General features: G+C 39.2%; 7 protein-coding genes across 11 annotated transcripts in view; 5 read left to right on the top strand and 2 right to left on the bottom strand.

The window, feature by feature from the left end:
• Positions 1 to 1,058, bottom strand: part of p3h3 (prolyl 3-hydroxylase 3) — a 6,694-nt gene extending 5,636 nt beyond the window's left edge. Inside the window, exon 1 of the mRNA XM_041044185.1 lies at positions 751 to 1,058. Coding sequence (XP_040900119.1) covers positions 751 to 1,039 — 289 coding nt within the window. The 5' untranslated portion in view covers positions 1,040 to 1,058. The remainder of the gene's footprint in view (positions 1 to 750) is intronic.
• Positions 1,059 to 1,971: 913 nt separating this feature from the next.
• usp5 (ubiquitin specific peptidase 5 (isopeptidase T)) lies at positions 1,972 to 13,725 on the top strand. 4 transcript variants are annotated; one of them, XM_041044174.1, is made up of 20 exons: positions 1,972 to 2,267; positions 2,834 to 2,962; positions 3,121 to 3,184; positions 3,286 to 3,413; positions 3,766 to 3,911; positions 4,103 to 4,287; positions 4,440 to 4,534; positions 5,535 to 5,728; positions 5,995 to 6,066; positions 6,928 to 7,015; positions 7,174 to 7,299; positions 7,378 to 7,531; positions 8,325 to 8,487; positions 8,582 to 8,670; positions 9,894 to 10,079; positions 10,521 to 10,664; positions 10,758 to 10,900; positions 11,792 to 11,939; positions 12,160 to 12,244; positions 12,783 to 13,725. In XM_041044174.1, exons 1-20 carry the CDS (start codon positions 2,160 to 2,162, stop codon positions 12,874 to 12,876), a joined length of 2,541 nt encoding a protein of 846 aa, XP_040900108.1. In that variant the 5' UTR covers positions 1,972 to 2,159; the 3' UTR covers positions 12,877 to 13,725. The 4 variants fall into 4 exon arrangements, with proteins under 4 accessions (XP_040900108.1, XP_040900107.1, XP_040900111.1 ...); XM_041044173.1 differs by having other exon boundaries at positions 1,973 to 2,267; positions 3,118 to 3,184; XM_041044177.1 differs by having other exon boundaries at positions 1,974 to 2,267; positions 9,894 to 10,022.
• Positions 13,726 to 13,917: 192 nt separating this feature from the next.
• Positions 13,918 to 17,952, top strand: LOC121185835 (T-cell surface glycoprotein CD4-like). The gene is made up of 9 exons (XM_041044296.1): positions 13,918 to 14,150; positions 15,134 to 15,175; positions 15,543 to 15,704; positions 15,789 to 15,929; positions 16,367 to 16,597; positions 16,705 to 16,779; positions 16,923 to 17,041; positions 17,159 to 17,205; positions 17,423 to 17,952. Exons 2-9 carry the CDS (start codon positions 15,148 to 15,150, stop codon positions 17,505 to 17,507), a joined length of 888 nt encoding a protein of 295 aa, XP_040900230.1. The 5' UTR covers positions 13,918 to 14,150; positions 15,134 to 15,147; the 3' UTR covers positions 17,508 to 17,952.
• A 706-nt stretch (positions 17,953 to 18,658) lies between these two features.
• On the top strand, positions 18,659 to 35,812 carry cd4-1 (CD4-1 molecule). Its single transcript, XM_041044245.1, has 11 exons — positions 18,659 to 18,730; positions 27,837 to 27,960; positions 31,548 to 31,618; positions 31,717 to 31,875; positions 32,007 to 32,150; positions 32,560 to 32,802; positions 32,894 to 33,274; positions 34,210 to 34,467; positions 34,614 to 34,714; positions 34,836 to 34,879; positions 35,108 to 35,812. The coding sequence occupies exons 3-11, from the start codon at positions 31,552 to 31,554 to the stop codon at positions 35,136 to 35,138; spliced, it is 1,428 nt and encodes a 475-aa protein (XP_040900179.1). The 5' UTR covers positions 18,659 to 18,730; positions 27,837 to 27,960; positions 31,548 to 31,551; the 3' UTR covers positions 35,139 to 35,812.
• LOC121185836 (C-type lectin domain family 4 member D-like) lies at positions 35,622 to 37,001 on the bottom strand. The gene is made up of 5 exons (XM_041044297.1): positions 36,850 to 37,001; positions 36,546 to 36,737; positions 36,267 to 36,418; positions 36,048 to 36,169; positions 35,622 to 35,938 (listed from the first exon to the last, which is right to left on the bottom strand). The coding sequence occupies exons 1-5, from the start codon at positions 36,872 to 36,874 to the stop codon at positions 35,776 to 35,778; spliced, it is 654 nt and encodes a 217-aa protein (XP_040900231.1). The 5' UTR covers positions 36,875 to 37,001; the 3' UTR covers positions 35,622 to 35,775.
• A 1,041-nt stretch (positions 37,002 to 38,042) lies between these two features.
• On the top strand, positions 38,043 to 43,871 carry si:ch73-86n18.1 (uncharacterized protein LOC564061 homolog). 2 transcript variants are annotated; one of them, XM_041044324.1, is made up of 6 exons: positions 38,043 to 38,462; positions 39,030 to 39,140; positions 40,776 to 40,907; positions 41,009 to 41,160; positions 42,436 to 42,557; positions 42,942 to 43,871. In XM_041044324.1, exons 1-6 carry the CDS (start codon positions 38,378 to 38,380, stop codon positions 43,102 to 43,104), a joined length of 765 nt encoding a protein of 254 aa, XP_040900258.1. In that variant the 5' UTR covers positions 38,043 to 38,377; the 3' UTR covers positions 43,105 to 43,871. The 2 variants fall into 2 exon arrangements, with proteins under 2 accessions (XP_040900258.1, XP_040900257.1); XM_041044323.1 differs by having other exon boundaries at positions 38,046 to 38,468.
• A 679-nt stretch (positions 43,872 to 44,550) lies between these two features.
• cops7a (COP9 constitutive photomorphogenic homolog subunit 7A) lies at positions 44,551 to 55,049 on the top strand. The gene is made up of 8 exons (XM_041044304.1): positions 44,551 to 44,614; positions 48,256 to 48,378; positions 50,085 to 50,160; positions 50,853 to 50,941; positions 51,777 to 51,979; positions 52,081 to 52,186; positions 52,894 to 53,063; positions 54,481 to 55,049. The coding sequence occupies exons 2-8, from the start codon at positions 48,256 to 48,258 to the stop codon at positions 54,518 to 54,520; spliced, it is 807 nt and encodes a 268-aa protein (XP_040900238.1). The 5' UTR covers positions 44,551 to 44,614; the 3' UTR covers positions 54,521 to 55,049.
• Positions 55,050 to 55,374: the final 325 nt, after the last annotated feature.

Genomic DNA, 55,374 nt, shown 5'->3' with positions numbered 1-55,374 from the left:
ACACTGATAGTAACAGTTTAAATGACACATGAAAACTATGACTACTATTAATAATTCTATTATTACTTGTGCATTAATATAAAGGCAATATTTTCTTGTAGCAGCTGGTTGTGGTGGAACTATTTTTTTTTTAACTATGTTACAATTATATGACTGTGTGTCATAACTATTTTCATAATTCACATTTATATTATTCTAGGCCTCTCTGATTTTGCGATGAACTTGCCTTCTGCTGTTGAGGTCATGCTCATATTTAAGCCACAGACTCAGACACTGAGAACAAGGGAAGCTGCCAGTGACTTCGTAGTAATTTAGTTTCCCACCAGTAATTATCCTTGATGCAAAGCAGTTACTTTAGCTAACTGCTAGGCCTAGCGCTAGTGAAAAAGAAAGGGAAACAGCTAAATGTAATAACTTAAAGCAAGTTGTTTTATGAATTCATGAATACTTTAATAGATGCATCCACTGCAGGTTTGGAACCGCAGTAACAGGACATGGCAAAGTAATGAAAGTTAAGTATTACATTGAATTTACATGTTACTGACTCTATGTATCATACTTTGTATCATTCAAGTGTGGATTTAATTCACTTAAATGACTGAATAACTATTGAACAAAATCGTAATAGTAAATCTGGCACACCACTGACTCCACGTAAGAGCACCCAATCACTACACCCTAACTGCACACACACACACATACAAACAAACAAACAATCACACACATAATATGTGATACTTCATAATTTACCTAGTTTATAGAGTGCCTCTTTCCCTGCTGACAAACAGTCATCATGACACTGCCTGCGGACCCTGAACAGTGATTGCTTGGTCACGATGGATTTCTCCAGCAGCTCCGCAGCCTTACTCCACTCCTGACCAAAGTAGGAACGTACCCCGCTGTAATACAAAAAATCATACGGCTGCAGAAGTGACAAAACATTAGCGCTGCCCGGAGTTGCTGCGGTAACATTAAATAATCCTAACATAATAAAATGAAACGCCACGTATACAGTGAATTGATCAGAGAGGAGCGCCATGGTCCGAGAAGCAAACCCTCCGTGGTGGAGACGGAGCTGGGAGACCAGGAGGAGGGACTATGGAAATATTTAGGGAGAGAAAGAGACTGTAATCCAGAAAGTTTCCTCCCGTTTGAGGAGAGTAGGAACTGTCATTTCATGGGGTGTATTCACCGTTTTTCCCCGTTAACGTCTCCGACTTGTAATTTCATTAGTTTAAAACAAATTAAATTCAACTAATTGACTTGTTTTAAGCTAATTCACGCTACATCATGTGTTTAACAGACAATTAGCCTGCAAACTCTCGAGACGTTGTAATTCTTCAATGTAGCCGCGAGAGGCAGCAGTTGGTTGGATTTAACCACAACGGACGTTACCGTAAATATACAAATAAAACAGGATGAAAGAGAGGTCCGACAACAGTCGAACAAAACACAAAACGTGAAGCCTTTTTATATATAGTCTGTGGTACAAACTTTGCACACAAACTGAAGTCCAATGCAATAGATTGGGGGGTATGTTTCGCTTATTGCAAATTAATATTGTCCAACATAAAAACAAGTGTTAGCAGATTGAGTATTTGAAAATGAAATGTCACATCTGTTTCATTTTCATTTTCAAATCGTTGAAAATTTGCATTTTAATTTTAATCGTGAATTTAATATGGCTTGTATAAAGGAAAAACCAGGTGACTTTGCTTAGAAGAAGTGAGTGGAAATACTCATGTAAAATACAAGCCGCTTAAACTTGTACTTAAGTAAATGTACTTAGTTAGCAAGTTAATCATTGATCAATAAGTTATTATAAGCGACTTCCCACATTTGGACATAAATTTAACCTAAGACTTTGCTTTGGTGGATGAGATATGAATGTGTAGCTTTACTGCGTTACAAAATCACTACTGGTGCAGATATAACGTAGTTTACGGTATCGGGACGGCAGCCCGTCGGCGTGCGGGCAACAGGGTTCGTTCGGCCTTCGCTCAACACAAGCCAGTATCTCATGATTCATTCAGCCGAGCACAGACACCACAAGACGGGCTAGACAACGGACACTCTTCCAAGCCGGGGAATCAAGAGGCTGGGGGTGCAAACTCAGAGGAGCAAGTGTCCCACTGAAAGGCAGAACTAGCTAGCTTGCCATGGCGGATGTTGGCGAGGTTTTGATGTCGGTTTTGTCCACAATTCGGGTTCCGAAGCCCGGGGACCGTGTCCACAAAGACGAATGCGCCTTGTCATTTTCCTCGCCGGTGAGCCATCCTCCCTTTACAAATCATAACGTCAGCTAACAAACAGTGCTGTGTCATTTCTCCCTCCGTCCCACTATGTCTTGTTTTATCTAATGTAATGTTATGTCAGCGCTGCCCTACTTTAACGCTCTAGCTTCCTTGATTTTCCTGTTTCAACTAACTAGCAAGCTAGCGTCAAGCTAAGCTAATAATGTACTGTAATGGAAACTTAGCTACTATAGCTTGTTAGCTAGCTGTGTTAGTGTAACTGGGTGTGCTGTCAAACTAGCTAGCATGCCGACTTAGTGGTTTTATGGTCACAACTGTTGCAGAACTGTCTATGCTTTTAACGGTATCTAGCCCATAACATCTCATTTTTGGTCAGTCGCAGTTCATCGTGAAGCTTGATAACATAAAAACAAGCGTTAGCAGGCTGATTTTGGAGCTAGTTGGCTAAAGTATAGCAGCTGATGACACCCATAATTCCTCCAACTTTAACTTCTAGGTGTTATGTCGAGAAAGATAAGATAATGGAGAAAGATAAGGACAGGTTGTAACATATTACATTGCCTGTGTCCTCTTTACAGGAGAGTGAAGGAGGCCTGTATGTGTGCATGAACAGTTTCCTGGGCTTTGGGAGTCAGTATGTGGACAGGCACCATGCTCGGTCTGGCCAGAGGGCTTACTTGCACATCACCCGGACTCGCAAGGCTAAGGTGGACATTTAATACTACTTTATGATTTTCTTTTCTGAAGACAATGGTCCATTCCACACCCCTCTTTGACACGTATCTAAATTTGTTTGACATTATTGTCATCATCTCTTTCCATATTCATCCATATTCATTATTATCCTATGTTATTCTCACAGAAGGAAGATGACAGCAACTCTGGCTCTGGACACCCACCTAAGAAAAAGCCCACCAGATTGGCCATAGGTGAATACATGAACGAGTATTTATGTAAACATGTTATATCCAGCTGTCCTCTTTTGAGGTTGGCCTGTGTCTACCTCCCCTCTCATTTTTGGATTGTCCAGGGATTGAAGGAGGTTTTGATGTGGAGCAGGAGCAGTATGAAGAGGATGTAAAGGTGGTCATTCTACCTGACAGACAAGAAGTGGCATCAGAGGACCTTGCCACCATGCCTGACGTTGTGAGAGAGCGGGTGAGATATCTTGTGTGTTTCCTGGCAAGAGAAATGTTATTCTGTAAAGGTTCAGTGCTTTACAAAATGTAGTGAAAGCTCTCATCAATACAAAGACATAGAACAGAGGCTTGTTGCATGCAAACATTCAATCTTGACAGATCTCTGGCAAGTTGGATTTCATACAATAAAGTGTAGCGGCTATATAACCATTAATACAAGAACATAAGGACATACAGTAAGCTCCAGAAGTCCGAAACCACTTTCCCATTCATTTGAAGGCAAAAGTGGTGGTCATGTGGTTCAGGAGTTTCATCATGAGCTTTCAGTCAGGTCTAATTTCCTCCTTTTGATTCATTTGCCATCCCTTAAGGTGTCCCTGTCAATGGCGGGTATCATGGCAGCGGACTCAGTGTCTCATACCTTACAAGTTCAACAATGGGATGGAGAGGTGAGACAGGAGTCACGGCATGCCGCTGACCTTAAACAGCTTGACAATGGAGTCAAGATCCCTCCCAGGTGAGACATAAGGTCACAACTGTTCCCAAAATAAACATACCATGCAGTTCCTTATAGATTAGTGACTTCTTAAACAAAGCTGCTTGTGTATTTCACTCAAAATTGATAAAAGAATGAGTCAAACTGCAGATGTAAGAGCCATTTCTGTGTACTGTAAAATGATCATGAAATGATGCTTTTCTCCATTTTAGCGGCTGGCGGTGTGAGGTGTGTGGCCTCCAAGAGAATATTTGGATGAATCTGACGGACGGTAAAGTGCTGTGTGGTCGCAGGTATTTTGATGGCTCTGGGGGCAACAACCACGCCCTTCTTCACTTCCAGGAGACAGGATACCCACTTGCTGTCAAACTCGGTACCATCACTCCTGATGGAGCAGGTAAGCAGGGGGCATGGCCTTTTTTTTCTGTGGTACAAATGTTAAATATCGAGGGCATAGAAATTGTTGACCTGTGTAGAGTGTCCATTTGTCTGAAGCTCAGTGTTTCATTGCCCTTGATTGCCACCGCTGTTTTTTTTTTTTATATCCAGATGTATATTCCTATGATGAGGATGACATGGTACTGGATTCCAAGTTACCAGAGCATCTATCTCACTTTGGCATCGACATGATGACGATGGAGAAGGCAAGTTCTCTCCGTGTTTCTCCTGTTTTGAGTGGAAGCAGACTATTTTATTCTGTTTCATTTTTCTTTCATTGACCATTGTAAATATCGGACTTGCCAGTTTTTCCTTCTAATTTACTGTGTTCCACATCAGACCAAGTTCTTGTAGACTGAGATATTGCTCAGCCCCCTGCTTTACATTTGGAATGTTATAAATTTAGTCAGAGATATTGGATTTTTGTTTCCTGTTGGCGGACATCCAGACAGTTATGGCTGGCTCTGCCTCATAGAGCATCCATTGATTACATCGTATTACTAAGGGGTCAATAAGTCAGCTGCAGTGTTAGATAACCAATAACTTTTAAAGAAGTAATACTGCAGCAAATTTATATTATTAATACTTGGCCAACATTTCTCTCTGGTTCCCTCGATTTTTTTTTTGTTGGCAGCAAACTGTTAATGCATATAATGCATTATTAAAGTATTGTTATGCTATTTTTGCTGGTGGACTGGTGGATAATATAGTCATATTTCCCCTTGTGTGCTTGACTTTGATGGCATACTCATTATCATATCCACCTACTTTCCCCAATTTCAGATATTTTCCCACCTGTTTCTTTTCTGATTTCCTGCTGCCATTAATTTCTTTGCCACCTGCTTCTCCTTTTATGCAGAGCGCAGACTACACAGTTGTCAAAGTCTGTGATCTCTGTACCGCTCACTGTGTACTGTAATGTTGTTTCTTGTCTTGCTAATGTATTGCTACACACACTTAATGATGTTGCACAGACAGGGGGTGGCAGAATTGTGCTACAATGGAGCAGATGACAAAGTGCAGCACTTAATGCAGTGATGATGTGTTTTGTTGTTTCCTGCTCGTCTGACTGCTGTCATTACTTCTTTGTATTGGCTAATTTTGCCCATCATTCTCAAAACTTTATATGTGAAGGCTGCAGCAAATAATTTCATTTGCCTGTACCTTGCATCCTTCATTCCCTTATACCACTGACTCTACTCTCAGACTGAGCGGACGATGACAGAGCTGGAGATTGCTGTGAACCAGCGTGTGGGGGAGTGGGAGGTGATCCAGGAGTCTGGGACCACCCTGCGCCCCCTGTTTGGCCCCGGCTTGACTGGTATGAAGAACCTGGGCAACAGCTGCTACCTCAACTCTGTCATGCAAGTGCTCTTCACTGTTCCAGACTTCCAGAGCAAGTAAGTACCCTATTTTTTTTGTCACCATCCCTGTGCCCCTCCCATCTGCTATGATGACCATATCAGTTTCATTTGTAAAGGCCAACATGTAACCTTAGGGCAGGCAGTGAAATTATTTCTTTCATATTTATCATTACCGCAGTAGAAGTGAATCAGTTATTATTGGATATTCCTCTAAACTTTGAAACAATTCAATCCAGCATTAACAGTAGTATACTGAATGCAAAGCATTAGTTTCATGCCCATTTTCTATTTATTCCTTCCAGGTATGTTTCTAACATTGACAAGATAATTGATGAAGCTCCAAGTGACCCCACCCAGGACTTCAAAACCCAAGTGTGAGTGTCCATCCATATACTGTATATGTGTTTTTTATGACAAGCTTGTAAGGACAATGTTTAAAATATTAGAAAGTCCAAAGTGCTTTCTTTTACATACTTCTTTTCCTATAGCACAATTTCCACACACATCTTGCCCTCCTTTCCAATATTGTCTTTAAAATGTTGTCATCATTCACAGTAGTTAAAAGACACCATCCACATAAATACACACAAGCATGCTCACAGTGTGGCAGCTGTCAGCCACGACACCGATGTGCTATGTTCATTTTATGTTGAACAGTTATATTCAAATCTGTTTTTGTTTCTATCCTCTTGAGTTTCAATACTCTATTGAAATTGGTAGAGCTTAGGCAAACTTATATTGACGCTTGGCCTTGCATCGTTTTAGCTCGTTGCCATTTCAGGAGAAAAGAGCTTTGCTTCCACTGTGTCTCATCTAAACTGACAAAGCCTGTCATTGTGAAAACAAAAGTGAAACATTCCACATCGAACACACTGGTACGTTGGTCCACATTGAACATGTAACTCGACACTTTATAGCTGTTACTGACACAGTCAGGTACATAATTTATTTTACACAGCAATCTTATGTTTTCACTTTAAAAAAGTGAAATCTGTTAGATTAGAGGTGATGTTTATCCAGCCTGATTTTACAACAATCTTCATTTTTGTGGCTGAACAAAAACTTTTTTTAAAATTCTCACCAGAGATCAGAAAGTCTTCTCTCCGATTAGACGTTCCACCACGTTATTTGAAAGCCAAAAATACATCTAGGCCTTCCTCCAAATCCTCCTCCTGTGTGAGACTCTGGTATATTGTTGAATGTGCAGTGATGTCAGCTTTGTTTGTTTATCACAGAGCCAAGCTCGGCTACGGTCTGTTGTCGGGAGAGTATTCCAAACCAGCACCAGACCCTGGAGATGAAAATGGTGCATCCGAGCCCAGGGTAAGAGGAAACAATCAGTCACAGTGGATTTACAGTTTTAGTTTTGACAGATATCCATGACACATTTGGGATTTACTCTCAGAAATGAGTAAGAATGTGGTCTACCTAATATTAGCGCTCACCATTGACAAATCAGACTGTGCATCCTTTGTTTGCAGGGAGACCAAACTGGCATAGCACCACGAATGTTTAAAGCACTTGTAGGGCGGGGCCACCCAGAGTTCTCCACCAATCGACAACAGGATGCTCAGGAGTTTTTATTGCACTTCATAAACATGGTGGAGGTAAAGTAAGACTCTGTCCCTGCTTCTTTTTTTGGTTCCCAGGTTTTCTCTTACATCATTATTTATTTTTGCCCACAGAGAAACTGTCGTTCTGGGCCCAACCCATCCGAAGCCTTCAGGTTTCTGGTGGAAGAGAGGATTGTTTGTCAGCAGTCACAGAAAGCCAAGTACACACAGCGGGTAGATTACATTGTTCAGCTGCCTGTGCCCATGGACCAGGCGACCAACACAGGTGATTGGCTGACGAGATACACCCTCGAGATCTATGCATAATGAGATAGGCCAACTGCACATTTGGGTGCAGAGCACGGGGCAGAGGCAAATGCTAGCATTGGTGTACATCACCAACATGCGCCAGATAGCAGGAAATTTAGAAAAACAATATGACAAGCCTAGTAAAGACTATTTGTGAATTATGAATTTTAGTTTAATTCTCAGTTTAATAAAGAAATCAGTTGATATTTCAATCCAATAATGATCATGTATTTTGTTCAACATAAACACGTAATATAAACACTTTTCGTAAGGAGAGCTTAAACTTGTACAGTAAACTTGAGCTTAAACATTTGTACTGATTAGTGCATTTTACAATTAGAAAATTAAACTTGTCAGTGCTATGGTTTGGACAAACTATGTACTGGAGACATTATCTGAATTACCTCAAACATATCTTTAGTATATCTGCCCTACAGTGAAAATAATGTTTGTTTCTTATATATCTGCAGTAAACTTATACAAGTCGATATGCCAGCCTAGCCAATTTCAGTCTTACTCTAATTTGTGGTACGTTTAATTTTAGTGATGAAACAGTAAAGTTTTAAAGGGTTTAGTATGAGTGAAACTTGATCCTTGTAATAAAAAAAAACAACTACATCTTACATCTAGAGACACATATACACATGCTTTGTATCCTGTGCTATGTTAATACTTTTTGAACAACTTTGTGGTTTGAAATCTTTTCATAGAATTTGGTGTGCAAGTTTCTTAAAATTTGTCTTTCAATCATTCACTTATTTTTGTAATAGAAGAGCTTCAGGAGGCAGAGCGCCGGCGTGAGGAGGGGGACACATCAGCCCCCACAGTGCGTGCACAAATCCCCTTCACAGCTTGCATGGCGGCCCTAAGCGAACCAGAGATCCTCACAGACTTCTGGAGCTCAGCTGTACAGGCCAAGACTACTGCTACCAAGTATGAAGACCAAGCCTTTCACATACTGAAAGAGATTAATTGGAACAAATCTTAAAATGTATTTATAAATAACAGCTTATGTCTCATTTGTCAGAACAACCCGCTTTGCCTCTTTCCCTGACCACCTGGTTATCCAGATTAAGAAGTTTACCTTTGGCCTTGACTGGGTGCCCAAGAAACTGGGTGAGAAAATTATTATTAAATGTTTTTGCTGCAGAGATAGATATTTTTATTACTGTACATACATTTGTGTATTCCTAACAGAATTGAAAATTTGCTCACTGAGACAAACTAGGCCACCGTATAGTCTGGAGGGTCTGGAAAAGTATTAAAATTCCTGAAATGCATACACTATTTAATGTTATGGAATCTAGTTGTCATTTATCAGGTTTTATACTGTACCCACTCTACAAGATATACTGGAGCACCTCCGACATGGTTCCAATCAACAACTTTCACTAGTCACTACTCTACATCAGTGCAAATAATCAGAGCAAGAGTATCATATTTAAGGCTATGTGAAGTGACTGACCTAAAGTTAGCAACATTAGCATAAAGAAATTTAAGTTTGATGCGTGGGCATTGGATTACCCCCCTTTTAACTCAAAGAGTCAAAGTGACAAACTCCCTGTTATCACGCATAAGCTGTAAGGTAATGGGTGTGTTTAGTGTTGAGTTGGTACTTTACATACTCCGCTCCGATTGAATTTTCTCCCATTGCCACGATACTGGTGCGCAACAAATTAGTTGATTTCCTGAGCCATGTGTTAACACACCTCGATTTTCTTACTCAAGTCCCGGTAGCTCATTAAAGTTAAGTTGCAGAGAATTGGGACGCTGTTGATGCCGACGATAAGCTTTTCCTCCATTTTGTGTTAGGTACTTTTATGTAGTATGGTGTAGAAGGAAACAACTCTGATTTCATTTCCTAGAGAAATCAAATCAAGAGAGAATGGCTGTAGAATCAGGTTGTTGCTTCTGCATGTCAGATGGCATCTGCATAAAGTTCAACTCAACTTCCCCACATTGTGCCACTGGGTGACTTTTGAGTCTTTGAGCAATGGTAGGTGACGCCAACATCTTTTTTATGGTCCAGCTTGCAAAGAAATGCATCCTGTAATTTCATCAGTGTTGCAGTCTCTATGTGTGAGCAGTGTTCAGTTGTTGCCTGAATTGTCTTGACGCAAGAAAACAATGAACTTTATAGCAAATGCCTCCTCTTTGACCCTGCCTTGCCTATAATATTCCATATGCCAGAACGCCTTGTTTTACGTATTATTTATGATGACTACAGACAACAATTTAAAAAAATAAATCAACCAATTAATTCATTGCCGTGGAAAACATTTGGACTGTAGTGAAATTAAAAGTAGTTTTAAGCGCCGTGTGATTTTTCTTCCATGCAGACGTGAGTATCGACGTTCCTGATACTCTGGACCTGAGCGCGCTATGTGCAACCGGCCAGCAGCCAGGGGAGGAGCTTCTGCCAGAGGTGGCCCCGCCCCCACTCATGACCCCAGATGTGGAGGTTAAAGGTATCCTGGGTTCCCATGGCAACGAGGAGGACGACTCGCTCTACTCCCCACTGCTGTGTCAGTCTGTCTGTCATTTCTGATCTCTTCCTTCTTCCTCTTTGACACTCGTATTTGTCCACCCTTATTTCCTCTTTTTCTTCTTTTCTGCCTTTTCTTTTTTCATGAGTCCTTCTGTTGCCTTCTTTTTTTTTTTTACTTTTGCACCATGTGAGGTGATTTGAGTTACATTTCAAATTAAAAAAAGCCATTTTAATAGTTCTCTTTTTGTAGTATATGAGTTGATGTTTCTGGATATGATTTTCTTTATGCCATTTTGCCTTTTGTCATTTTTTAAAACTTTTGTTAATAATAATGAGTTGCTCAGGGCACAAAAACAACGAGAATAGCTTTCTGTAAATAATCGGTATTTTCACAAAAAATGATAACCAGCAAACAAATAATAATTTTCCACAAAGTACTTCCAAGTAATTCAACTCTTTCCTCTCAACATACTCTCAGCTCCAGTCCTCGACGACTCCACTGTGTCCCAGTTATGTGAAATAGGATTCCCACTGGAGGCCTGTAGGAAAGCAGTGTACTACACTGGGAACACTGGAATCGATGCTGCCATGAATTGGATCATGAGCCATATGGATGACCCAGGTGTGTAGGGCAGTGGGAGTTCAGCAGAAAGCAAGTCATCAGTATGACTGCTCCTCTCAGTCTTCATGTTCTCCTCTCTCTGATTGGCTACAGACTTCTCAGCCCCCCTGGTGTTGCCAGGCTGCAGCTCTGGCCCCGGTACCACTCCCACAGAGAGCCTTTCTGAGGAGCACCTGGCAACCATCGTCTCCATGGGCTTCAGCCGAGACCAGGCAACCAAAGCACTCCGAGCCACGGTTAGAATCGAACTCCATCCTGCTAGAGATGGGGATTTGACTAATTTCACAGGCCACTAAGCTAAAAGTAGAACTGTGCCAATACAGGCACAGCTGCTCTCTTTTAGTTCAGTCAGTAATGTAGCCAAGTTTTTGTCATTCTTTGAGACTCTACCCAGTGTTTGTCTTTACACCTCAGCTATATTAGTTGCAGGATTTCAGCTAAAAAAGTTGCATCAAGCCAAGCTTTCCAACAAACACTGCCAAGTGATATGTCTTTTAGTTACTGTATTTCCAGGATTTTTGTGGTTATATTAAAATAGTTTGCATTGACTTACCATGGATTTGCCTACATATCCAAATGAATGGCCGGAAATTAGTTTTAAGAACTGAGAAACAGAAGAACGGAGTACAGTGTGTTACAGGATGAAGCTCTGCTGAGGAATGAGAGTAATGGTCAGAAGTTGTCAGAAAGCACCTGGTGATTAACTTAAAGCTTCCATAAGGCTTTTAGCTTTTACTAAAGCAGCGACAGAAAACCTCTCGAAGTTTAACTTAGGTTAGTTACTTCAGTAAGTTAAACATAGTTTTTGACCAGTAGACACTGGTCAGGATCTGCATTTAGAAAATAAACCTTTGCCACTTCTTTGTTGGCAAAGGTTTCGCAGGTTTGAGGTTCACCCAAACCTGCGTCTCCTGTTCCTGTTGAACTACTGCTGTTGACAGTTATATACATATTATTACATTATCAAGCATTTGGCTCCTTATTGGAGTGAACTGTCTTTGGGCCTGCAGCTTATAAGATATTGTACACATTCATGAAGTTCAGTCAAAACAGGCTCTTCAAAAAGCGTATATCTGACCAAAAACTCCATTTGCGGATATTAACATTAACTGGTGTTTCTTTCACAGAGTAATGTCCTTGACAGAGCAGTGGACTGGATCTTCTCCCACCTGGATGACCTGGAGTCTATGGATGTGTCTGAAGGAGGCCGGTCAGCTGCAGAGAGCGAGGGCAGGGATCCTCCTCCTGGGCCTCGTGTCAGAGATGGACCAGGCAGTGAGTCTATGAGAGAGGAGACATTCAGAATGATCATTACCAGATTGCGTCCTCACAAATTAGTTGCAGAGAAGGGATCAGAAACATGAAATGTAGACCGCAGCAATACCATCTTTTATTTGAAGTCTAATGTTCTTCCAGCCATCAAATTTTAATTCTGTTATAATACGGTTTTTTTTTTTCATTATAATTGAACTCATGTTTTTTCCCCTTTATCCAGAGTACGAGCTATTTGCATTCATCAGTCACATGGGGACGAGCACAATGTGCGGCCACTACGTCTGTCACATCAAGAAGGATCAGCAGTGAGTGTTTTATTGCACTTTTGATTTCAACTTTAAGGGATATTTAACTGTTTCAAAGCCTTAACGTGTTATATTTAAAAGTCAGAAGCTGCTAATTAAAATGATCATTGCAAGCATCAGATCTTGAAATAAAATAAATTACATTTATATTCTTATTTTGTGTTTTCCAAAGCAACCAAAATACAAATGAGTTACAATCTAAAAAATGATATGCTTTCTAATTTCTAATTTATCCATTCTAGCAGGAGAAAGGACTGTAAAGAGTCATATTGAATTGTAATGGTGTATCTGATTTTATGGTTCCTCAGCAGGGGGCACCATACTCCAGGTCTGGTCAGAACAAACATTGTTAAGTATTAACCTGTCATAAAACTTAGGTTTAAGTGGTTTATATCCACTTTGGAAGAAAACACCAAATTTATTTTATAATTGGATGGTAGAAATGATCCCATCTGTACCATTCTTTGAACACAGGGTAGTAACATTATGTGTTATTTGGTAATAGCATGTATTATCAACAACTCTTTGTGTTTCTCAGGTGGGTAATCTTCAATGATCAGAAGGTGTGTGCTTCAGAGAAACCTCCCAAAGACCTGGGATACCTCTACTTCTATCGGAGAGTGGCTGAATGAGACAAAGGAGCGCTACACTTGAGGTGAAGGAAGGGAGATGTGGATGCTACCACAAACACACAAGACAACATTCATAGTTCCACCCCACCAAGCTCTTACAAATGCCCTGGCACGCTTCACAACTGACAAAAGTGTAAATACATCTCTCAGACTGCATATATACACAGTCAAATAAATTGGCACGGATGTACAGATGAGGTGTTGGGCTGTGGGGGTGTCTTTTGATCCACTGAATACAAAACATGGGCCTGTTCAAAGAGCAGATAAAGTTATTTACCAGGACAACTTTGATGAGACCTACCTAAGACCCGTTAAAAGACTTCTAGGCTTTACTCAGCAAATGTATCCAGATAATTCAGAAAACCTGCTTCATGGAACAAGCCCCAGGGCCTTGGTTACTAGGTCCATTCACTCTTTATTAACAAGTTTGCTTAACTGTCACCATTAATCCATGTCCTAGTCATTGATTTATGCTGCCATCAGTAGTCACTGCCCCTCCTCATCAAATTATTGCTTCCAGCCACCTGTTCTTTTATTGGACGGTTGCAGCTTGGTGTCCCCACTTAAACCGGGCACCGCCTCCTCCTCTGCCTGTTTCAGTGAGGAAGTACAAATAGTTCAACATCCACAAAAGGAGGAAATGTCAGTAAATCAGATCATAAACAACAACTCAAATGTGTGTTACAAAAATAAAATAGAAAAAAAGTCAAAACACCAAATCAACTCGTTTTTTGTTAAAAGTTTGGTGAGGGTGATATCTGGGTGATTTTTTGTTTTATTCTGTTTTTATTTCGCAAACAAATCCTTTGTTACTTCTGCTGTGATAAATAAAGAATTGTCTTTCTGTCATTTTGCCTTTTTCTGTTTGACATCGCGGTTAAAAGTTAACGATGATTTGGCAGATTATGTGACACGTCTACATTTTTTTGGTGAGGTTAACGTCTAGTTAATGCTTATGCAGCTTACGTTACTTGTAAATAAGTAAGTGTAAACCACTGTACAGAGCTCTCCTCAATCTGACATAAAAACAAAGTACAAAATCCTAGACCTAGTTTGCAAGAAAGCGCAGGCACGAAGAGCAAACCCAAGACAGCTGGGTTTTGCATTGGCCCACAACTTTCCAAAGTGCAGGTTTCTTTCTATACGTCTTCCGCCTTCTACAGTTTTTGCATCCTTGCTCTCTTGATTGTGATGAAGTGAAGTACAGAGAGGATGAAGAAAGATTTTGGCCTTCAGTAACAGCACGGAAGACACTGCATTGGCTCAAATTTAAGGTAAGATCTCAAACTAAACAATGAAATTGGGTTTTATATGTTTTTTTAAAACTATTGGATGAAGTGTGACCATTCTGAAATCATATTTACTTTGTTCTGTACTAAACTTGCACCTTAATGACGGATGTAGCAGTTTAAAACATTTTGGCTTCCTATATCTGTTAATTACAGCGAAACTGCTTTGAAACAGTTATGGGTAGGTGCGTAAATTAAAAGCTCACACAAATTTGAAGAAGAAAAATGTGCCTCACCGTGTCTCCGTACCTTAAGTGTGCATATCTGATTGTAGCGGTTATACATGCTTTGTGATCTCATTTTACATTTACTGCTTATTGATTACATGTTAAGAGAGACTTTCTGAATAATTTTGGAGACAGTTCTGTGACATATCAGAATTTGTGGTTTTAGAATGAGAATTAGTTGAAATAAATTTAAAAAATTCACTGTGCTGAAATGAATTCTTCAACCTTTGACAATCATGAAACATCAAGAAACGCAGAAAGACAAAGAGTGATGAATAGCTTGTTAGAATTTTTATGAGAATTTCTTTGATTCGGTTCCCCTGTTGATTTAATTTTCATCAAGAACAAAATTGCTCACTTCTTGTTTCTGACGCATGATCGGATAAATTTGGAACAGGTCGACAGCCTGTTCCAAATCTTAACGCATCTTAACATGCGTTATTGATCATGTTAATTAAACACAAAAGAGCCAAAACATGCAAATTTGTTTTTCTTTTTTTCTTTTTTTTTAAATTGAGGTCTATGAAGCATGATTTAAATTTTTTAATACAGGAGATAGAGGAAGGAAGTAGAGATGTAGCTTGGTGGTTAGGGATCACATGTTAAGGTGCTCATCTCAAACAGAAGCCGTGTGTGGTATCTGTATGAAAAACTTTCACACCACGAACCACTGTGTTAAATTTGCCTTTCTTAGATGATTTCGTCTTGACAGAAATGTTCATTTATATCTGTTATTTTTAGATACAACATTCAGAATGATGATCATTGTGTGGCTGGGGTTTGGTGAGTTTTACTTCTCAAAAATTATTGTAAATACTCTTTTAAAATGAAATGTAAAAGTTTGAATGAGTTGCTAGTTATCTAGATCCAAATATGTTGCTTATATTTACAATACTATTTAATCTATCTGGGAAAGTAGCTGCAGTTTTGTTTTACTTGTACTAAATGCCTACAAATTCCCTAAATTCAACCAGATAAACTGTCCTTTAACTTCATATTGACTGTGTTAGTTTCCAGTGCAAAGTAATGAGAGTGTATAGCAAAATCACCAGTTTGTGCTTTACTTAATACACAGTGAAGAACAAACTGAGGTATTCTCTTGTAAATGTAGGATACTGAGTGCTTCATGAATGTGATCCTCATTCCTCAGTGCTGGGTGCATTCTCTGCTGAAGGCAAAGTGTTCCAGGCAAAAGCAGGACAAAAAATCACCTTGGAGTGTGGGATCAACAGCTACCCGAACAACTTAGAATGGCATCACAGAAATCAGCTGATTGTGCGTTATTTTGGGAAGAGCGGCCAATCAAGCAACGGTAGTCATAAAACCATAATTGCACAAGATATCATTGTAAACTCTCCATTGTTGATGATGACACTTAATGTATTCTCTGCCTTAGGCCAAGCTACCATTAAGGCAAGGGCAAAAGTGAAGCAAACACCGAATCTGGAGATCTCTGGAGTGAACAAAGAAGATAGTGGAAAGTTCACTTGTGTGGCAGATGGGAGTCGTCAAGAGCACATGCTTCTTGTGGTCTCAGGTCAGCAGCTGATCCGAAGAAAATTGTATTTGCAAAATATTTGACCATCAATTGGGGGTTACCTCATCTGAACAGCTACAATTGTTGATTACAGAAAAGAAAGTGCATAGTAAATACCTGTGTCCTTTCTGGCATTGATTGAATTAAGTGAACATTCTACCCATTTTACACCCAGGCACATTCAAAATAGGTAAAAAAGAAATTGAAAATAGTCTTTGAAGTAAATTAGGAAAGAGAGGAAAAATTAAAAATGAGCAGTTATTCTGATCCATCAAACAAAGAGCCTCCTGCCTTCCAAACCCACGTCAGTTTTACTAATAAGAGTAACTTCAGCAAATTTAACAAACATTTAAAGTAAATTTTGCAGAATTCGTTTTTAAAAAGGAAGTTTTAGGCCTTTGTGATTCTCACTCTGTCCTCACTTCTGTCTGTGTCAGTCTCAGCCAGCCCACCCAGTGCCTGGGTCGGCGGCCAGGTTGCACTCAACTGCGAAGTAGGAGGGCTGAATCAAGACTCAGTGCAATGGAATAGGCCAGATGGAAGTCTACATGAAGGGTCGGGGAAAGTTCAGCTCAATCATGTATCCCTCTCAGACGCAGGGACCTGGACTTGTACATTTTTCTATGACAGTAAGAAGTACAGCGAGAGCCTAAACATCGTCGTTAAAGGTATGACACTACCTTCTATCTGAGACCTTGTATATGCTTTTCACCTCTACAAAAGCTACCCATGTGGTCAGTGGAAAAAGCAAGATGTCCTGTGTTTTTGCTTTCAGCCCCTACTACTACAGCACCTACATCATCCCCTACACAAAACTCAAAGGTCAACAGTAAGAAGACCTGCCCCAATTGTGCGTAACACTTTAGTTTTTTTGTGTGTGTGTGTAAACCTTCTGACTGTGACCACGTTTTGCTCAAAGTGATTGTTCACTGGAAGTGACATTGAGTTGTTATCTTTGCTTTCTGCCACGGCCTTTTTTCTTTTCCCAACCAGGTGGTACTGGCGTTGGGCATCTCTGGTGGGTATGGGTTGTAGTTGGAGTTGGCTGTCTGGTTGTGATTGTCCTGACGGTCCTTGTCATTGTTTTGTGCAAGAGGATCAGAAGAAGGAAGGTAGGTGAAAAAAATCATCAAGAGAAATTAGTCAGAGGGTGAAGGAGCATGGTTTGCTGGCACAAAAAAACCCAACGATTTGATTTTGATGAAATATGATTTTTTTTTCCATTATAGAAAATGAGGCAGTCACTCAGGCCCAAGCAGTACTGCCAGTGTAAACGGTAAATGTTCTTAACTTGCTTTTATCTAGTAAAAAATAAATCCCTTTACTCCCTCTCCAGTAATCTCTGTTCACTTTACAGATGCTCTCGAATAGACTGTATTCACTTTATATTAATGACTGTTTGACCTTCATTTTCACTGCGCCTTTTACCGAGCACTTCATTATTGTGTCGTAATTAGTGTGAAAACTTCTCCTCTTTCCTCTCTTTATCACAGCCAAACAGCTGCACCAAAACTACAGCAAGGACGTCAGAAAGGGAGGCCATCCGTCCTCCCTCTGCAACCCTTGCTAACGGAGTGACATGAAAGACAGATCGAAGAGAGAGAAAGAGAGAGCAAGTGAAAGAGAACCCCAGTGTGAATATGGGCTTGTAAAATCAGATGTAATGATGTGGGCACTTTGAGCTTTTTCACCAAATACAGCCAGTGAACTGAATGAAAATGGGACCTTCCACTGCAAGGGAAAACAGCAACAGTCTGTAGTAATTATTTACATTAATGCAGCATATTAAAATAATTAAGCCTAATATATCTCTGGCATAGTCAACTTCCAGTGCTTTCCATCACAAATAACGGTCAACTGATTTAGATATATTTCTTTCTTGTATTTCTGTGTATTTCATAAATGTTTATGTATACTTTGTCTTTATTTCTGTCGGTTGTAAATGAATAGATTGTATTAGTACTGCACTGAAATTTGATGTCTTTTTTTTCCTCAGTCAATAAACCATAAGGATAGCCAACTGCACAATTTGTAAATTATTTTGATGCACAAATAATGGAACAGGGAATCAGTGAGGAAGTCATGGACAGAAAAGCTGACTATGCAATTTTTTTCTGAGTCCCCTGTATTTAGATGATTTCAAAACAGTGCAGGAAAGGCGGATCCCATCAGTAACAATAATAAACACGATATACAGAGGTAATTACAAGCAAAATACACACTGAATGGCTAGTTGAAGAAAAAATGCCAACCATAAATAGTTTACAATGATAAGAATTTAAACTTTTATGATTGTTCAGCATAATATCAAACATTATCTTTACTCCTTTGTGCCATAATATGCTTGAAACCCTACTTACTTTGGCTCCAAAGATCTGGATACCCCACAACTGGTGCAATACAGTGCAGGTGTTAACACCAGTGCCGTGCCACATATAATGAAATGCACAATAAACACCTGTTTTACACAGTAACACAAGACCACCAACGGCAAATATACATACATACATACATACATACATACATATTCATATGTATTTAAAACTGAAAAGATATTTGATGCTGGTTGACAAATTCTTATATTCTGTAACATAAATCTACTTTACAAAACTGCCTTTATGGTCTACATGGTAAAAGTAATCCCAATCTAGTGCGTAATACATTTAGTTCATAACAGATGATGGCATCATAGTGGTGTCTGACTTCCTGTGTGAGTGCATAAGTATGAAAGAGACACCTGCAGTGCATACAGCCTACCAAATGTCATAGCTGAAGTCATCGTCGCACTGAGCACATCACATGTGAGTACTCCTAAACGTACTGTATGTATATGTATTTATGTGTACCTACTCTCTCTTTATGGTAGCAGCTGATTTAAGGGAATTTCTTACAGAGAGAAGTCAAGATAGCGATATGTCTGTCTACAAGGGAATAAATGGTTGCTACAAATACTGACATATCTCACAGGCGCTGCCGGAGATCCACTCTCATAGACAGAAACAGAGGGGCAAGGCTGTAGAACTCAAACCTAGTCTCCTCCGAGGCCACATTTTTGAAAGTCGTTGTCTCGTTCCACATACTGACTGATTCGTCTTTCCCTTGTTCTGGTCTCATCTGTGTTGTTTGTGTTTTGCCTAAAAAACTGACACAAATGATGTCAAATAATTACAAGCAATGATGAGCCAGAACACTTGCAGTGTTACGGCTGAGTGTCTTGTGATATTCAGCTGGAAATTACACACGATTTGGATCAAATCCAATAACACTGATTGATTTTCTCGCTGTTTCATCAGTAACCTTGAATTATTCACCAGTCTCGATCTGACCGTCTACTGGACTTGTTTAAGACTTAGCTGCTCTCTGTGATGTGCTGCTTCTGATTACAGCCCTAAGAGAAATTTCAAAATGTCAGACCAGAAAAGACTAAAATAGAATTTTCAGTTCCTCTGTAACTTAAAGTGTAAAGATTCAAACTTGTGCAATAACAGCAGCAACGTTTTGCGGATTTTGCAATTGTTAAAAACTGATGAGGTGCTGAATTTCTGCTAATCTTACGCAAGGAGCAAACAATTATGTTCCTGTGGAGCAAATCTCTGGAAATATGAAAAGCATTAAACCCTACAGGATGTAAACGTTTATGTTATTTATGTTACTCCGGTTAACTGTTGATGTCAGCTGTTGCTATGGGGTCCAGTGCTGTGGCCTACAGACTGAGTAATATGAGAAATGATTGTTGCAGCTTTTAAAGACCAGTAATTTAAAAAAATAAACAATTATAATCATACTAAATTAATTTTTAAAAATGATAATAATAATACTAATAATTCACTGTTTTTCAGAAGCACTTGAAAATATTTGTTGTTCATTTACAAGGCCTTTCTTTTTGGAAATATAACACCGTAGTTACAATATGTTATTCGTTATTGTTAGTTATATTATTCATATAACGGCTTATAATGGCTTTACGTTTCTAACTTGAAGCAGCCTTAAAGAGAACAATCATGACAACTTGTTTTGTTAATGAACTTTGGGACAGTAATTGTGTCTGTAAAAATGAATGAGATCTAAACTACGTCAGAAGTGACGGTTCACAGGTTTATGGTATCACTGACTCTCTGTTGATATCAACAGTGGGTTGACTGAACAAATGTATTTTAATGAGTAATCATACCTTAAGAAACGTGGTATATACTGTACCATAACATATGTGCATGTGTGTTTGTCGTAGTCCGCATTTTTTATGCGGCATACAGTGTCTACAAACATATCATAACTCAAAAATTCAGCACGACGCACATAATTCACAGACGTGATGCACACAAGCAGACGAATTCTAATCAGCAGGAGCTTGATTCAGGTGTTTTCGGTAAAGATAAAGCATTGCTCTGTTTTCATCCAATCTGCCACTGAAGAAACATGAAGAAAAATTAAAGCTTCATTTCATTTTAGAGCCAGGTTAACACCGCGGCATATCTTGTTTGCTTTAAACGTACTGACTTGGGTCTGTCTTATTTTTTTGCCGCTGCGCTCGGGCAATCAAACTCATTTTACCTCTGGGAGTTTCATTCAAGTGTCCCAGTAAGTCATGACAGTAAAACAGTGAACTAGCATGCACAATACCAGGGCCCTGAAACTGAAGCAGCTAAATGGAATTCAATCATTGTTGGTTTTATTGTTTGAACCTGTGCTTTTCCTTCTGTGACATGTCAAAATGTCGCCCTTTCGAAATGGCCTGTAACTCTATACATTCCTAGAGGTAAAACTGGTTTGGTTGTGAAAAAGGCCAGTCTAAGACTTATTTACCACGCTGTCGTATCTCTCAGGTTTACCTGAAATGAAAGTAATGCCAAAGCGGTAGGATATTAAAAACAACTGTATACAAATACTGTTATATAAATGAGTAATAATTCAGTCCCAAAGCTGTTTTCCCAGCTTGTGATGAGCTAAAAATGTGTTGTCAGGCATTTATTTTTCTTGGGCATCGTAAATAAAGGGAATGTTCAAATAGTCACAAATTAAACATCATTCATTACATAACAAAATGAATGATCTAACATGTCTAACATATAACACTGCTGCTGTAGTTGTCAGGACAAGTTGTCGGCACAGTGCAATGCCTGTCCGTATAATATACTTAAGCTCAAATGCACTGGACACTCTACACAGGTGCTTGAACAGTGCTTGAAGTTTTTCACCTCTTTTGTGTCTCTCCATGTTGTGTTCACCTAATCACATGTAGTCTGAACGCTGATCAGTTTAGAAGAAGTCTCTTTTGAAGCCTTACATTAAGGGACATTGTGCTGCTATCACTGAGGACACTTGTTTGGTGTGTACATTTAAATGAAAAAAAAAAAACTCGTTCAAGCTTTCCAGTGAACCAAATTAAATCTGGGGACGTGCATGTATGGTATTGTCCATATCCATATGTGCTAAGGCAGCGGCGCATTTTTTGTTGCGTTAGTGCCATATTTTAGCACGCTGGACTTGAAATAAAAGAATGTGAGGTTCAAATGTTGACGCTCTGCTTTATTTGGTTGGTCCCCACAATTTTAAAGGACTGCAATGCATTTGACCAATTCAACTCAACATTTTGCCTTTGTTATTTTGTGACCCTCTGCCAGAACTATACTGCAACGATCTTCTTGTCTTGCTTGTTTTGGGTGTTTCTTTTTTTGGGGGGGCGGCTTAATTTGCTCAGTAGGATTAAATTCGGATGACTGACTTGGATGGTAAACAACATTCCCATGTTTGGCCACAAAAACTCCTTGTTTGCCTTGTGTATATGTTTAGGATCGTTGTCCTGCTGCGTTGTCCTAAAATTTAGAGAACTATGTACAAATAAGAGCCATGATTTCTACACAGTTTATCTGGTGACCTACATGAACCGGGAAGTCACCACTTTAGCCTCAGTCATTATTTTATTCAAATCCAGTGTGTTGGAATACAGAACCAAAGCAAAGTACCACTGTTTCACTCCTATTGTACTGCATCATAGAAGAGAGTAAGCGTCGTTAAGTTTTATTAATTTCTCCTTCTTGGAGAAAGTTTAGTGGTGAGCAACAAGTCACTTTTTCTTCCAACATTTACATTAAGCTCTGTGTGTATTTTTTTCCTCCTCTGTAGGCATTTACCAAGCTGTGTTTCCCTCACTCTGTTATGAAAATGTAATGTCTATAATGTTGCACTGGGGGTGTTTTCATACGAGAAAACAGGATTCCCTTTTCATGGCTATTACTCAGTACTCGTTTTCATTGTTTGACATACACACACAGTCATTCAAAATGAAACTGAAATTTCTGAACCAGTGTATGTCCCTCCCGCTTGTATTTCCACTTGGGTTGTCATTCCATCAGTACAGACCATCAGGAAGCAAATTCAAGTCAGACTTTTATTGCAAACACTAACTTTAGTTAAACACAACCTAGGAGACACCTGGTACAAATTTGTGTCATATCCTGAAAGTCAGTCTGCAGCAAAAGAGGTGCAACAATCGGCATGTTGATATGTGAGTTTTCAGAGCAACAGGAGACAGCTAACAGAGCTCTGAGCAGTCATCTGCACTTATGCTGCAAGTGCAAACTAAACCATTGTTATATATGTTATAGATTTTAACCAACTGTCTTTCCACCGTCCTTCAAATTAAAATGATCTGAAAGGTGATTTCCCGTTCTGTAAACTCCCCTTATGTGTAGCTTCACCTCCACGCAGGTTTCACTTGAGTTCAGTGCAGCTTCTGATGAACAGTGCTTAAGTCAGACGTTAAACATCAGACAGTGAAGTAAAATACATCGCAAGCGTGCTTGTCTGTATGTGAATCTCCTTTTCTGTTTTTCTAATTTGTGTGACACGGAGCGTGCTTACGATGCACGACTATTCAGAGAAATCTGACAATATTTTTCAAGCCTACCTTAATACAGTACTTGTGCAAACATGTACAGTGAAAAGCAGTTTTTATTCACTGTCACTGTTCCTCCAGTCTACACTGGCTGTGAAGAAATTCCATTCTAAGGCATTTCTAATGTAAGAGACGAGGCACAAAATCGGCAGTCTTTGTTTTGTATGAAAATACATTCTTCTATGTTCCTTTGAAGCAAATATAAGGCTGAGGTTAGCTGAAGTTCACCAAATTCATTCTTAGTAGTATGAAATTCCATGTTTTTTTGTTCCTTTGTCAGTGTTTTCGTGCCAAGCAACAGCAGCAGGGTAGTAACAGAAAGGCCGAATTTCGTAACTGTGGAACATGTGTATGCACGGGCATGTGAGGTGTTTTGATTTTAAGATACATAAAAATGTGAATCTATCCTTTAATCTGATTAATCTGATCTAATGGCAAATCTGTGAATGTTGTAGCTACTAGACTGAAGTAGTGAAATGAATTTAAATGCTTTCCAGAGCATAGCCACATAGATGAATGTGTGGCTAGTGATTTTCAAATTTTTTAGGTGACCCAGTTTTTTCTAAATGTTGTTTTGCTTCACTTAAAGTGGAGCAAATGTACTTTATGTTCAAATGATTAAATGTTAAAATAAAGTTCTATCGCTGAACATGTTATACCGACCGTACAATGTAGCACTGGAAGCGAATGTGCAGCTGTGGTGCAAAGGTAAAGGAGTGTTAATAGACACTACAACATTACACATGAGTTTTACAGCAGCATTCAGGAGTACAGAAAAGTACAGAGACAGCCTATGGCTTTTTTTTCATTTTGATGACTAGTCTTTTTTTGACCGTGTTTTTGATGAATGATTTGATTGTCTTAATTATTTACAGGAACTTCACAAACTGTGTATGTTTCACATACATGTATGTAGGCGCTGTGGAACTGCACAGCAGTTTTTCCATGGTAAACCAACGTCATCATTAAACTCATTAGCTTAAACCTAATCACAATTTTGCAGTGACAGTATGCCTGCTTGTCTCTTGCTGACCCATGATGCAGTTTTCCTATGAAAATCTAAAAATAGCTCTATATAGCAGACTGTATTTCTCACACACGACTCGTTACCTCTACTCTAACATGTTTCGTATTCTGTAACACAACACAATGAATCTATTTTTCCATTCTGATTAAATGATCGTGCAACAGATCACTAACAGTACACTGACAGCAAAATAACTTAGAAACCAATGATGTGTACAGACGATGGAGGTTGTGTGGTGAGTGGGAGAGACAGAAAAGAAAGAAAACTTTTCTGTCTTCATCTACTGTTTCACAACTCTGAGGTTTCAAAGAAGCTTGAATTAAGTTCCCCGCAAAGCCAAATGTAACAGCCAAAATGTTTTCAGTCATTGAGCATAATGTCACTTGTTTCTGACTCTCAACCTCTTTTCCACTGACATTTTGTTTATTTCTGAAACATCAGAACAGTTACAGACACTTAAAAAACAACTTTCAGTACAAACTGAGCCTTCCTGTCGCAGGGCCTCACACATCTTCTTTTGCCTCCCTGCCCCCCTTAAGTCTCACACTATACTCTGACCCAAAATGGTTATAAAACACAGAAAATCAGACACTGAGGACAGAGATCTCCTGGTGAGGGAAACCCTCTGTAGGAGAGAATGGAGGATGAGGAGACAAGAGATGCATATGAAGAAAGTGAATCACCCTTTATTCTTGTTTGTGGCCCACACTTTTTGTCTTTTTTTCTTTCGGTAATGACAAGATGTGATACACACGCCCTCGTTAGGTGTGTGAGTAATGAGGGAGTCCTCACTTTCAGGTGTTTTCCATCAAAATCACAGCTCGAAAACAGAGAGAAAACACAGAGGGAAGCAAACAGAGACAAATTTGCATCCATTCTTTGGGACAGTTTCTATTCAGATGATCTTTAAAGAGAATGTTAAGGAGATTCATGTACACAGGGCCTACTAGAGGTAAACGTTTCAGTGTGGTAGCCATAACCTGAAGGTTTTGTTGTACGGAGCAAACAAAAAGCTTGTTTCATTTTGAGCTCAGAGGGAACAGAAGCAGGTGTGAGCCCTTCAAAAAGGCAGTACAGAGGCAGGCAGAGAAACCTCAGTGAGACACATGAGAAGTGTGTGAGATGTTTGTTTTGTCCTTGTTGTGGTTCATGTCTCTAAACCACCTCGGCAGCGTGTTTCTACAGTTAACTGATCCCTGAAGCTGCCATTAGTTAGAATGGGGCAAGATGTCCTTAGACAGGCCATCTCATCACTGGATGAAGGATTTCTATGTTGCTATGATACTTAAAAATGAATGTTTGAACATGGCACGAGAAACAACAACAAAAAAAGTCTACTCAGATGAACCTTAACGGCCTCAGTTCATCCGCATTTTTAAGCACTTTGTTTCTCTCTGCTTCTTACTGGCTGAAGCCTGCAAATCTATAAAACGTCTCATTTTGCAGATTTTCTTTAATCATTTTGATTATAAATTAAATGATTTTTAAGTGGTTCATCACGTTTTTCTGAGGAGAAACAATCGAAATTAAACACATGCCGGGTGTGGCTGCCAATCAAATTTCATTTACATTCCTTTACCTTTTCAGAAACTGTCAGATCTTGCGATTGGTTTGAAACGTGTCAGTGTTTATTAAACAATTTTCCTCTCAGGGTTTAACTCTCGTAATAATACCACCATCAGCAGGGTTGTATGTTTCATATTGTTACAGAAACAGTCCCCGCTGTGGTGTGTATTACTTTGGTAAGGATAACAATAAGCTGTTAGAGGCAAACCCAGACAACAGTAAGAGCAAAGAGAGATCCACAGATGTTATATTACTGTTGTATTGAGTGCAGACGAGACTCTACAGCAGGTTAGGAGCAGAGATAAGCACAAGCAGGTGTTTGGCTCCGGCGCAGGTGTACCCAATAAGTAATAAGAGAATTACTGTCACAGAGAGAGTGACAGAGTTTAAACTGAAATGTACACAGGGTGACTGGCAATTGATTTTCTTCATTTAACCAAAGCACTCAACAAAATGAGGAATGAAATGCTGATTTTACATTGAACAAGACTTTAAGCCTGTAAACATTACCGGGATGTGCAGTGCTGCAAAAGTTAAATGTTATGAAAAAAAACCCCATAAAATACAGGTGTTAATTTTTGAGAAATTCATGGAGCACGGTGCATTGGAAGCGATATCATAAGAGGCAGTTTAGTCGAGGTCTACAGTTAGTTAGTATTGTATTTAATAATAAATGTCGTCCCATCTTTCGGGTGAAATTTTCTCTGCTTAATTTTCCATTTTTCGAGGGTTTTTGTTAAATCACCAGACTTCCCTCACTGCTGGGTTAAAACTGACCAGTTTGCGTGTTCACTGAAGATGAATTTATCAGAAAACAACAATTAGTTTAGATTAGATTAAAACACCCCTGAGTGAAATTGTAAATCTCCTTCACCTATGCAGACCGTTTGGCGGCTTAATCGTTGACAAACCCGTGCAGACCAGAATTTGATTAGACCCACAGATCTTTATTTTGAATCGTAGTCAAATTCTTTTGGCTACCAAAGATTTAAACGCAGGTTACTGAATCACAAGGAACTGTGCCATGAATGAAGCACATAAAGTGTAATGCGGCCAAACAAACTGTGTCTTCGATTTGGACATTTTGCTCAAAACCAGTGTGAGATACCGGCGTTGTATATCAAGCATTGCAACAAGTAGCTTCTGATTGTGTTATTAAACAATGAGGAAAAATTAAAGTAATGTTACGTTAAAGCTCCCTAAAGAAGGAATTTAAGAGGGAGATTGTGGACATTTTTGTCCATTTATGTTTTTAGTATTAATACATACAGAAGAGGAGTTTGATAACTGTTTTCAAAAGAAAGATATATATATATATATGTATATACTTTTTTTAGATAACATTTTCTTTTTGTTTGTCACACAAGTCACAAATTGTCCCTACAGAGTTAATACAATGGTAATATTCATTTGTCTTGATGTGAACTTTAAGATTACAATTATTCAGGTGTGCGTAGCTCCCAGCGTTCACACAGCAGCATTCACTTGCTTCCTAGAAGACATCTGAACATGTCAGAGGCAGAAAAATTGTTGTTAACACGAATAAAGACAATTTTCCAAAAAGCAACAAAGTCTAGAGCGATAACTGGTCAATGTGTAAAGACGTAAACAGGGACGGGTCATGGTGATGTGACAAAGTGATCATTTAGAGAGAAGATGAAATGTGTCGATGGTTGTGTCTTTATGATTTGAAGTCCGCCGATACATTTATTGCACCATGAAACTCACAGGATAACATCTCTGTGCACAGTCGTCCCAGCAAGACAATTTCCCCAAAACAATTTATTTTCTCTTAGCCGCATTTAGAACTTAATCTGGGTGTTTCTCCTTAGGAAATGTTACGTTTCTAATTTGTGTTTATCTGCTGCTTTTGTGAAGACTGGTCCAGCAGTTCATGGCTTGAATTCTGATACACTAATTATGTATCTAAATCAGTACAATTATATGACCGCGGAAAATCAGCTGAGCTATTATTACAAATTAGGTCGTAAGCCGACCGTGTGCTATTTAGAACATGCTTAAGATAGATAATGAGTCAAGTGAGACTCAAATTTTGTGACGCATGTTATCAGGCAGCAACTCAAATAACAGTTTTATCCAATTAAGATGAGTTGTTTATTAGTGTATCTATTAGGCAGATTAAAAAGTAAAAATGGACGTAGAAGATCAAAAATGCATTTTTATTTACTGATTGAATTATGGCGCCATTACACTGCCCATCTGGTGGTTTTGTTTTTGTTACTTCTAATATTATGATGAAGCATATTTATTTTTGTACCTAAACAACACGATAAACAGTTTTAAGATAGTAAAGTAAAAAGTTTAGAGAGGAGATCTCGCCCTCTTCCTCTGGAACAACCAATCAAAGGTCATTATTCTGACTTTGGGTTTGATCAGCAACTCTGTTTTTTTTTTCCAGACCAATCGGTGGTGAGGGAGGTGCAACAGCGCTTAAAAAGGTTCGTTTGATAAATATTCAGCATTTCCTCCTGACTCCAGATCACTGAACACAGAGGGACATTACAGCACTTAACGACAGAGTTGTGAGTATACTGCAGTTTTTTTTTTGTTTGTTTGTTTTTTTTCCAATTTTAGCTAAATAAAAATATCACAGTATAAAATCGTATACTGTTGTACACAGCAAATATTACTGTGAATTTCTTTTCTCCTACCTGATGCTAATTTTGAATCGTAAACCTATGAGACCTCAGGAAGCCCAGTGGGGCCGAAATGCTCTCAACACAGCTACAGGACAAGATGTATATGAATCAACAACGCATATCGATCCTTTGTATAAAAGGGTTAGGGTTAGAGAGAAATACTGTAATATTAAACATGAAAATCATGCACAATAAATATCACAAAAATTGACTTTTTATAAAATTGTCATAACATTCTGAATAATTTTGAAATGTCTTGTTGCTTTTGTCGTATTTTGTGTTTCTTGCTTTATGCTTTGTTGAAATTCTTAAGTAGTTAAGCACTGAGCAGCTGACCAGTACTAAATGGACTACCACTACAAACACAAATTAATAATATGAATTTCATTTCTATTCTCAGAATACAAGCGGAAATTTATTTTATATGGATAATTCGAGCAAAACGAAATGTAGACATACCATTAACAATGATTTGTGTATCCAGGGATTTTTCACTGCACATAAAGTCGGAACAATGAACAACTAAGTTCTCTTATTCTGGTTTTCTTATAAGGAATATAGTTTGGTAAACAGTTTTGATCCCTGCTCAAACTGCATAAGACGTATAAACTATTCCTGTGTGTAATTTATTTAGGAGTGAATTTAAAAAAGTGAGAAGATGTTAAATTCAGTCTGGGTGCAGCCCAGAGGGCAGGGCTTTAAAAAGAAGTGAAGGCAAAGCATACTGAAATCCTATCAATGCCTATCATGTGCTTTCCTTGTTCTTTTTCTGCTTGCTTTACTCCCCTTCACCTCCCCACTGTGTTTGGCCCTCACCCTCCCTTCCCCCTCCATCTCTGCTTGTTGTTGAAGCTCCATCCTGACTGCAGATATGATCGTCTAACTTGGTTTCTGGGTTATAGCTCCACAGGTGCGATGACTTTGAACGAGTGTTTATCATCGGTTTCGCTCAGTCTCTGGGCTCCACTCTTATTTTCTTTCTTACAAACTCTGATCTCAGTTTTAATAAATAATGCAACATTATTTATTTTCTATCAAATCCCATCTGACAGGTTGAAATATATATATCGTATTCATGTGTTTACAGTCCTTGATCTTATATAGATATATCGGAAACATACATAAATCATTTGCTTTGAGGCAATTCTCCTTGACACACATCATTTCAGATTTTAATGTTTAATGTTGCTGTTCTTGAGGCACTGACATGAGTTATGCAGTAAACCAGAAAGGATTTCTTTTTTGTTTGTTTTTTTTTTAAAATTTCTGTACATGTCAACCAGTTACCTTAACCGTCTTATATTTTAAATCTGAGGCCCCGATGGGGCCATGAGCAGAATTTTATGAGTGTGTTGTGTTGTGATTTATGTTGGTAAAAGTACAGTTAAAATTACTTTGTCACCTTTATACATTTGAAATATTATTTATCCTGATAATTTTATGTTAAGGGCGTACATTGTGTGTTGTTTGTGAACTTGCCTCTATTGGTGAGACAGAGACATTTGCTGGCACCTTTTTTAAAATATATTTTCTGGACTGGATTTTATGCATTTATCGGACAGCTGACAGCAGGTGACAGGAAATTAAAGGAGAGAGGAGCGAGATGGGGAGTGGCACGCAATAAAGGTGCCTGCAGGCTAACACGAACCACGGACACCGTGTTCATGGTTGGCGCCGTAACCCCTCAGCCACCAGGGTGCCCCAGCTTAAATATTTTCATATTTTTATATTTTCACAAAAATACTTGTTCTTGGACAGGCCTTCGAGGATACGCATTGATACGAAACCACAAAACTATTCTTTTAATATTTTTATCAGTTTATATATTGCTTTTTTAGTTCTCATAATTTTAGTTAAGACTATTACAAATACTCCTTAAGAACCAGAAGACATACCATTGTTCGTCTTCACCTATTTTTACAGTATAATGCACTGAATTCTGATGCAACATTAATACGCAGTGTTCTGCGTCAGCGTTTACGTAAAATTTTCATCTTGAACATTTGGAGAAATAATTTTCCAATCGAGTCCCTTGCGCTCGCCGTCAGCCTACATCGTGACTCGAACGCATAAGACCTGAAAAGACCTTAGTTTATCTTTAATATAAATTGAACTATCCCCAGTCTCATAAACAGTGTATATAAATAGTTGGGCTTTCTGTCAAATTGTAATTTAAATTTAACTTAAATGTTGAATGTTTTTATGAGTGAATTTGATTGTAGGAGTAAGTACTTAAAATCTGAGGATTAATTATCTTTTCTTTTAAAGAATTGAATCACTATGAAAGCAACATCAAAAGTCTCTCAAAAGATTTTTGTGCACAATCATGACATACTGTATACACAGAGAAAAAAGGGAGAGGGTGGAGACAGAGAGATAAGGCAGTGATACGGGGGGAGAAAAAGAGAAACATCTACCTTAAACCACAGTCTAGGTGTGCTGCTGGTGCTGTGGTCTCTTTTTTTTTTTGTCTTTTTAAGCGTGGAGAGATCCGTCTTTCGTGGAACAGGGGAGGAAGAGAGGGGGTGTGAGAGGCAGAGGGGGAGTAGAGGAGGGGGACGACTGGGATAAGAATCTGCACCTTAACTAAATCAAGGCCCACCACAACCCAGCGTACGCTCTGTGTCTCTTCCCTCCGACATTTTGTCTGTTTCTTTTCTTTCGAAGCCCACCACAGGCCGCCTACACTCAACTTTCTGAACTCTTCGCCTTTTATCTTCTTGAATCTCTCTAAATCTGAGACCACCGCAGACCCCTCTTTGCTTCCTGCCAAGTCAAATCATTTTATGCTGAAAACTTTTATGTATGTACAGAATTATATGATAAAATAAGGATGTCTCTGCAATATTTATTTACTATTTTTCAAATAGCTACTTTTCTAAATTTCTCAGATTGCAACAGGCTGTGCCGTAGTTCCTGTTAAACTGCCAAATTAAGACAGTCTTAACAGTCTTGATCCATCTTTTAGGTACACTCTTTTCCCCTGCTGTAGCCAAAATATACATCAAATTGGTGTGAAATGTATAGCTATGCAGATGACAAACAAGTTTATTTATGTTCATGTGCAATGATCCCATTAATATATATTTTTCAACAGGCTGCTTTAAGCACAGAAACGTATTTATGCTTTAGTCTTCTCTTGGCTCGACTGCAGTGTTCTTTTAACTGGATTGGCAAAGAAATCAATGTACAGATTTAACAAAATGCAGCTGTCAGAGTCTAAACCAAAACAATTGAGGGATCGCAGATCATTCCCATTTTAACATCTTTACACTGGCTCCCTTGAATCAATTTTAACATTTAATTTCATTGAAGTTTCGTTTCATTTAATTTGTTATGTAATTTAATATAAAACCCTTTTAGCTGCATTATATGTATGTGACATGATATACAGTAGAGTTTATTATTATCATGATAAAGAATTTGTATAAACACGTAACCTGTATTTTTCTAAAATAACTGTTTTTCAGACCTATGACTGGGATGAAGATCTTAATTCAGTCCATCCTCATTCTCATCGCTGTGCTCATTTCAACTACAGGTGAGATGCACTGTTTGCAGATGATTCATTTATTTCAAGTCGGGGCAGGACATTTTGGTTTTGCACAATAACACATGACATCCTTCTCATTCTCTCAGGTGCTGATGAGGTGGTATATGCTCAGGTGGGGGACTCGGTTACCCTCAAGGCACCACCGTTAAATACTCAAGCAAAGTATGTGAACTGGTTTCTGGATAAAGAGGGTGGCTCTTCACTTGCCTGGTGCAATCACTTAGGTGGAAAGGGATTCATTTCAGGTGAAAAAGCATTGAGCTGTTCACAGACTTAATAACATGGTTTTACCATCAACCGATGAACGATGTCTGTATATTGCAAATAAATTTACTTTGGACAAAAATCATTTAATCATTTAATTCTTGCCTTGCAGATGCATCCTGGAAAAATAAGCTGGAGCTGTCTGACACCTCACTGATAATCAGAGACATCCAACAAGAAAACTTTGTGACACTTGTAGTGACTTTGGATAATCAAAAAACTTCCTCCATCACCTACCGACTATCCAAACTCACTGGTATGAGTGCTTTAGACAAGAGCACTTTATGTTATTCCTAAACATACTCTACTGGCAGATGCGTTTTATTTTTTGTTTTTTTAATTTAGTTCAGGATTTTATGCAGTGTGTTGTTCAAAGTAAATGTAGTTCATGTTTTTCATGGAGCTCTGGATTTAACTTGTCAAGCTTTACAACCTTTTGGCCTTTTAAAACCCAACGAATAAACTCATCACTCATAAAACCTGGTAGTCAAGCTAATAAACACAGCTGTTTTCTTACTCACTAAAAGGTTGACATTTGGAAGTTTCTACCTAACTGCAGCAGTATTTCTATTTGTTAAACTATGTTGACTTGACTGAAATGTACAAACAAATAATTTTCATTATTTTCATTATGTTTTCATTACCCTGCTTAATTTCTGTGCCAGTGAGTATGGACCCACCTTCTCCTCTGCTGCCTGGGGATCGTCTATCTTTGGCCTGCAACACAGAGACTCCTCAGCATCACAAGAAGCCCCAGATATACTGGTTGGATCCAAAGGGAGAGCCAATCAGACCTGACAAAGAAACAGTCACCAAGACTGCCTCAACCCAAGACAATGGCACATGGACCTGTGTTATTAAGCATGATAAAGTAGACAAAAAAGCCCCCATTTCTGTTACAGTTGTAGGTGAGTTACTATGAATGCTCAAGTATCCATTTGTTTTACAGTAGAGTACCCACTTCCTAAAGATACGATTGTTTCTCTTTTTCTCCTTTAGACCTCTCTCCAGCTCCTTTGCAACCTCAGTACACGTCTAAATCCACGCCACTCATCATCCCCTGTTCCATTCCTTCTCACATCTCCTGGGAACAGATCAAAGCTAAGGGCATAACGGAAGTTCACTGGCACTTCTTCCCTAAAACATCCTCAGGTCACATTTCCGATCATCCAGTGAAGCTCTACTCCCTCTCTCTGGGAGAATCTCTGAGCTGGATACCAAACCAAACCAGAGACCTGAATATTCTACAGGACCTCAAAACAGGAAATCTCTCTTTGACTAGAAAGCAAGGCAGAGAAGAAGACAGAGGAAACTACGTGTGCACAATGAAATTTAAAAATGTGAATCTGAACAGGACTGTAGAAGTAGAGGTGTTGCAAAGTAAGTCAAAACAAACTGCTTGGTGCAAGCCCAGCTCTGTGTTTTTGATAGCTTGTTCTTTAGTTATTACAGTGTCCTCATTTATCTTTTTGATGTCCAGTTTCTTTGCTGCTTCCTAATTGTCATTCATAACAAGACAGAGCCAGAGTCCTTTGTTTGCCACCCCTCTGCTTCTGCTCTCTTGTTCTGTCTCTTCATCTCTCTGCTGCAGAGTTTATTTGAAAGTGTCCCTGGTGTGACATGTGTCTAATTCAGTGGCTAATACAGTTGTCTTGCTCCACTTGTTTTAATAGAGTATAATAAGCTATCCCTCTACCAGAAGAGCATGAAAACACAATAAATTTTAATTGGGCTACATGTTCTGAGGATTTATGGTGTAAAACTAAGATTTCTCATTTTTATTTGAACTATTACTCAGCCAGGAACATTTAAAAGAAACAAGTCCACCAATCTGAGGGATTCATTCAAGGCACGTGTGTGCATATCTGGCAAAAATGAGCCCCTTGATTTGCTCTTGCATCCTCTAGTTTTACTATGATCCTGCTGAAGTCTCACTGCAGTTTTTTTGGTCTTCCTTAAACCCCCCATATTCATTTATTTTTTAAATTATTGTTAATTTATGAAATACAGCACTGTGAGTCAATTCTTATCAAAGACTACTCAAACTCTTTTTTCTCTTTTTATCCTGTCTTGTCTTGTGTTATTGCTATATTTCCATTTCTACTTTTTAAAAAATACATTATTATTATTATTATTATTATTATTATTATTGTTGTTGTTGTTGTTGTTGTTGTTGTTAATATCATTTGTGATATTAACTGGCAAGTTTCTCTGGCACACTGCAGCGACAGAAGCAAAAGGCTGGAAAACATAGAAAAAGGCAGCTTCAAAAATTCTTTTTCATTTTTTCTTCTCTTCTTCTGTTCTGTCTCCAGTCATCTCCTCCCCAGGAACAAACCTGATTTCTGGCCAGGCACTCAACCTGACTTGCGGCCTTGGCCATCCGCTGCCCTCTAACCTGCAAGTGCGATGGTCTCCACCTGGACAAACGTCCCTGCCATCTCTGAAATCTGGCCCCCACCCCGCCCATCTCACCATAGCTAAAGTGAGCACAGAAAATGGAGGAACCTGGGCGTGTGCTCTGTTGCAGGACAAGAAGCAGCTGATATCAGTCACGATAAAGCTGAAGATAGGTGAGCAAAGGAAGTGAAAGGAGAGCAGGAAATAAGACATGGGCATGACCTTGTGGTCACGATCTTTTACGGCAGAACTTGGTTTTACATGATGTGTTCAGTGTACTGTATACTCTTTGATGACTGTCTTTCTCTCTTATATGCAGAACCCAAGCTGAGTACGTCAATGCTGGTGATCATATGCAGTGCTGCAGTCATCGTATTACTCCTCCTCATCCTTGTTCTCATCCTCTACCGACAGAGACAAGTACACTTAAATCATTCTTAAGTGTTTTTCTTTCTGTTAGAGCAAAATGGAGCAAAGTATGGTATTAAAAGTTAACTCTCTATTTGTCTTTCTGTCTGTCTCTCGTTGTGGCTTACATTAGCGGAAGATGAGACACCTCAGGCATCAACTCTGTCGGTGCAAAAAGTACGTACTAACCATTTCCTGGACTGATGAAATGGTTCCAAACACACACTTACACTCACACTCATCAGCACTGAAATCTGAATAGCACACTTTTAGCAAACAAACACTTTTGGCCACGAGGTATTTTATGAAGATACACACAGCAATAAAACAAACTTCTACATTTTGCTTTTTGTAGCTCTGTGTCTTTCCATTAGTCAAACAGAAACCTCTGTCTTTCTGTTTCAGCCCCAAGCCCAAAGGATTCTACAGAACATGATAAATCCCACAAAGACATTTTCAAGAGGACATGGCAACCAGCTGAATTTCTGTCCAGATAAGATGGATTTTTTTGTCATATCTACAAAACTATGAAACCTCTGTTAGCTGTCTTAGACAAAAACCTGAAAGTTTAAAACAAAGTTCAGTCACTGTTGAAATGTCAGATAAGGCATTTTGTTATCACAGAAATGTATTTTACAGTTGTATATATCAGCCAGTTTTTTATATTTGTAATGTAAGGGAACTTTTTGTTTCGCAGAATTACTTTATGTGACTAATATTCAATTTCATTATAATATTGTTTGTGATTATTATTGTCAGTAAATGTTTATGTTATACTTGATTTCACTCACACTGTTAGATTCAGGTTTTGGTAGGCTAATTGCCATGTCATGTATATTTTTTTATGATGCTCCAAAATACTGTGCTAAAAGGCTTGGTTACTTGCTTCTCTGGACACAGAAATATGTACACATTTCTATTATTTGTACACAGATGATGATACTTTATTACTTCAAATAAAAACAGGATCCTTTGACAGAATTGTGTTGTTTTACAGATTAAAGGAAACTGTAATAAAGCATCAATGTGTTTTATAAATGTGTGGTGGTCCTGCAGTTGTGGGTGGCGGAGGCTCACGAGAGCGGGGTGGCGTCCATCTGACAGATTCGGGGATACAAGAAGGAGCAGGGAACATCGAACCAGCTCTGAGAGTAGCTGTCCACCACCACACAGTCCTCTCCCTCCGGCCCACCGGACAGGTTGTTGTCCGGCTCTGATTTCAACGCGTTCCAAAATCTTCACAATGGGAAGAAAGGAAAAATCAATGTTTTTAGTCATTAAACCATCATCAGGATGCTTCTTCATATAGGGACAATATTTTTAATTTTAGTCATTTCATACATACGGGGTTTTAAGTTCCGAGTTGTCCACCCATTTCCAATCTCCTTCAGTCTCACTGTCAGTCAGTCCAATCCAGTAGTCTGTGTAAAATCCTCCAATGCTCCTGCTTTCTTTTTCCACAGCTTCCTAAAAAATATGTTGCAGCCAAATTTAGTGACATTAGTGGATTGACAAATAAACGGAACTGCAGGAAAAAACATAAGCAATATACAGAAACTCTTACGTGCTGCTCTCTGGTGGTCAGGATGGCGAGATGTCCACCCATCTCTGTACAATTCTTTGTACTGTTTGCCCAGTCCTGCCTGTCAGTGCTGAGGTGGAAGCACTGATCCCCAACCTGAAACCACCAGGCAGGACACTCCGTGCATTTGATCTCTGTGAAGAGAGATGGGCACAGACAAAAAGAGAGATGATCAGGTCCAAAAAGAAGTAAAAATCAAGTTAATAGTTTACACAAAGGTGCAGAATATCTGCTGCAGCCTGGAGAAGGAAAGTACATTACCTGGACCTGAGCAGTTGGTTGCCAGGTTGGCGTACTGGTTACACAGGTGTCTGTAGCGATTCTCTAAAGAGCTGAGTCTCAGCTTTACATGGGATAGCTCTTCCTCTGGACTTCCAGGGCGAGCGAAGACTTCAGGAAGCAACAGGCCAATGAGAGCACAGAGCACGATGTGGCTTCTGAGACCCAGGGCACCTGATTAGGCAGATAGTAGAGGATGAATATGTGGAATTAACACTAGTGCATATGCAAACAGATCCACATACACAGACGTCGGTCATGCGTGTTGTGTATATTGGGGTCTTACCTTTGGTGTTGATGAGGTTCCTCATGTCTGTCAGGCTGAAGAATGTCACAGACTTTGACTTCTCCTCTCTCTGCCCTCTAGGTGTTTTATAGAGTCGTTTGTGTACCAAAGAGAAGGGAAAGTACAGATTGCACAACTCTACCAGGCAGATTGGACTGCTCATGATCATCAAGGCATGTAAGATGGTGCAATATCTTGTAGCCAAACCATTGATGACCTGCCATATTGGATTAGATAAACAAACATTTGATGATGGAGATCTGGCATGCAGGTTCTGTGTTATTTGCCGTTACATGAGCAAAGTTCCTTCCCTGTCTCCTACTTTCATCAAAACTGGCCAACGGAGTATGGCTCAGCATTGATCAGTACTGTGTGTGTGTGTGTGTGTGTGGGTGTGTGTGTGTGTGTGTGTGTGTGTGGGTGGATGGGTGTGTGTGTGCGTGTGTGTGTGTGTGGGTGGATGGGTGTGTGTGCGTGTGTGTGTGGGTGTGCGTGTGCGTGCGTTAGCGAGTGTTGAGGGTTATTTGTATTCTCTTCGTTAATAGAGCAGCTGCAACAATATCACCTCTACACCACACAGACGCACCAGATGCCCAATCTGTTGCTCCAAAAAACTGTCAGTTTTTTTTTTCTTTTTTTCTTTTCTACTTGTCCCATTCATTATATTTTTTTTGGCACCTGATTCCCACAGCCATTGTCAGCACTTGTACTTCATGAGGTTTTATTATTCACACCAAACTAATTAAAGCAGAGGAGGAGTATTTAGTGTTTACCCCTGAGTACATTTCTGTGACTCGTCAGAAACAATTTATTGTTGCACATCACCACAAATTCTTGTCATCTGAGTCTGTATTCCGATTCAGAGCTTGGCCCTTCTTTCTTAAAAACACTGTGTGTCAGTGCACACACAGGTCCCAGCTGCTTTCCCATCACAACCTTGTCACAGCTCCTGTTTTGTAATTTTTAAAAAAAATAAATGTCAGGAAGTCGAAGGTACTTGGTTTTTTTTTTCCTGACCTATTTCCTCAAAAAGATTTTGCTCTTGTTCTGAGTCATGATCCCCCATAATACGATGTCCAGAATCAACTCTTCACTCTAAACAGAGCCAAGGAGTGAAGAAACTATTGGGATTATGCAATACATGGCAAATTGACAGTGAAACCAGAACAACAAGCAGAAATCCATCACACATAGCCAAGAAACAGAGAAAAAAATTCTCATTTTGGATTAACAGTCTTGTTCTTTTTTTTTTTTTTTTTTTCAGAAAGCACTTTACAAAAAGCTAAACTTTTTTTAGGGGGAGGTGAAGGTACAGCATAGTTTAACTACACAGCACTTCTCTGAGCACAAGAATGTTGTAGGCAGATGGAAATTCCTGCATGAATCAACCAGCAGGGACAAATTTAATTTGAAGGAGAAATATTGCTGCTCTGGGGAGGAGATACCAAAGCCTTTAGGGACCCAAAGAGATACAGTATAAAGAGAGAAAGAGAGACAAAGCGAGAGTGTTAACAAGGATACAACAGGCATGGATGGGACAGAAAACTACACCAGCCTGCAGGAGTTAACAGAGGAGACATCACCTGGAGGGAACAGGCCCATCCTCGAACAAGGCAACGGTATTTTGTGTGTATATGTGGCAAAGATACTGAGAGATCTGAAGTGTGTTAGAGGTAGAGGTGGAACACATTTAAATATATTTACTCGAGTACTTAACTGAAGTAATTTTTTTACTCATTGCTGCTTACTTTGTTTGTGTATCAGTAATCATTTTCCAATAACCCATAAAAAACTACTTAAAGTATACTTAGCTGACACTATTTCTCTGGTTTTACAGGATTTTGACTGCACTACTTTTACTGCTAATTAAGTATTTTTTCATTCTGTTAATGCTATCAAGTAAACAATTTGAAAAATTCTGCTACTGACTTAATTCATTACTGTATGTATTTATATTTTAGTATTTATGGGTGTATATATGACAGTGTGAGACGCACAAAGAGAGCGTCCACTTGACTAAACTTTCAGTAGGCATTTTATCTTTTGGGAACAGTAAAAATGTTACAAAGCTAAATTCTGGTCAAATGTTCTGGTCAATGTCTGCGCTCAACGCTTCACCAGAGGATTAAAAACAGTGAATTGACAGCTACCATTCTGTGGACTGTTTTGTGTCTAATCAGGCTCCCAGAGACTGAAGCGGGGCGTTAAGTGTTTGAGGAGTCAGACTGCTCTCCTGATGCTTATTGGCTTTTTGGCCTCCATCTGCGCCAACATTGTACTCACTGTGCTCTGTAAGTATAAACACTCTCTTACAACCTCCTGTGTTTCCTGGCCCCAAGTCTGAGTATGTCTGTCTGTCTGTCTGTCCAAGTCTCACTCTATTCCTCAGTCTGGCTGATTATTTTGTCTTTATTTCAGGTCTGTGTGCTTTTGGACACCTATAATTGGCAATAAAAAAGATAAAGCACTCTCTCCAGTCCAGTGAGGGTCATGTAATAGAAAAAGCACAAAAGTCCATAATTGTGAAATATTTTTCCTGGAGGGCCAACAGTCTCTGGCAGCACAGCCTGTTAATGCGCTTGTGAGGACACTCTCGTTTAAAACAAACACCACTGGGGCAGTATGTGCTTTATTCATCGCCACCAACACATAAACACACACATTCAAAGACACACACAGAAGCTACTGAGAACAATTTTAGTGTCTGAAAATGATGACTTGCATGTCTTAAGAAGAAAAAAGAAGAAAAACATCTTCTCTGGCAATTTGATCTGTAACATATCGAGTGTTGATAGAGACAAAAAATGTACATGCACATTTGTACATACAGGTGCGAGTGTGTAATTTTTTTTCTCTATATGTATGTGTCTCAACAGGAAATGAGTCTGTCATTAGTTTTACCTGGAAAAACACATTTTTACAATATACTCTGACGTGATCCTCTAACCACAGCGAAGTAGCTTACTGTTAATCGAGTGAATACACCGTAAAACGTCATGCTAAATGAACATAAAGACAGAAAGTTGGTTGACTTTCGATTCCTCAACAAAACTTTATTGAATTTCAAACTCATTCTGAGGTATTGTTTGTGTCTATATGGTGTCATTATGATGGTCTCTCTTGATAAAAGCCAAATAAACATATGGCCATTATCTGTATTTATGACTTATATTACATCAATTAGTCTTCTTAGAGACCATCACAGAAATAACATTTTAATGTTTTAGTAGGCAAAGGGGAAGTGGCACCATAAACTGAGGAAACCCCTAATGTGGAAAAATATCTGGCAATGAAACCAGACTAAGTTCACATTGTAAATGATCATTTCTCACAGCCGCAAGGGAGCTCATATAAACTCAATTATACCAGCAACAGCAGCAATAAAATCTTGCAGAGATTCACAAACTGTACAGAGGAGCATTATATGTTTGAGGAGGGAGAAGTTGTAAGAAATGAGAAAACACAACAGTATGAAAATTGCATGTTTTTAGTCATGCTTCTGTGGATGGCTAAGTCATACCACTTTGGTCCAGACTGAAATATCTCAACAACTACTGGATGGATGATCATGGCATTTTGTAGAGACCCCGTTTATGGTCCCCAGAGGATGGGTCCTACTGACTTTTTGTGGTCACCTGGCTTTTCCTGTAACACCACAACACATTGAGGTTTGTTTTTGTAGTTTTAAGGGAACTGTTTCAGCAACGATTGGATGGATTGCCATGACAATTTAGTACAGACATTCATGTTTCCCTCAAGATGAACTGCAATAACTTTGGCGACTGCTTAACTTCCTTATCTTGTGCAATCATCAGGTCAAAACTTGAATTTGTCCAGTACTTTCGTTTATACACAAAGACTTTCCCATCAGCTGCCATCTTTGTACTCAGACACTCACTCTATATATCTATCTGTCTACTTCTCAGTGATTGGCAGGCCAGAGCCAGGTGCCGCCCCGGACTTGTCATCTCCAGGTTTGAAGCTGAACTCGATGCAGAAACGTTACACCCAGCTGTGTAAGGACTACACCGCCCTGGGACAGAGCTGTTCACAGACAGGTGACACAAGATGTAAACATGTACATAATCGTCATTTCCTGCTGTCTTTGATTTACAGTTCCCCTCATCCTTCTATCATGCTCTTTCTCGCTCATTAACAGTTAAACAGTGCAGCGAGTGCCCTGAAGGATGGCTTCATGTCGGGGATCAGTGTTACTACTTCAGCAACGACAAGCTGGACTGGCTGAAGAGCAGAGACAGCTGCGCAGAGATGGGAGGCTATCTCACCATACTGCACACCATGGAACAACATGTACGTGTGCTAAAGTGTGTGTGTGTGTGTGTTTTAGTATGTGTGGGGAGCTGAAGTGAACACAACTTATCAGCAAACTTCACAGACAGAAATAAACACTGTCTGCAGAGCCCCGCTGACTGGCACAGGTGTTCCTCATTCCTCTTAATTGGGCCCGATACTGTGTGCTGTCCACAAGATAAGAAAGATAAAGACATAAGGTTGTGTGTGTGTGCGTGTTCGTGTGTGTGTGTGTGTGTGTGTGTGTGTATGAGGGTGTGTGCTTGAAAAGATGGGGAACAGAAAGATGTTTTTGCAAGGCAAGGTCACTTTATCTGGTCTACTTCTGCAAAGGCAGACTCTAAGATAAGAAGTTAAATTTGCTTTAAGGGTTCCACAGGCCAGTACCACCACCAACGGCTCTGTTCTATTCAAGTGCCCTGCTAGATCATGACACTGTGGCAGTGAGCCCCTTTGAACAATACTAGGACCCTGAAACAGAAGCAGCTAAATGGAATTCAGCCATCATTCATTTTATTATTTATCCCTGTGCTTTTCCTACTTGCTCTTTCTTGTTCTTGTCACATTTGTGTGTAAACACTCAAGTAATACAGGCCTGTATTTTAAAGGCCCTGCGCATCTATGGTCCACCCACACAGGTGATTTCACTTTATTCCCTCCATTCAAGGCTGTGCAGGTGTGTACTGACTGTGCTTGATTGATTAACTCAGCCTTTGCATACTCTGAGTTCAGTCATGCAACGGGCCTTGCAACAAACATTTTGACATGTTACAGTAGGAAAAGGACCGCTGGGAAATAATGAAATTAATGATTTGTCGACTTCTGTGTACCTGGTTCAATATCAGTATCCTGGTATTCTGACTGCTCGTTCATTGTCATACTGTCATGGTTTATGAAGAGAACAAGAAGACTGAATGTGTGTGGTGAATAAGGACTGTGTAAATATGCCTTAAATGTAAATGTTCATGTTTAAGTTTCAGTGTCAGTTTGGTTTACTAAAGCAACTGATGATCCCTCCCAGTATAATGATAATATGCGTGTCTTATGTGTTTGCATTTGAATTAGACATTGCCATGTATAGACATTGAATGAGCACTTATTTGGAAAATGAAGACATTTTGTCTGGCTACCACTTCTTCAAAGGACTGTTAAAGTGTTAAAGTGGTTTTAGGGGTTCATAAAATTAAAACTGGGTTAAGGTTTTAGAGTGAGGGGGTTAGGAATGCATTGAGATAATTTTGTACAAATGTAACTGTGTGTGTGTGTTATTTGTAGGACGCTCTGGAAAAAGAAGCCAGACGAATTGGTGGATTTGAATACCACTACTGGATTGGCCTGTCTGATATAGAGAATGAAGGAGACTGGAGATGGGTGGACAACACAACAGTGCAACACAAGTAAACCATCCATATTTAATTTCTAATGATTTAAGATGTTTAAGTTAAGTTTAAGTTTCAATCCCAGGTTCGTTTGAATATTTTATGATACTGAATAAACTGTCCAGGAAGAGCTTAAACCATGCAAAGCAAAATATCCAACCTGTTTTACCAGACTTGGCATGAAAAATGGTATGAAAGGTATGAAAATGTCAAGTATTAGTAACATTCACAACATCAAAATAAGTGTAAAATTTGTAAATTCAGAAGGCATACATTTTTCATTCATGGATCAAAAACTATAGAATAAAGGTGCTGGGTAAGGTGAGCTGTTGCTGTTGTGCTGCTGTTGTTTGTAGCTCACCCTTCCTGTCGCACTTTCCTGCACTCTCCCTCTAACCACAGATATTGGGATCAGTGGAGCTCAGAGCCAGATAACCACCAGTCAGGAGGGGAACATGGAGAGGACTGTGCCACCTTAGACAGCCACTCAAAGACATGGTTTGATGTTCCTTGTGATTACATTTATAAACGAATCTGCCAGATGGATGCCATTCAACTCAACTGAATCCTCATACAACTGATAATACTGCACAACTGGAATGTCTGAAAACTACACAGGGTTGTGAGAGACTAAACCTTAAAGTAGTAGTTACATATTTGGGATTACAGAAAATAAAACTCATATTTGCAGACCAAAAAGTCATTTTTGTGACCGAGACATACACAGGAAAACACTGCTTTTGTTTGGTTTGGTTTTGTTTTTGTTTTTTTTGTGTTGAGATACCACCTGGAGGAAGTATGCAGGGAGTCTCACAGTGGTGAGAGGTAAACTGTACTACTGCACGCCTGTTTTAAAGTAAATTCAAAAGGATGAACATTACATTAATATAGAATGTATATTGCTACATTGCACTGATTTTAGACAAGGATGTCAATATTTCAAAAGTTGAAGTGATGATTTTTGGAGTGCATCTCTTTACACTGATTAGTGTATTATTGAATTTGGTTTTGAGGTATTTCATCCAAAACGCCATTGTCTGAATGTTTGGACATCCAGAACTGACATTAGAAAAAAAAAAGTCTTCCCATTGTAGTGAAATGAGCATGAATGCTGTCATTGTGTCTTTGAAGTTCAGGCTTGATTACGCGATCTGTCTCTGCTGTATATCTTAAGGAGAGATTTGTGCAAATTCATAACTTAAAACTGAGCTGCAAATGATTTTTATAAATAACACTGGTGCGGTTGTTTCCCCTTTAAGATGAAGTGTGTTGCTTGTCTGCAATATTCCAAACTTTTGAGGATGAATGTATGTCAATAAAATTGTGTTTTTTATATAGTCTTTTGGTTTTCTACAGCATGTGGCACATGCACTTGTCGTATTTACCATACCACATAGCCCAGTGACAAGTTCACTAGTTGAAATCTGGTCACTGATGTAACTGTAGCCTACTATACCACCAAAAAATAGCTACCACATTCTGACAGGGTTAACGAGCTGTAATAAGGCCATTTTTTTAATAGTTAACAAATCATTGACTAATCCCTCATGGCTCAGTAAACCATTAATAAGAACAACTTTTGGGTTGCCAGATTGTGGAAAAATGCTCCTTGGGATGAAGTTAAACGGAGTGAGGTCTACTTGTGACCACTTGTCACATATGGCTTCAGTGTAGGCATAGGTTGTGAAGATTCAACCTAAATGTGATTTTGCCTTCTTGGATGGTTTAATTTTAAGAATTTTTAGAGGCTTCAGGAAGAAAAAAGTCTTTGGTCTAATCATTTAATGAACCCTCATGTTTGTCCTAGGACAACATGAGAGAGGTTATTTATCCTCACAATGCATCATTGCTGACTTGCACGTGGTTTGATTGATGCAGCTGGAGAACACCAGATCACCGCTAGAAAGCGCTGTTCTATCTGATCCGAGGGTACCGATGCTGATTGGCAGCTGCACTTGTCCCGCCCCCATACCTTTACTGTCCAATCAGTCATTACGCTGCTTTGTCGTACGTGTGCTGACAGCGGAACTGAATAATCGAGAGGGGGACTACCTGCTAGCAACCAACACAAGAAGGTAAATTTGAGCACACTCGGCCTTATTTCAACACTTTTGTGATAACATTAACGCGCTTATCTTATTTCCAAGTTTCTATGCAGTGTGCTGGTGTGATTAAAATCGCCAGAAAGGCTTTATATGAACTGAGGGCTAACGTCAGCTGTTATTTGAAGCCTTGCCATTAAGTAGCCGCTAGCAACCGAGCTAGCATGACACAGTGCGCTCAAATAATAAACAACAAACACTTTAATAAGAAATATTGGTATAAAAGCAACCTCCTACATGAAACCATAGGTATGTTTTGTACTTTTGGCACTTTCTACTTCTGTTATTTGTATCAGTGCTTGTTTACAGCTAAGGTCATTACATTTAATATTAGCCGGGTGATTTAGCATGGCAGCTAATGCTAAGACGGGCAGGAGGTTTGGCTGAGTGAGCCTTAATATACCTTTAATTATATTTCTTAATCATCACTTCGCGTAACTAGTGAAATGTGTTAAAACACTACTTAAGATTATGATCGAATAATTTGTTTTCACTAATTTTAATTGTGAACTCTCGAAAAGTGTCTGGCAGTGTAATTTGCTACACATAAGGTTATTGTGATTGTTTGAGACTTAGAAATAGTGCCACAATCGCAGTGTTAAGCTATGTGCATACACAGTTTTTTTGCCTTGTTGAAAATGTGTGTGTACTTTATTTTGTGTGTTTTGGACGTTTAACTTGTTCCATAAGTATTTTTTTCTGAAGCAGTGTCCTTCGCTACATTTGCAGGCACTGCCATTAAAAAAATACAAATATAAGTACAAATGTTGACTCTGCATAGTGAGCATAAAAAATCTGCCATTATCAGAGACTTTAATTTGTTTGTGAACCTTGTGCTGAAACTCTCTGTTCATGCTGAAATGAATTAAAGTAGTTTGAATCATTTGTTATGCAAAACTGGCAAACATCTCAGTTTCTGATTCCTTGAGTGATTGCTGCTTTTCTCTGCTGTGTAGCATTTTATATATTTATTGACTTTATTTGGGTTTTACACTTTTTTCTTTTGGACTAAACAAGCAATTTATTAACTGGAAAAATTTCACTCTTTTCTGACTGTTTCTGGACTTAGTATGGAAAATAATAACAATGATCTACACTTTTAGAACATTTTCACTTAACCTTAGCTTCAGTGACAGTGTTTTCACTTTACTGGGTAGCTTTAAGACATACAGTGTCATATATATTCTGTATCATTGAAACTATATGATGTTTATACTGAGGGAAATATTCAAACTCAAGATTCCATGTTTTTATGGCTTCATTATTCTTACTCTGGAAATATTCTGAATGTGTTGTGCATCATTTTCTACTCATTCTCCCAAAGTTCACTCCGACATATTTGGTATTTTCTGACAACTTGAGTTCCTCACAAGAATTTTAACAATGTTTGGTTGCACAGCATGAGTTTGTAATGGCTGACTGCAGACTGCTGGTTGTATCAGTCTTAAGTTGACATGCTCATCAGCAAAACCGCACATACAGGTATCTGTCAGCATATTTGTTGGAACTCTGCATAGTTTAGCATTAAAAGTATTCAACATGCTGCATTTCTGTAAAATCTCAAATATTAGAAGTGGTTTGCAGGGATCTTCAGAGCCATTTATAGTCCCTTTTGGTTGAAAAGGATTATGGGAAAAATGGATGATCCACTTCTTTATAGAGCTGAGTCTATTGAAGTGAGTGCTGTTTAGTGAGTTTGGGGTATGATATACAACAATGGAAGCTTACACCTGCCAGCTCCAATTTAAAATTGTTTTCCCTCTAGTAGCTACGTACCTTTCTATATTATTTTATGACATATTTTATTCAGTTTGAATCTATAACTCTATTTTGAATTTAAAGCTCCTTGTAACAATATAAATGATAATAGCAAAACAAATGTAAAATGTTTTCAATTGGGTTTTTAGTGCCTGCTGTGCCATACAAAAGAGAACAGAAGGTACTGGAACAAGAGAATGGTTTTTAATTCAAATTATGCTGAGATGACACACAATGAAACATAGATAACAGTAATAGGCTAAATGAATTGAGAGGACGGTAGAACAAAAACAATGCTGTCATTATGTATGGTCATTACTGCTTGACAAAACAATTTATCACAATGAGTGATAAATACATGTCTTCGCACTTTGGCATCCTTTGTATTATTATTAGCTCATTTCAGTATTTTTTGAAAATTAATGTTTATTTTTGACATTTTGTGTTTATTTCTCCGTGGTCACCAAGATACTTTGTATCTGATAGTCTACATATTGTGCATTGACTGTCTCCATATTCCTCCAGCCATTTCTCTCTGATGTGCAGCCAGTTTAGTCCTTTTTTTTTATTTTTTTTTTTTTTATAAATTCAGTAGAAAAACACAGATGGATCCAATGCAGCCACAGATTCAGAGCTTAATTTGACTTTTAAAAAAATATCTGAAATTAAACAAGGTACTGTTTCTGAAACAGAGTGTAGGTTAATTTGTTTGCCTGCAACACATGCCCGCTCATCTGTTCAGCTTACCTGGGAATATGCTCTTTGGACCTCCTTGATGGTGGTCCAGTGGGACAACATATGGAAGATGTGTATGTGTGCATCTAAATTCATTGGATTTAGGACAAAAGCATTGACTGCAAGAACCAGTCAAACTACTCTTAGCACAGCAGTGGGTATCCAGGCTCTTTGTTGCATTAATTTTACGAAATGGCCTCAGGTAAAGAAACTGGTCTGATGCAAATGCAGTGATTTTATCATGCATCTGTAAGACTAAACTTCCCTTGTGTCCCATGGTGTGTCGACTGGGATTAAGATCTTAAAATATCCCATCAAAGTCAATAGGACATCTCCTCACGTTAGGATGTTTGTCAGTTAAGACACTTTTGAATTGGAGGGAACACGCAAATAGAATCAAACTGACATCCAACTGTGGAATTTTTTTTTTTTTTTTTTGCTGTAAGATTGTGAGTTAAAGAGCAAGAGTCATGACAAAGGACAGAAAACATTGACAGGTTTTACATCAGGAATGGTCTCATTTTTTGTGTGTGTTTGTTTTCCGGGATGCACTTTGTGGAGTCTAAATAGGCACAGGCTTTCCTGTCACTACTTAGGTAATTATTCTGGTGTTGCCCTCACCAAAGTGCATTTGCATCATGTCTCTATGCAGGAAATGGTTTTTGATGAATATACATGGTCTGTTTCACATTCACTGCACTTGTTTCCCGGATTGGTTCTGCCCTGCTATTCTTCCTCTATTTGAGTAGCTCTCCAGGTAATTTGAGGGTTAAGTGCTTTGGTCAAGAGTACTTGGCTGTTAGACGTTAAATGAGGAGGGAGTATTGTTCGTTCGTATCGATGTCCTTTCAACAAGCCGTGAGGGCATGGCATGATCTCACGTCATGCAGTGGAGTCCTAGTGTTCATTAATAAAGTGTTGTGATTGTTACCAGAGTATTTATGGAAGATTGTGACATGGTGTTGAAAGATTTTACACCACCTTAATAAAGTGAAGGAGCCAATGTTTTTTGTAGCACACTTGTACTTCCTACGTAGCTCTGCTGCTTTTATGTGTCTCTCTGTAGTACTTTAGTCTAACCTGGTACCTGTGTCTCTGTTACTTGTGTCCTCTGGCATCAGATGGAGGTGGAGCAGCTCCTGTCTCTGTCAGGCTCAGCACTGGCCCAGGCTGTCAGCTCTCTGCTGGAGACCCCAGGCCTGTACGTCTTCTCTGACATCCTGGAGCTGCCTAATGTCAGAGAGGTAAACACACTCTCTCACATTTTATCTTCCTCACACTACCTGTCTTCTAAGACCTGGCATAAAAATCTATCTTAATCACAGACAGACCCTTAATCTCACAAGTGTTAATGTATGGAGGAGATGTGACCACATTGTTAGAGCAGCATCAAAACAAGTTTATTTCCTAACCACACTGGGCCATATTTAGCATCTACACAAGCGGAAATGTGTATACATTTGTGCGCCAGTGATGTAATCAAAGTCACAATTCGCCTCCCAATTAACACATCTATATATAGAAATCCTGGATGTGATGCTGCTGTCAATTTCAAGAATGTAGAAAAATCCAGACCAGTGGGAATATTTACTAAGGATTTGTGTCTCTTTTTAGGAGCTAAACAGTCAAACTGCATTTGTCGTTATTTACAAGAAGCACACAAGGTTTTGCAGAGGTAAAATGGAAGACAAGTGGCATTGCTGAAAATTTTGACATTGCATCTGAAGTTTAATGCCTGGAAAAAAACAGATGTAAAATTTGCAGCACTATTTTACTGGGTACACAGAAACTAACCGAGGAGAGAGAGAAAGAAAAATGTTTGCCTCAGACAATTAAAATACTTCATTGGCTGAAGTCAAGAATATTGCACCAATTTATAAAGATGCATTACCTCACACCAATGACCAACAATGCAGACAGACTGTTATTATAACACAAGGGATTTACCCATCTGTTTCCCTCTGTGGTTTTCTGTTTGAATATTTATTTGTCTTGACTTTTAATGGCTCATAGCAGGTCCAGTCCAGTGAAATATGATTGAAGCAGCCAGTAATACTTATTAAGTGGGTCTGTTACTTTTATCTGTTTATCCCAGTAATCTAGGCAAAGGAGTTTAAAAGCTTTATTGTTAAAAAAAAAAACCTCCCACATTAATTTTCATGATTCATTCTATTATTGATCTTTTTGGTGAACTGATAACATTGGCTATTTATAATATTTCGTCAGATACAACCTTCCCCTTGCCAGTTGAATTAACGCTTGCATTTCCAAAAGTGTCTTCTTCTCAGTCAGTATATGTGGTACAGCAGCAGCAGAGAACATTGTCTTTTGCCCTTCATCGCTTTCCAGACATGTGCAACACTCATCACGGGATGTATAGGGATCAGATGAACTGCAGCTGGGCTCATTTATGTCTTTAGTCTTTGTAAACACCCTGCTAAATTGGAAAATTGCAGTGAATTATCTTAGTAGATTTCCACCAGGTGTTTATTGTAACAGGTGAAACAGCTTGAAACAGAATGAAAATCCTCATAGTTGCACAGATACATTTCAGTGTGAAGTCTCGTACAACTTTGTAGACAGACAGACATCAGCCGATAGCTTCTTCAAGTCAGCCACTGGGAAACACAATTTCTCCAAATGTCATTTGAATATTGAGCAGGGATCTGAAGTCCAATCAGAAAGGATCACTGAGGACACATTTTCATGCCCGGTGTGTGAATGTAATCCTTCTCAGATTAATCCAACTATATCTGAACATAAGTAGCCAGGTCTTCACGTGGACTCTCTCTCTCTTTTACTCTCACTGAGTTTCAGCAAAGACTTCTCCTCAGAGCTGTTCAGTGTGCATAGATAAAATGCAGTTGCACAGTTTTTATGGAGAGTCTCATTACGTCTGTGTTCTGCCTTATCATTTTCTCCTTCCCCTCATCTTTCCTCTAAACCACAGCTGGAGAATGGCCCTCATGCACCAGTGTACCAGCTCCTGAACCTCTTTGCCTATGGAACCTACTGCGACTACAAAGGTATTGCAGTGGCAGCACACTGTAAATAAGTAATAGGGCAGCCTCTTTTATTATGAGCTGTATTTCTTCGCTGCAAGGCAGGCACCCTGACACAGAGGCTTTAAACACCCTCACCTGAGAGACTGCAGGCAGGTTATACACAGACAAAATTACTGGAGTACTTTTATCTGTTAGGGCAACTTTTCATCAAGCGTAATGATTGGCTGATGATTGGCTCTGTTGCAGCAGTGGTGTAATGCGTTGGGAAGCTTTAACAAGAAGTGGAATGTTAATTATGTCTAATTTTATGCTGAATATCAACCAATAGCCTGGAAAAAGAATGTAGCCTACTTTATTGTTCCCTTCCCTTTCGAGTCACGCCAACAGGGCGCACATTTACTTTCACAGAGCTGTGTAGTGGAGCCCTTAGAGGAGCTGTCAGAGCTTCAGTCTCGGGGGGTGTTAGTCCCGTCACCAAGGGAGCAAGGCAGCAGGAGACACAGTCGCTGGAGACCGACTTCCTCCTGGCTTTGTTCTCTGACTGCTTAAACAGCTCCACTCACCTGCATGTCTCTGTGTAAAGCAATAAGGAGTGCCTCAATACTGCGTGACTCTGTGACCCTCAGCAAAGTGACACTTACACACTGCTCTGGTATATTTTTTTCCCCATTGCGTTTCTCTGTTTTATTTTATGTTCTTGTCTGCTGCTGTAGAGAGAGCAGCCTCTCTTCCAGAGTTGACCCCCGCACAGAGAAACAAACTCCGCCATCTGTCGATCATCAGCTTGGCTTCCAACCTCAAGGTTCGTCCTTGTCTCTTCCAGTTTTTACAGAAAAATGCAGATTAACTCTAACGTTGTATTTGTCTCAAAAATAGAAAATAAATCTTGTTTCTGCTACCGTCATATTGCTGTAGGCGTCATACAGCAAGATATTAATGATGTATTCACAATTCTGCTTTTAAATATGGCTTTGCTGTTTCATTCAGACACATAATCCATTAAAGAAAAAAAAAAAACTTTGTGATGTTGGCTGTTATTCTAAGCGTGTAGCTGTATTTATATCAGCTAAATTAGAAGTAAAGGAACAGACAAGTCTCAAGTTTCTCAGGAAAAAAGTTGCCAGCTCATCGACTGCTGCTCATGTCATTTTAGATATCTTAACTCCATCTGCATGATAAAGTATTAAATGTTCTTTTTTTAAGGCATCTCTCGTTTGCACCTTCCAACCATGCTGCACCTCTTCTTATGCCCTTTTCTTTCTCAGCTCCTGATAAGTAATTGATTCATTATTCTCACCAGCACTGTCCTTTTTTTTTTTCTCCAACTTAATCTCACTTTCCATTGCCACTGCTCCTTTCACTCCTGCACACATTTTTTCGCTGTAATATGTCACTGCTTTCTCTACATGTAGACTTGAACTCTCTAATTGCCCAGTGAAGGATTGTTAAATTCCAAACTCTCCTGTCATCTTCTTCTGGCAGTGACATTTAGACAAATGAGCAATTTCACTGTAACATTTTTTGTCGTTTTCCACCAAACCATTAAAGTGGAATTAAATTCTCTGCCTGTTTGCCCTGGTTAAAAAAAAGAAGAGAATATGGGGATTAAAGTCTCTTCATGTCTATTTTCCCCTCAGTGCCTGCCGTACTCGCTCCTCCTGCAGCAGCTGGAGCTGAAGAATGTGCGGGAGCTGGAGGACCTGCTGATTGAAGCCATTTACTGTGACATCATCCAGGGTAAACTGGACCAGAGGAACCAGCAGGTGGAGGTAGACTGCAGCGTGGGTCGTGACCTGGGCCCCAACGAGCTCCCAAACATCATCAACACGCTGCAGGAGTGGTCAGTATGGTCGCCGTGTGTCTGTGCACACGCCTTAGATTTACTGTATGTCTCAATTATCTGTTTTCCCAACTCACAATCCGCCTCTCTCTCTCTCTCAGGTGTACAGGGTGTGAGGCGGTGTTGTGTGGTATTGAGGAGCAGGTCTCGAGGGCCAACCAATACAGAGAGAGCCAGCTAAAGGTCAAAGTCCAAGTGGAAACAGAGGTCAGTCTCTCATCCCTTTTTGTCTACAGTTCTTTTCCCTGTAGGGAATCCAGCAAATGTGATTCTTTGGCATCTCATCTCTGTTTTCATGCTTCCAGCTACTGGTGGTATTTTAGTTTCCTTCTGACCGCATATTTCCTTTTTTGCATCTTGTTTAAGAGTAAACTGCCGCATGTTCATATCTCTAACTTTAAAGGATAGATTCACTGTCTTTTTTTTTAGTTGGTAGTGGACCTATATGAACACTGAAAACAGGTTTTGCCCTTTTCATATTGCCTGTGAAGAGGTTTGAGTTAGACATATCAAGTGGGTATCTTCCAAGGTTACAGTCTTCTTACTACGCAATGTCCTCTTTGTGTGAGTGTCCTTCAACTGCAGCAAGGAAAGGAAACGCTGTGGAAATTCAAAGAGGGAATTTTAAACTAACCTTAGGAGATACATTATTTGAATAACTGAGATTGCCGAAGCCTCATTAGCTTTATAGAAACTCCTCAGTAAGGTTTTGCACAGAACAGGGACTGTGAATTTTGTTCCTTTTTTTTTTGGTCAGGACGGACAGAAACAATTACAGCATGGAAAACGGTTTCAGAGTTCATGTGGGCACCTGATTATTGTTTAAGACTGAATTTAACAATTGTGGATCTTTCTTTAATTCATCCCTCTTGTCTAATCTCCAGTTTTTAAACTCTCTTCACTTTTTCCCTCAGGTTTCAAACCTACAGAAAACGTTAAAGGCCAGCGCTGCCTCTCCTTCATCAGGCCCCGCCCCTGCTGGAGCCGCCTCCAATCAGGACGCAGACCAGCCTGCCGAGCCACGAGACCCTGCATCCTCTCAGGAACCTCGACAACCAGGCAAAAAAAGTTCAAAGGTGAAAGGGTGAGTACTGGGACATTACTCTTGTGAATGCGGAGGTATGTGGCTTCATGCATCGGGGTTCAGCCAAATATTGTCTGCATGACTGAAGCACTCTGAGCATCTTCGATGTTACAGCTTTTTACATAAAAGGAATCACCAAGAGTTTGCATAGAAATTACGCTCATTTTTCTAAAGCAAGCTCAAACGTCTCACAAATTGAACACGTAAAATATGTCCGGCCATGTGGAATAATTTTCTGAAATGATGTTTTATTCAGGCTTGTTGGTGCGATCGTAAATGAAGTTTGTGTTGAGGTTTTTTTTTTCAAGCGAGAAATGCTATTTGTTCCTACAAGACATAAAATGGGAACAAAAAGCTGCATGTGGAGGTGATTTCCAGCTAGTTTTTTATTGCTGCCTCTTCTTTTGTTCTGTAAAACACTTTGTAACTGTGGATATTGAAAGGTGCTTTATAAATACAAATTTACCTAGTTATAACCACAGCGCTGTAAAGACTCTTCTTCAAACACTAAATTAAAGCCATTAGTCCAATGTTCTTGTAGAGAGCAAAGTTAATTCGACGGAGAACCGCCATGTTTCCATTTATTCAATAAACGTTAGAAAGCCAGCTGCCAGTGTAAGTGGTTTGTCTGTGTGTGTGTGTGTGTGTGTGTGTGTGTGTGTGTGTGTGTGTGTCTGCATGAAGTAGCTTTATTATCAGATGCACATCAGTGTTTTGCAGCGGCACTCTAACCCTGCTATCAGGGACTCTCTTTCTGTTCTGCTTCCATCCGGCCCAATTACCGATGGCTAATTTCACATCTGTCCTGGATTGTAAAATGTCACTGGATATACAAACGGCCCGCGTGCTCTCCTCCTGAAAGAACCATTTCCCCCTCCAGTGATCAGGCGAGATGCTTTGCTTGTCTGCTGTTTATGTTGTTGCTGCCGAACAGAAAGCTGTGATTATTTTCTGGCTGCCTGTCACATTTTGATGAAGCATAGAACTCTATAATTTTCATCACTCAGCACTGCACTTCATTCAAATGAAGATCCACTCAGTGTTTTGAAATCCAAATTAATGATAGCTTAACCTCAATCCTCAAATTAAAATGAGTTTTGACACCATTTCTTTATAAAGCTATTTAAAGGATGGGACAGATAGTGCAGCAGTTATTATTAGAAATAGGTTCTTTGCAAAAATTCCTTTTAATTTGAAGAAATAGAAAATCCACTGAGATCAATTTTAGAGCAAAAAATGCTTAATAGTCATTAGATATTGTAACACAAAGACACTTTTGCAACCAGGTTGCATCAGCAATGTCCTGGTTCAGTAGTGCAAATGGAAAATAAACATGGAAACCATTAAATTATTTTGATAAGTCCTGAACAAAGCACAAATTCAGTGTTTGCTTTTTTTATTTTTAATTTAAACTCAGTCTCCGCGGCAGTGGGAAGATCTGGTCCAAGTCCAACTGAAGACAAGAGAAAGACAGCAGCACTGATGGACACTCTCGCTGATAAATGGACACATGGTCATGTTAATGGACAAATAGATACATTAAACAATGTGACCAATGCTCACGGACACCCTCTTCACCTACATGTAAAAACCGGGAAGCTTCATGGGAACTTTTCTTGTTACCTAATCTCACCCTGACGGATTCAGAAACACACACTGGCTGAGCGATACGACACGTGTGACATCCACTCTTACAGTAATTAACAGCCTGACAGAAGAGGACTATCCGTGTATTTACACACACAGCACTTGTAACACATGAAGACAGACTTGTCTGCAGCAGGAGTCCGTTGCCTCTGACCAGAAGCAAGATCGGTGTATTTGACTCGTATGTGTGTGTGTATCTCTATTGGTTTAAAAAAAAAAAAATGTTCTTTTGGTTTGGATTAATTCTATGTTGCTTTGTATTTTCTCTCTCTGCTGAGTACAGACATGTATAAAATCAGAATATAAATTGTTGGGAAATAAAACAAAGCCCTGTACTTATCCCGACTGTCTCATTAATGTCACTGTCACTTCTTTTATTAAATGTACTTCAAAGTGCATCTCTGGAGGGTGCACTGCTAAATGTTAACTCGCAGAAGGGGGCTACCCGTTAGGAGGTCAAGCCATTAATTAGGGCATGTCCCCAAAGAGACTAATGTATTATAGAGCTGAGGCTTCCCCTGTGAACAAACCAGCATGGCTACACACACATCCGCACACACGCACCAAGTGCATTCATATTTCATATGAGTATGTTTTGCCCAGAGCTTCTATTTCAATGTCAAAATTGCCTGTTGAAATTGCCTGCCACCGTCCCTTGTACCTC

The sequence above is a fragment of the Toxotes jaculatrix genome, chromosome 8 (assembly GCF_017976425.1).
Source record: "Toxotes jaculatrix isolate fToxJac2 chromosome 8, fToxJac2.pri, whole genome shotgun sequence".
Classification (NCBI taxonomy): Eukaryota; Metazoa; Chordata; class Actinopteri; family Toxotidae; genus Toxotes; species Toxotes jaculatrix.
Note: the sequence above shows the minus strand (reverse complement) of the source record. Positions and strands in the feature narration are given on the sequence as shown.

What these genes read in the sequence shown, in the direction of transcription:
- cops7a (XM_041044304.1), top strand. Translation starts at nt 48,256, where the DNA reads ATGGAGGTGGAGCAGCTCCTGTCTCTGTCAGGCTCAGCACTGGCCCAG. An exon ending in GCTTGGCTTCCAACCTCAAG is followed by an intron (nt 50,942 to 51,776) that starts GTTCGTCCTTGT and finishes TTTTCCCCTCAG; the next exon opens with TGCCTGCCGTACTCGCTCCT. An exon ending in AAGTCCAAGTGGAAACAGAG is followed by an intron (nt 52,187 to 52,893) that starts GTCAGTCTCTCA and finishes TTTTTCCCTCAG; the next exon opens with GTTTCAAACCTACAGAAAAC.
- usp5 (XM_041044173.1), top strand. Translation starts at nt 2,160, where the DNA reads ATGGCGGATGTTGGCGAGGTTTTGATGTCGGTTTTGTCCACAATTCGG. An exon ending in GCCAAGACTACTGCTACCAA is followed by an intron (nt 8,488 to 8,581) that starts GTATGAAGACCA and finishes CTCATTTGTCAG; the next exon opens with AACAACCCGCTTTGCCTCTT. An exon ending in CTGGGTGCCCAAGAAACTGG is followed by an intron (nt 8,671 to 9,893) that starts GTGAGAAAATTA and finishes TCTTCCATGCAG; the next exon opens with ACGTGAGTATCGACGTTCCT.
- si:ch73-86n18.1 (XM_041044323.1), top strand. Translation starts at nt 38,378, where the DNA reads ATGGATGGGACAGAAAACTACACCAGCCTGCAGGAGTTAACAGAGGAG. An exon ending in CATTGTACTCACTGTGCTCT is followed by an intron (nt 39,141 to 40,775) that starts GTAAGTATAAAC and finishes TCTACTTCTCAG; the next exon opens with TGATTGGCAGGCCAGAGCCA. An exon ending in ACAGAGCTGTTCACAGACAG is followed by an intron (nt 40,908 to 41,008) that starts GTGACACAAGAT and finishes GCTCATTAACAG; the next exon opens with TTAAACAGTGCAGCGAGTGC.
- LOC121185836 (XM_041044297.1), bottom strand. Translation starts at nt 36,874, where the DNA reads ATGAGGAACCTCATCAACACCAAAG. An exon ending in AACCAACTGCTCAGGTCCAG is followed by an intron (nt 36,419 to 36,545) that starts GTAATGTACTTT and finishes CTCTCTTCACAG; the next exon opens with AGATCAAATGCACGGAGTGT. An exon ending in AACTCGGAACTTAAAACCCC is followed by an intron (nt 35,939 to 36,047) that starts GTATGTATGAAA and finishes CCCATTGTGAAG; the next exon opens with ATTTTGGAACGCGTTGAAAT.
- LOC121185835 (XM_041044296.1), top strand. Translation starts at nt 15,148, where the DNA reads ATGATGATCATTGTGTGGCTGGGGTTTG. An exon ending in CCTAAACATCGTCGTTAAAG is followed by an intron (nt 16,598 to 16,704) that starts GTATGACACTAC and finishes TTTTGCTTTCAG; the next exon opens with CCCCTACTACTACAGCACCT. An exon ending in TAAGAAGACCTGCCCCAATT is followed by an intron (nt 16,780 to 16,922) that starts GTGCGTAACACT and finishes TTTCCCAACCAG; the next exon opens with GTGGTACTGGCGTTGGGCAT.
- cd4-1 (XM_041044245.1), top strand. Translation starts at nt 31,552, where the DNA reads ATGACTGGGATGAAGATCTTAATTCAGTCCATCCTCATTCTCATCGCT. An exon ending in TGGAAAGGGATTCATTTCAG is followed by an intron (nt 31,876 to 32,006) that starts GTGAAAAAGCAT and finishes CTTGCCTTGCAG; the next exon opens with ATGCATCCTGGAAAAATAAG. An exon ending in CATTTCTGTTACAGTTGTAG is followed by an intron (nt 32,803 to 32,893) that starts GTGAGTTACTAT and finishes TTTCTCCTTTAG; the next exon opens with ACCTCTCTCCAGCTCCTTTG.